The 72,089-nt window shown below is 43.0% G+C and overlaps 1 protein-coding gene and 4 non-coding genes across 5 annotated transcripts in view; 4 read left to right on the top strand and 1 right to left on the bottom strand.

Annotated features, from left to right (window-relative positions):
* LOC148826053 (uncharacterized) overlaps positions 1 to 4,344 on the top strand; it is a 5,015-nt gene extending 671 nt beyond the window's left edge. The window contains exons 2-3 of the mRNA XM_088926358.1: positions 2,542 to 4,030; positions 4,098 to 4,344. Of these exons, the coding sequence (XP_088782484.1) occupies positions 2,542 to 4,030; positions 4,098 to 4,344 (1,736 nt within the window). The remainder of the gene's footprint in view (positions 1 to 2,541; positions 4,031 to 4,097) is intronic.
* Positions 4,345 to 28,436: 24,092 nt separating this feature from the next.
* LOC148826054 (U1 spliceosomal RNA) lies at positions 28,437 to 28,605 on the top strand. The gene has a single exon (XR_016092623.1). It is a non-coding gene; the product is annotated as a U1 spliceosomal RNA (small nuclear RNA).
* Positions 28,606 to 30,479: 1,874 nt separating this feature from the next.
* Positions 30,480 to 30,643, top strand: LOC148826055 (U1 spliceosomal RNA). The gene has a single exon (XR_016093596.1). It is a non-coding gene; the product is annotated as a U1 spliceosomal RNA (small nuclear RNA).
* Positions 30,644 to 32,748: 2,105 nt separating this feature from the next.
* On the bottom strand, positions 32,749 to 32,912 carry LOC148826056 (U1 spliceosomal RNA). The gene has a single exon (XR_016092829.1). It is a non-coding gene; the product is annotated as a U1 spliceosomal RNA (small nuclear RNA).
* A 7,581-nt stretch (positions 32,913 to 40,493) lies between these two features.
* Positions 40,494 to 40,551, top strand: LOC148826057 (U7 small nuclear RNA). The gene has a single exon (XR_016093294.1). It is a non-coding gene; the product is annotated as a U7 small nuclear RNA (small nuclear RNA).
* Positions 40,552 to 72,089: the final 31,538 nt, after the last annotated feature.

The raw sequence follows: 72,089 nt of genomic DNA on the forward strand, positions 1-72,089 counted from the left end.
AATACCTCGTTCACATTCAACAATTGTTTCACTGAATCAATTTGTACTCCGACGTCATTAGGAAACAACATTTATAAATGAACAAGTAATAGGTTTATTCCATGCTGAAAAAAAGAAGAGAGAAAAAACACAACGTTTCGGCCGTGGAGCCGTGTTTTTCCTCTCCTTTTTTTCAGAATGGAATGAACCTATTACTTGTTCCTTTGCAGCCTACGCATGCTGACGCAGCTATCCACATGAACATTTATAAATATTGTATTTATGTTGTATTGGTCTAAATTTTTACTAAGTATACTAATGATTGTGTATATAAACATTATTTAATTGGTTTAAGTATTACTGTCTTCCAGGGTCTGTGTCTGTATTGAGTCCTTGAATATTAATCCAGTGTGTCTATATTAACCCCTCTCTTTCTCAATGCAGTGTTAGTGTACTGTAGTGTCCAGTCAGTCTGTGTTAACCCCTCTCTCAGTGCAGTGTTAATGTGCTGTTATGTCTAGTCAGTGTGTCTGTATTAACCCCTCTCTCTGTGCAGTGTTTATGTGCTGTTATGTCCATTCAATGTTTCTGTATTAACCCCTCTCTCAGTGCAGTACTAATATCCTGCTGTCTGCAGACAGTGTGTCTGTATTAACCCCTCTTTCTCAGTACAGTGTTAATGCACTGTAGTGCCCAGTCAGTCACCGTGTCTGTATTAACCCCTTTCTCTGATTGCAGTGTTAATGTCCTGCAGTGTCCAGTCAGTGTCTGTATTAACCTGCCTCTCTCTGTGCAGTTTTAAAGTAATGTAATGTGCAGTCAGTGTGTCTATTAACCCCTTTCTCTTAATGCAGTGTTAATGTACTGTGTTGTGCAGTCAATGTGTCTGTATTAACCCCTCTCTCAGTGCAGTGGTAATATGCTCTTAGTTCCAGTTTGTCCATGTCTGTATTAACCCCTCTCTCTCTCAGTACAGTGTTAATGTGCTGTAGTGTCTAGTCCGTATGTATCTATTAACCCCTCTCTCAGTGCACTGTTAATTTACTGTTATGTCCAGTCAGTGTGTCTGTATTAATCCCTCTCAGTGCAGTGTTAATGTACTGGAGTGTCCAGTCAGTGTGTGTGTATTAAACCCTTTCTCTGATTGCAGTGTTAATGTACTGGAATGTCCAGTCAGTCAGTGTGTCTGCATTAACCCCTCTCTTTCTCAATGCAGTGTTAATCTACTGTACGGTCCAGTCAGCATGTCTGTATAAACCTCTGTTTCGGTGCAGTGTTAATGTCTTGTAGTGTCCAGTCGGTGTGTCTGTATTAACCCCTCTCTCTCTCAGTGCAGTGTCAATGTAAATGTAATGTAATAGTGATATTATTACAGTAGTCTTACTATTTACATGGTAGTTAGGTTTCTGACGAAGCTAAATCAGAACATGCCCTTATACCCACATATTCCGCTGTTTTAACAATTCAAATTGCTTGTGAGTGTACTTGTATGCGTGTGTGTAGTTTAAAGCTTTTTAGATCACATGGCCTCAGCTATCACTACTATGCTAATGATACTCAAATATACATCCATATCAAACCTGACACTGATGTGGCTGTCTCTATTCTATTTATTTGTATCCCCGATATAAAAACTTGGATGACTCAAAATGTCCTTCATTTAACTGAGACAAGACTGAAGTCCTGCTTATTGGCACCACCCATCAACTTTGTACAACCAATGTGTAACTCCATCTGTAGATGGTCTTGTACTTGAGCTTCAGTCTAAATTGAAAAACTTGGGGATGATATTTGATGTTCGACCCACATGTGCAGCATGTTGTCAGAACATCTTTCATTCACCTCATAAATATTGCTCGACTATGCCCTGTGTTATCACTAACTATGGCTGAAAAGTGTTGTCTAATCTTGAATCAACTACTGTAATGCTCTACTCTCTGGGGTTTCTAAATCCACATTGAACAAACTCCAGTATGTCCAAAATTCAGCAGCCAGAACCCTGACCACGTCTAGTACAAGTGATCACATTACTCCTATCCTGGAGTCCTAGCACTGGCTTCCTGTCAAGTTTCATATCGACTTAAAAATCCTCCTGCTCACCTATAAGACTCTCCATGTCTTGGCTTGGCACCTCCATACTGGTCTGATATTATCACCCTACTCCCTACCTTGCAATCTTCGCTCTTCTAATTGTGTTCAACTATTTGTCCCCCAGTCTGTCTACACTCTATGGGTGACATGGCCTTCTCCTGTTTTGCCCCAAGCTCTGGAACTCTCTCCCCAAGGATATCAGAGAGTCAACGTCTCTAAACTCTAAATCCAGACTTAAAAACTTTTTCTTCAGAAGAGCCTTTATTTAACTGTTCTGTACCCCTCTGCTCCTACTGTACTTAGTACCACTGTCTACTGTCTCCTCTAACTGCGTATTCTCATTGTGTTAATTTTGTTTTTTTTTTGTTGTTGGCATTCTGTAAAATGATTTGAGAAGCCACCTCTAAAGGTATAAAACTATTACATAGTTTATCCTTATAAAGGTCGTGTCTTCTTGGCCTGTGTTTACAGGCTCAGAGGCCAGTGTTCTCTCCGACGCTGGGGAAAGGGCTCTTCTTGAACAGCAGCACAGTGAGGAGGAGTGGGGCTCCAGTCTGATGCAGGAGACAGAGCTCACTTCCGCAGAAGGGAAAGAAGCACTTAGTGAGCAGCACATAGACAGCAGACAGAGTGTCAGGGATCTGGACTCTGTGGCCATGATGAAGACAGAGCCTGAGAGTGAGACACCTGGGCTCTTAGTATGTGATGATTTTACAGAGAAGATGAATAATCTGGACACAATCAATATTACACAAGGTTGTAATGAACTTGGCTGTGTCTCTGTACAAGAGCACAGTGAAGAACTGGATGTTTTAAATCTTACAGAGCAGGATATGGATCCCAAGTTGATTGACCCTGCAGAGCAGCAGACTGATGTACCTGGTGAAGAGAACATTACTGATGTACAGCACACAGAGGAGAGTCAGTACAGGGAGGAGCAACAGCAGCTCCTACAGGGCTTGATAATAATTAGGCCTTGTTCTGTTCAAGTGGAGAGACTGTCACTGCAGAGTCTCAAACAATCATATGATCCCTTAGTATCTGATGATTTTACACACAGGTTTAATAATCTGGTTACTGAGAAAATTGTTGAACTGGAGAGTATGACTGTTCTTGGCCAAAGAGAGGAACAGCTGAATGAACTGGATGGTTTAAGACTCAGAGAGCTGGAGAACGAACCCCAGATGATTCACACTGCTGAGCAGCACACTGAAGATCACGGTGGAGAAAACACAGCTCTGTTTCAGCACACGGAGCAAGACCATTCCATGGAGCATTTGCAGAATAAGAGACCCCAGCACAATCAGAGAATGTGGAAGAATAACTCAAGGCCTTGCTCAGATGGAGTGGACAAACTACCATTATGGCACGGGGAGAAGCAGCGTTTCTGTCAGTCTAGCATTTCACAACCCTACCAGCACCTTCACACAGGAGAGAGACCTTTCAGCTGTAGTCATTGTGGGAAGAGTTTTAGTCGGTCAGGTGACTTAAAAACCCACCAGCGCATTCACACAGGAGAGAGACCATTCATCTGCAGTCAGTGTGGGAAGAGTTTTAGTCAATCAAGTAACTTTAAAACCCACCAGCGCATTCACACAGGAGAGAGACCGTTCAGCTGCAGTCAGTGTGGGAAGAGTTTTAGTCAGTCAAGTAGCTTAATAGCCCACCAGCACATTCATACAGGAGAGAGACCATTCAGCTGCAGTCAGTGTGGGAAGAGTTTTAGTCTAAAAAGCTACTTAAAATCACACCAGCGTAGTCACACAGGAGAGAGACCATTCAGCTGCAGTCAGTGTGGCAAGAGTTTTAGTTGGTCAGGTGGCTTAAAAAGGCACAAGCGCAGTCACACAGGAGAGAGAGTGTTCAGCTGCAGTCAGTGTGGCAAGAGTTTTAGTCGGTCAGGTGGCTTAAAAACCCACCAGCGCATTCACACAGGAGAGAGACCTTTCAGCTGCAGTCGGTGTGGGAAGAGTTTTAGTCTAAAAAGCTACTTAAAGTCACACAGGAGAGAGACCATTCAGCTGCAGTCAGTGTGGCAAGAGTTTTAGTTGGTCAGGTGGCTTAAAAAGGCACATGCGCAGTCACACAGGAGAGAGACCGTTCAGCTGCAGTCAGTGTGGCAAGAGTTTTAGTCGGTCAGGTGGCTTAAAAACCCACCAGCGCATTCACACAGGAGAGAGACCGTTCAGCTGCAGTCAGTGTGGCAAGAGTTTTAGTTGGTCAAGAAGCTTAATAGCCCACCAGCGCATTCACACAGGAGAGAGACCATTGTAGCAGCAAGGTTTATTAAAATACAGGAATTAAGTTTGCTGCTCCCTTGCCAGTCTCTCTCTCCCTCATCTCAAGTGGTGCTTGATACAGAGAGGTCATTCCATTTGGTTCACATTTAAGGTGTTTTTTCTAGCTGATAGAGTGTCCTGATAAGGAACAACTCCCAAAGCTGAGACACATCAACCACCCTAACAAATGGTCATCTCTGATGCCTCACTGTCTGGGAGATTCCAAGGGAGAGTCTCATCCCAAGTGGTTTACAACCCCAAGGTCAGAGTGCATGGTTACTCATCCTCACATGGGGAACCAATAAATGTAGGCATCCTCTCACGAGGCACCAATAAATGTAGGGGTTTGTGCATTTACTGGGACAATTGTTAATCGTTCCAGTTAGTCACAAAATGATTCTTGAATGCCCATGGATCTTCCAACCAATGAGCGACCGTAGTTCCTCCAGGTACAACTCCAGCTCCTCTTGGACATCCTCAGACTCAGCTCAGACAGTCACGTAACGGCCAGTGTGTCCCAGTGCCAGGACTTTTCCTTGTTCGAAGAGTTGAGAACGGAGGTTGCCAGCATGTAACCAAAGGATCCACCCGAGGTTAGCCCAGCAGCAAGCCTCGTGAACCCACCGCAAACGCTCACCTGATCGAGTGAACTATGGTCAGAGCTGTGGACAGCTGAATATCAGTACTCAGGACTCGCGCTACATCGGGAACGAACCGGTCTTCTTCCTGTCTAAAGAGTGTGACTTGCTCGGATCTGCAGTCACTTTTCTGTGTGCAAACTCTGCTAGTTTCAACCAACACTAACTAGCCGGTCTTCAGAGAGCATCAGCAGCGCACCGCAGCAGAAATCTCTCCCTCCTTCTCCTTCTCTCACGTCGAACCAACACTGCCTGGCACCGGGCCAGAGAGCGCCGATTGGACACGGCAACAGCCAGCCACTGCTTCTTTGCGTCTGCAGGACATCTGAATCCCCACAGAGCGGGCGAGTATTCAATGTTCTGCATTACAGCTCGAGAATTCAATTGTTACCTCAACCAGAGTTGATATCAATTTAATTCATATGAGTCATGTACTTGCTTTTGAGTATCTAATGTACAAGTTGTAACAAAGTTCATTTACAAAATGGTCTAAATGAATGATATACGGAATGTATGTCCCTCTTGGTTTGTAACTCTTCGTGATGGAATGTATACCTTTTGTATTCTGCTAACCCTCACTATAAGATCTGTTATGTTTAAATGCTCATTTTATGCATTAATAAATGTATTAGTATCCGAGTGTGTGTGTTGCTGAGTTATCCCGCAAGGTCGGTTTTCTAATAGCCATCAAAGCCATTTTCTGACTTAATGCTACAATTAATAATTGTCCCTGTAAATGCACAAACCCCTACATTTACTGGAGCCTCGTGAGAGGATGCCTTCAAGCTCCTCCAGTCAGGACAGGAGGATCTACTGTACACAGAGAGGGGTGGGGGTGTGAAACAAGCTGATAACCTGGCTCTCTCTCCATGCACAGCTGGATCAGCTTCTCCAGTCAGGACAGGAGGCTCTACTGTACACAGTGAGGTGTGGGGGTGTGGAACAAGCCGATACACTGGCTTCCCAGTGGGCAGTGATTCGTCAAATATACGTATATATCACAGCAATAATATAGCTACATGTATATATACATTGCCGCGACGTATAATCAATGTTGAATTGCAACCGTAAAATTGACTACATTAATAAATACATATATAACGTCGAAAACACATCTAAGACAGTGCCAAAGGCTTTTATACATTGTTTGTGCCGCATCTAGGAGTATACGGCAATCTGCATAGTGTACGAAGTAAATTATTTTCACAGTAATTAATTTATTTACACAGCTTTGCATACAAGGGTTTTGCGGAGGGGTCTCCCCCCTGCCTGAAAAACAAAAAGTAAAATGTTTGAGTGCCTATAGATTTTCTATTTTTATTTTCTTAAGAAAAGTTGATACCATATCCTGGACACCCCGTCCCCCATCAGAGCCGGTGCCCAGGGCGTAGGGGGCGTCTGAAATTCTGATATTTCGGGTGAAATGGAGCTGTACGGTGCAGCTACCCAAATGAAATCTCGCAGCTATGCCATTGATTAGTGCTTCATGATAGAAGATAAAGACTAGCGATCTGGTATTTGCGATGAAGTTCAGTTTCACATTTTTCGTCACTCTCGCGGTTTGGATTGCCTGGACCGAAAAGTACCACAAGCGTTCATTTTTGCAGCTACATCAACGGAGGTTCTGAATCGTTAAGAAAAAATAGTTGTAAAAACCAACAGAAAGCACAGACTGCTATAACTAGTCCTAGTTATATAACGATTTTAAGTATAATGATAAACTACTGCAAGGAATCGGTCCACCTGAGCAAACAGGATCGTAATGTTGACACACTAACGACACTGATGCAGTACGTGCCCTTCCTGGACAGAGAGTCCTCCTGCACATCAAACAGTCCGAATGACTGTTAGTGTCAATTAGTGTTGTCTGACCATTGACAAAGTACAACTATTTTATTAGGGCGCAAGTTAAGTAAATCCTTTTGCCCAAAACTGAAGGGGCGACACTCCTCCCTCCCCCCGTGATGCCAAGCCTGTCCCCATCCTATTCCATAATGTCATTATATATAATACCTTACAACAGTGACCTATCCTTACTAACTGCATGCGTTAAAATTGCACATCAGGGGGGCACATAACCGCGATGTATTATCAATGTTAAATTTCAACCATAATATCGATAACATTAATAAATGTGTAGTGGTTTGATGGGTTTACTGAGACAATTATCAATTGTAGCAGTAATCACAAGGTTGTTCGTTGGGGCTTTTAGAAAATCAATCGTCAGAACAACTAACAACGCACACACACGGGTTTAATACACGAGATACATTTATTAATATAAACTGTGCACCAAACATATACTAGTCTGCCTGGATACGAGCGGCAGACCTTACTGTGAGGGTTATCAATATACAAGGTATATAATCTCGAAGAGATGCAAACACAAAGAGATACACAACAGAGAATATATGTCAATATATTTCGTTCGGTTACCAAATCGCTAATCAGTGTTATTACCCACTGTTACTCTAAACTCGGAAGTAAATACATTACTCATGAATTAAATTGATAACAACTTGTGTTGAGGTACAATTAAATTCTCGAGACGCAATGTAGGACATGGGGTTTACTTATCCACTGTGTTTGGATTTGGAATTTCCCGGCACAAACACCAAACCAGCTGACAGGCTCTGTTGCAGCGGTTGTCCAATGGGCGTTGTGTTGGCGTCCTCTGGCTACCGGCCAACCAGTCGAGGTGCAGCTCGGAGTAGGACGGGCGGAAGAATCTGACTGCGGCGCGCAGGGCAGTCGTTGCTCCGAGGGGATCTACCAGCAGTCCGGCTGGCTAGTAGAAAGTCTCTATGCACAGAGTGTGACCGCGAGTCTTCACAAGTCACTCTTTTGCCTGGGAAGAAACTGGTTCGTTCCCGGTCCAGCGCTGCTTCTGAATAAGCTATTCAGGTTGTCGACGAGGGTCCAACTGTAGGCTGCCGTTGATCAAGCGGAGCATTCACGTTGGTAGAATTCTGAGTACGTACGGGATCCTCGGCCTCGCGCTTAGAACAAAGTCCAAGTCCTTTTGCAGACAACAGCAGTTGTCACGTGATTGTCTCTGAGGATGCGCGAAAATGGCCAAGGAGAGCCCAGAACTGAGCTTGCTCTCCCTTTTTGATCAAGACCCAGATGTGTGCTGATTGGTTGAGAGTTTGGCGGGCATTGGAGACCCATGTGGTATTACCAGTCCCTGATTGGTTGGTCAAGGTGAGATATAAGTCACTTACTCTTGACACTTAGGAATGCAGTCCAGATGTCCATTCGGCACTCCCTAGACAGATAGGCGCCAGTGGATGACCATTGATCATGATGGCCAGGCTTAGCTACTTGCATCCCCGTCTGGGAGCTTGCTTCTTATCAAAAGAAAAACATCTTAAATCAGCTTGCCTGAATTCTTTCTCTGTGGCTGCACCACAGAGATGGAGGGTGAGATGGGGCCTCCTTTAGGAGCATACCAACGCTTAATTCTGTCTTATTAACAAGCATTGCCGCTACAAATGCATACGTTGAGAAAATATCTAACCCAGCATATTTTCCGGTTATATACCACAATGCATTGCTAGTATTCGTTGGTCACCATTTTGGACACGTTTTTCAAATGTAGAAGATTGAAGTATTCGCAGATATCTCAGCAGTCCTCTTTTGACGAGTAAGTATGAATAATAATAATACTATCTGAATACAAACAGATCTTTCTTAATATTATTTTGATTAAAATAGTACGTGAATAAGCAAAAAATGGCACATAAAAATAGTGTGAATGGGGAAGATGACACAAAATCGTTTTGCCGTTTCTCTAATTATTCTTATTCTATGTTGTACTTTCAAACTTTGGGTACTCTTTAATTAGGACAGACTTTATTGCTCAACTGCTATGATGCAAGCTAAATTTTATACATTTATTTCAGCTTTGAGCTTAGTAAACCGTTTCATTTTTGAGATTATACTAAAGAAGATATTAATCATCATTTATTTGGGAAGTAATATTATATAAGTTTCTCCTAGCTGCGGTGCTGAAGTCCCACCCTACATCAACAGAAAAAGAAATAAAGAAGCACGCAATACGTTACTTGACGAATGCATATGCAAGGCAGGGGGCCAGTAGATCTGGACACTGAAAATAATAGGTTTCTGGTTCTGTTAGGACAATTAGACAGGGTTTGCAAATAGTGGACAAAAATCGTCTTAACTTCCATTGTAATATTTTTTTTCTTGGAAATATAGAAGTTGTACATTTTAAAATTTATATTTGAATCAAAATGAGTTAGTGTGTTAATGTAATTAGTTTGTGTTTGTCATTACTATACTGTATATTGCCATGTTACCAGAATTTGTAGCTGAAGTTTAAGACTAGTTTTGTTTTTTATGGTTATTGCCCATATGTTGATTGTTGATTGATTGTATACAATGTATAATTTGAAATACATATTTTTCAGGTGTGAATGTGTATTTTCAGAATAAATTTCTAAAACAAATCATTGGCTTGATTTACTAGTTTCTACACCTGTAAAACCTATCTTTGATGTATAATAGACCTCTACCCATATATGTATAATAGTCCTCTAAAGTTATCTGTATAATAGACCTCTAACCATATACGTGTAATAGACCTCTAAAGTTATCCATATAATAGACCTCTAAAGTTATCCGTATAATAGACCTCTAACCATATACGTATAATAGTCCTCTAAAGTTATCCGTATAATAGACCTCTAACCATATACGTATAATAGACCTCTAACCATATACGTATAATAGTCCTCTAAAGTTATCCGGAACTCCAACCATATATGTATAATAGTCTTCTAAATTTATCCGTATAATAGAACTCCAAACATTTACGTATAATGAACATCTAATCATAGACGTATAATTGACGTATAACAATAGACGTATATTAGAATTTCATTCTAGACGAATTGTGGACCACATTTAGACGTCTAAGGTATGCATTTAATAGACGTATATTATACGTCTTTTGCCCACTGGGGTGTTTTTGTATCCACGCAAAACCTCGCATGAAAGTGAAGTTGATAAATTTTACTTGCAAAATATTTAACACGTTACAGTGCCAAACTATTAAAATACATCAGAAAAGTACCCGAACTCATCCAATTTATGCATTTGAAACGAACGGATGGGGGACTTTAACATGCCTTTCAGGAATCTGGAAATTCACTTTTAGGAGTCTTCGGAACTCTGGACCCAGATGTGCTCGTACAGTGAGGAGGAGTGTTTTGACTTCCTGCTTTCAGCTTGTGCATTGTTTCTACTTGTGACCACCAATAGAGAGACGCTTTACCGGTTCACAAAAACGTCCCAGGAGTTTTCTGGGTTAAGAGGGAAGAATAAATGTAATAAATGGAGATGTTATAGCCGCTGGGGAGTATGAAGGCGGTTTAGTGAGGTGGTGGTGTGTGGAGGGAGAAGACGCGCATTCCGCACGGGCAGCGCAGAGCAATGAGTCGCACCTGCTGCACGCCGAGTCCTGTCCTATATAACCGCTGAGCTCGGACACACACAGCATCTCCAGCCAGTGCTGGGGATGGAGATAAAGGTAAAAACTGAAGAAATGCTCAAGCAAGCACTTCAATGGATTGAACTGAGAGATGCATTTCATGATGCACTTTTCACTGATGAAACAACAGTGGCTTTGGAACAGTTTTCAAGGTCCATGGCTGGGGGTGGAATATCTAGAAGAGGCCCAGGACAACTTCTTAATTTCAAAGGAATAATGGATCGGGAATTCTTCGAGGAAGTCATGATCAAACAATCTACTGCCCCATACATCAGGGAGCACTTTGGATCCAGGCATCATTTCTGTCAGGACAACGATCTGAAACGCACAGCAGCAAAGGGAAGACTTAAAGCAGAGGAAATAAACTGGGTGAAAACTCCAGCAGAATCCCCAGATTTAAATCCAATAGAAATGGTATGGCATTCCCTGAAAGACTATATTTGGGGGGAGGAAGCAAGAACTCCTCAGAGCGATAAAAAAACTGCGACAATTTTAATAACAGGCGGTTTCGTGTTCTTCCTTAGATTGTTGAGTGCAAGGGGATACATTCGAGAATGTGATTTCATGAAGGCTTTTGTTCTGTCTTGCTTTGTCAGATTGTGAATCAATAAAATCATTTAATTAAACATGCCTTTCCAATTTTAATTTAAAAAATAGTATGAAAATGTTTTCTTGACCCTGGGGGGTAATTATAAACGTAAATATTAAGCCCCAAAATAAACACACAGTAATAAATAACGTTTTCTACGTTGACCTTTTTATTAAGTGATAGACAACAAGCAGGGCGATGACTTTCTATGCAAGCTAGTAGAAGAAATAAGTAGGAGACTCGAAGCTCAGCAACAACAGTAATAGAGTGTGTATTCTCCTCACACGGTACAAAATAGAACAATGTTGAGCACATAACGTGGTTATGTATCGGAAATGTTTACAAATATTGTGGTAATTGTGCAGTATATGCTTCTGGGAACACATTTGTTTCTCTAGCAGGTAATTGCTCACATCTGCTGCCGTAGAGTGTTTTGGAATCTACATGCTCTCCCCCCATAGTTATCAACAATGAAAATGTCTCTGGAACCGGCATACTGCGTGGATGATAAAGCGAAGACTGGGGGATCCCAAATCACCTGCTACTGAAAACAAGTGTTTGACATGTGAATGTGATGCCTGTGGCGCACCAAGTGCGTATCCTACAGTGTGAGTGCATTTCCACAGCTATTAAAAATGGTTGATCAATTTAACAGTCCGGGTGTGGCAAGTTTTGACTGTTTCCTATCAGTCTTGTGTGAAAAGGAACCCCTCGTTCATTGGAAGGTTCACCTGTTCTACTCATATATGAGCCTGCACTGCAACAGCCATAGTATGGAGTCAAAGACTTTTTATGGGAAGACACATGGTGCATCAGCTGCTCGGGCTTGTAAAGTGAGAAGGGTAATCAAATCCAGAGGGCTTCATTTGAAATATCTGATTATAGTGCAAAATACAATATATTTTTGCTGTGTTAAATTATACATTCTATTATAAATATTTATTTGCACACTGGCTATGTCCCTGACCTCTACAAACGATATATTGATGACTGCATCGGTGCCGCCACATGCTCCAACGATCAGCTTGAGTTCTTCCTGCACCATTTCACCAACTTCCACCTGTCCCTCAAATATACGGTTAACATATCTTCCACTACTCTTCCGTTTCTAGACATCAACTTCTCCATCAACTACCCCCGACTGTCCACTTCAGTTTATTACAAACCCACGGATTCACACAGCTACCTCCTGTACAGCTCATTTCACCCCAAACACACTAAAAACTCTCTTCCTTTTTCACAGTTCCTTAGGCTACGACGATTATGCAGCGACGACATCGACTTCGAGAACCAAGCCCTCGAAATGTACTCCTTTTTCATCAACAGAGGATACCCCAGCAGTGTGATTGACAGGGCCCTTGCCCAAGCCAAAAACACCCCCAGGACCATCAACCCAATCAGGAACTCCCGCCGTAACAACCGCATTCCTTTGGTGCTTCCTTACCACCCTAACACACTTCCTATCCCCACAACCATTAACCACAACTTTTCCATCCTACAGGATGATCCCTCCATTGGGGCCCTCTTTTCTGATCACCCTATCATCTCATATCGCCGACCACCTAATCTGCGTAACCTCCTTGTTCACAGCTCCCTTGACCGTCCCCAACAACCATTCACACCAGGAACTTTCCCTTGCAACAGAGCTCGCTGTATCAAACCTGCAAGTACACAGCCACCACCACACGCATTCAAGGCCCCTCAGGACAATTCCAGATCACCCAGATGGCATATTGTACCTCCAACAACTTTATTTACTGTATCTCTTGCAGTAAATGCCCCGCCATCTACATTGGTGAAACAGGAAGGAGACTCGGAGACCGCTTCAGAGAACACGTCAGGGCTGTGAAGATTAAAGATCTTTCCAAGCCCATTGTTTCTCATTTCACCTCTGACGGCCACGACCACTCTAATCTCTCCGTCTGTGTTCTCAAAGACGGTTTTCTGAACTCAGAAAGACCACCGAAACCAAAATTATTCTGCAGCTAGGATCACACATTCACATTCTCCCTTCCCTTAACGACAGACTACTGTTCTTTTAAATTTTCTCCATTCATTGGAAGTTTCATTTCACACCTCTCTGCACCCATTCTGACTTCACACCTCTTGATTGGCCTCTCTTTCTGTCCCCTGCTCCCGTCTCTCACTCCTCCTCCCTCCCCACCTTTGTTCTCCCGCTACTTTACCTTTGCCTACTGCCCTGTCTCTCTCACACCTGAAGAAGGCTCCATGGCTGAAACGTTGTGTTCTTTTTCTTCTTTTTTTCAGCATGGAATAAACCTATTACTTGTTCCTTTGCAGCCTACGCATGCTGACGCAGCTACCCACCAATATTAAATGTACTTGCCGCCACACTACCATGTGCACTGGCTCAAAAGTGATCTCGGCAGATGTTGTTCCCTACATAAAGCTGAAAGTGCCAAAGAGAATTTCTCTTGAGAAAACAAAATATTTTTTCTTCCTTGATGTTAAGCTGACAGCCTGTCTTTTAGAATGTCTATCTCTAAACACCTCACGCAGCCTCTCAACAGACTAACAAAAAGAGCTTTTACTGATCGTATTGCATGTCTTAAAACACTAACATTTGGCAGTGGTGGGACTCGAACCCATGCCCCCCAGAGAGACTGGAGCCTAAATCCAGGGCCTTAGACTGCTCAGCCACACTACCTTCCACCATGCCCATCTTCCTCACGTTGCTGGCTTGGCCTGGGGGGGCTTCAGCTCTTGTCATCGGATCTAATGGTATCATGACATGTGGAAGTGACTGCACCTTCATCCTCCAAGCTGCTTTCAATAGCACAAACGGTACTTTCACCAGCACAAATGTAGCAATAACGAAAGAGGTGGGATTCATCCTTTGTGCTGTTTGTAGGGGCGCAACTCCACTGGGATCTACTGAATTGAAGAGCAAAAATCAAAATCCTCTGCTATTACTGTTGCTTTTTTCATAGTTTCTTCAAATCCTTCATTTGAACGTCAATTTTGAAGGATATTGATGATAATACCACATAAATTGTGGTTTTCCTGTGATCGCCAATTTTTTTCAAATACCAGCCTTTTTTACAGTTCCTTGCTTGTTTCACAAGGTGTTATTGCCCCCCTCGCATCCTCAGCTAACATATTTTAAAATTACAATATATTATACAGCATGCATGTTTACATTTATATTAAAATTAAAGTAAATATACCAGAATACATACAGTGCTAACCCAATAATTCTTGTGAGGTTCTCCAACAAATCTGCCTTGTTATTTTAACATGTTTCAGCTGAGGGCGCAACAGGAGTATAAATGAATTTTCCCGCCAGCCATTCAAAGACCAAATTCCATGAGTGAACATTATTTTCTCAGACATTGCCAGCATTGGACTTTGCTGGTGGTATTGAATTACTGTATGTCCACAACTGTTGTAGTAGTTTCTTCTTGAAGTTCGACTCGTGCAAAGCACTCGTAATATCATAGGTGTTAAAGTTTCGCTGAGTCTAATCGACGTAATTGAAGCTGTTTTGTTATTCTGTTGTAAAAGCCGAAACCCGAAACAATAGTAGTGTTAAGAGGAAATGCCTCCTAACAGCTGACAAGTGCTCCTAGTTAGTGTCATGGTGTGTATCCCTGCCTATCATTGGGAGACGGGTAGCTTTTTTAAACTCAGATTCCAATCTTCAATGCTTTGTGTGAGAGCTTACATAACTTTCCTTTTCTCACTTTTTCTGACGACTATTCCAAAGGGGCACCCTGTCAATTCCGAATACTTTTCAAAAATCTGCCTGCATGTTTGATCACTGTCATTTCATTTCGAAAAAGTTCAAATAATGATCACGAACAAAAAAGGGATAAAGATGCGAGTCAATCTTGAATCAGAGCTGGGTGACACGGTCTTCTGTTCTGATATGGTTGTACGAGAAACAAGAGGAATCGCCAATCTCCTATAGAACATGAGTTGAATCAGGAGTGAGACATTTCGTATACTTGTGCATATGTCAACGCCAGACCTACATCGTAAAACTAAATTAAAAACTAACATTAAGTTGTCAGAGACATTCATTTATATACAAACAAGAGACAGACCGAGTAGTAATTCTACATTAGTTCAGGTGGGTAAACCTGAACTAACTAGCTAATAAACCTATTAATAATTCTACATTAACGTGTCCTACACTGATCAGACTAATTGAAATGGTCTGATTCAGAGCCTGTGCAGTTCGTGCTTATTACAACAACGCCAGTTCTGAACCCTCATCACCGAACTGAGCACAAGTTCAGCTGTTCTCCAGCTTTGTTACGCATAGTTTTTCATTGCAATTAAGTTCAGAGCAGGAGCTGATCTCCAGACAGTACAGTGTTAAGTTGTCTGCAGCCTCATGCGAATTTCGACAACTTTTCCCAAAGTGTTTTCTATAGATTTCAGGTGCAGTTCATTTATATAAAAGAATGTAAGTGGTATAAACACAATGAGCCAGACGGCAGTCGAACCTATAATCTTCTGACGCGAGGCCTGACGCGTTATTTATTACGCCACTGACCCTGCTATTGGAGGGCCAAAAAAACACGTTTTCTATATTTTTGTCTGTTTAAAAATCACTCTAAAAAAGACAAAGGGTTTGTGTGTCACGCTAAAATTCCGCTTCATTTCGAATGCAAATAAAAAACGTTTTGTTCCAAGAAATCGTAAATTTGTCACATCCTTCATACTATACTTCTCTCTTGTATTAGTAAAGCATTTTGATTTAAACTGAACACACCTAAGTGTATAGGTGTATAGGTTTCATCTATACACTTACACATAATAAGTATACGAATAAGTACTCGGAAGAAGCTGCAGCTCAGGTATTAGAGAGATTTAAAATCGGATCGGAGGATTTAGAGTCCAGACTGCAAACCGACAGCTGACACAGGTCTTCTATAGGACCGTTTTGATTTCCTCTACTTTGTCCCCGTGACGTCATTGTCCTGCTCGCAGCCGAGCCCGACGCACGTCTGGTTTCTGTCGCTGGGTGCACACCCTACGGTCCATGCAGGTCCTAATACCCCAGTACAATGACGGGGACACTAAACTGTAAACAGGTGCCGTCCTACCGGGGTAAAGTTAGCTTGAAATTCGAAAACGATTTTGGCACGCCTGTAGCGTTTACACGAAACCTCTTAGAATCGCGAGAATACTTGCTTTGTGTATAAAATACATTGTGAATGCTTTCTCAGCCTTTACTTTTTCGTTTATATGACATTTTTTTGACCAAGCACGAATATTCTTTTGTCCATATCTTCGCAACGGAAGCACAGAACGCCTTCAAACCAAATGCATTTTAAAGACCACGACATGTGGATATTTCCACATCCTCTACATCAAAGTATCAGTGAGCTAATTATCTTTTTTTAAACCGCCGGTTTTTCATCGACGCGTAATTACGCACTAACTGGAACCCGGGGGACCGCTGTATACACAAGTTCACAATGCGAGAAATACTGTTCAATACGGCTTCATGTGAAAAACCCGTATATAACCATAGGCAACAGAATAGCGCAGTCTCCAATTACTCAGACTGTAAGCTCGGGAATTCTGCCGTGACCTGGATTCGAACTGGGGTTGTTGTGGCCACAACGCAAAGTACTGATCCCTATACGATCACGGCGAGTTACCGAGACACACATGGGTGGGCGGAAAAGGCTGTGCTCTCTTCGTGTGACATAATTCAGAAAAGTCCTGACGTTGCATTTCAACTGAGCCCCAGTATACATCGACCCTTTGACAACTCTCTTGCATGTTTTCTCATAATTATGTAGTTCGCTTGCACGATGCCCGGAACAGTGTGGTTGTTTGCTCCCCTATGTTCTCGCAGTTAGGATTCCTGGTTTTCACCCAGGCGGCCCGGGTTCGACTCCTGGTATGGGCACGTGTCAGTTTTGCCTCCTGCTTTCCAAAAGATCAGCACCGTGTACGAAGGAGCCACATTAAAACCACTCGAACGTGCAAAACGTGCGAGAAGAGGGGGAGCTTGTTTCCAACCGAAGACTTCTTGCGTGTGAGACAAACAAACAGTTATACAGTTAATTAAATCATCAAACCGGCTGAGGAGCTGAGAGCTCGGTGGGAAATAAAACCAGGAGATACTCTTCAACCTTCAGGATCAGGCGTCTGATCCTCCTGGCTTCTATTCTGTGGAGATTTGTTTAAAATGCTTAAAAGAGCTCATTACAGGGACTTGTGCCCTTTCTCTTCTGCTCTACGGAAGTATGCTATAGAATTATTTTAGTCTGTGAAGTAAACTTTTTTTTTGGTTTAATGAATTTTATTCCTTGGTTTGTCGCTCTCCATTGCCAGCTGTTACGAATCGCCTTTATTATTGGAGAGTTTATATCTGTAAGAAAAGCCCCCTGGGCTCCGGACAGGAGTCTCCTCCAGCAGAGACATGTCTGCTCCGTCAGAAAGAGCGCTGTGACGTCATGGACACCAACTAGAGCACCAGGATCAGAGAGCGAGACTGCGGGAGGGGAGCGGAGCGCACGGAGGAGAGTTATTGATCACTTATCTATCGACAATTAATTAATTCAACTGAAGAACCATAGAATAATCGATTAACTTCACGGATTGGTGAGTACTAATTCTTTTCCCGTTTTGACCCTGTTTTTAATATCTAGAAAACAGTCAATACAACCTGTGACGATCAATTACCATAGTGCCTTTAGTGTTAACAATGTTCAATCCGAAATGAAAGAACTATTATTCAAATGATTGTTTAGGAATTGTATGCTAGAGCTTAAAAATTATGTTCCAAGTTGATAAATTTGTGTAGGTAACAGTTTAAATGCATTTTTCCACTGTTTACAAATCATCAGTATGGTAACCACAGCAACAGGCGCCACGTCACTGGCCACGGCTAGGTGTCTCGCCTTCGTCACAAAGAGCGGTGTGACGTCACGGACAACAACTAATACTAATATTAGTGTCTTCATGTTAAAATTAGTGTGAGTACAATCGGTAGTTTTAATATTAATGATAGTTTTCATGTGAGTATTAATGATGATAGTGCTATTGATTGTTTTAATTCTAGTATTCCTGTTAATATTAGTGATAATTACAGAGATAAGGTTAGATTATTTACACTAGTAGTCATGTTAGTTTTAGTGATAGCATTACTGTTATTATTAGTATTATTAGTGTAGTAGTATTTTGTGTCAGTGTTAGAGAGGATGATAGTGTAAGTCTTAGTGATAGTGTTACTGTTGCAATATTAGTGGTATTTGTATTAGTGTTATTTATAGTGTACTTGTGAGTGCTTCCTGCTTTTACTTCAACGCGTGTCCTTATGTCGAGTCGTGTGCCGTGCAGAGGCTCTGAAAGCGAGAGCAATGAAAAGGTGCACAATCCTGTGAAAGAAGACACAGAGAAGTGAAAGGCAGTCCGATCCTCTAAGGAGGTAGAAGCAGAACTAGCAAATGTAAGACGGCTAAGCCCCTTCTCTTTAAGCCCAGGTTCGATCTGTCTCCCAGAATCACCAGGGCGCGCGCACACACACACCAGTACCGTTGAAGTGTTCTGCTTCATTTCTAAGGGCTACTCAACATTCACTCTTACCCCGAGAAAAGAAAAGAGAGCGTCCGCAGCAACAACAGCTCGAGTCTAAGCAGCCCCCATCTCCCCTGCTCCGCTCTGCTCTGCTCTGCTCTGCGGCTCCTGCGGAGTGGAGTCCTACCTGGAGCCGTGTGGCAGGCGGTGGCTCCCGTCGCTCTGTCTGTGCGTCGTGTCCAAGGGCTCCTGGGAGGAAGAGAGTGCCCTGCCACTCGGAGGTTTTCCATGGTCTGTGTGAGGAGGGGCAGGTGTATCCAGTAGCTTATCGAGCGGAAGCCTGGGGCGTCGGAGAGCTGTGATCGTGCAGACTTTGAAGTGTCACCTCTTTGTCTGCTTTCCCACCCCCCCTCCGCCCAAGTTCTGGTCCAATCTGGCCTGGCAACCCCTCACACCTGCACGTGTCACAACCTAAGGTGTGGTCATGAGAAACCCGTGGGGTGTTGTTCTGTTCTTGCTAATTGTTTCCTGCCTGTCGCAGGCAGGAGTCCACATGAGCAAGATGCGCTGGACAGAGCTCAGAGGGCGCAGCTGGGTGGCTTTCCTTCTGAGTGACGTTCCTGCAACACACTCCCACTCCTCTTGGTGTGCTCATGCCGCAACACAGGAAGGCTGGAGCAGGTGGCTGTGGGCTGTGTGCACCGCTGAAATAGCTCAGTTGGGAGACCAGGTGGAAAAAAACAGCCTCTTTTTGCACGCTCCCGTACTTCACAGAGGACTTGAGCCACCGGTCATTTGTTCCCAATGTATTTCCGGTGCCTTCATGCACTCTTGTACCAAACGCACGTACTTCTGTACGCGGAGCCGATCATTTGCAATTGGGCTGTGCCGACAGACCAGGAAGAGCTCTGTCGGCTCAAAAGCAGCGCAGCACCTGCGAGAACAACAGAAAGATTAGCATCCAGCGGGGGCCTCTTAGTGAGCCAAAAGTCTCATCAAGAATCGGCTCCAGCAACAGGGCTGGGCGCATTGTTCCATTCTCCGACCACTCTCGGTGTAAACAAGTCCCTCCTGGTCTCTGCTTGAAATGCACTTTCCTGCATTTGCTTTGGTGTAACTGGCTTCCCCTGCATGGGCTAATGTGAAGAAGATCCTTAGTAAGTCATTGAAGAAACCCGAGAAGAGGTCGGAGTGGCCTCTGTCATTCATCAACCATCCAGTCAGGCAGTACTCCTCCTATTCTGCCAGGACCCGGAATCAAACCGGGGTTGTTGCGGCCACAACACAAAATACTGGCCACTATATGATCACAGCGAGTTACCGAGACAGAAACAGGGGGGTGGGAAAGGATGTACTCTCTTCGTGTGACACTAGTTGGAAAAGTCCTGACGTTGCATTTCAACTGAGCCCTAGTATACATCGACCCTTCGACACTCTGAGTGCCAGCTCTCTTGTGTGTTTTCTCCACCAAGCAGGTCATGAAGGCAGCAATTACAGTTTGCTTACATGACGCACTCACAACATGGCTGTATGCTCCCATATGGTCTAGCGGTTACGATACCTGATCTTCACCCAGGTGGCCTGGTTTCAGCTCCTTGTATGAGAACGTGTCAGTTTTGCCTCCTGCTTTCCAAAAGATCAGCACCGTGTACGAAGGAGCCGTATTTAAACCACTCGATCATGTGCAAAACGTACGAGAAGAGGGGGCGCATGTTTTCAACCGAGGACCTCTCGCGTGTGAGCCGAACTGATCATCGCTGCAGCTCGGAAACCTGCAGGAGGTGGGAGGGGTGACTCTGGTAGACAGTGTTGACCTTCGGCAATAGGATTTATACTCTCTAAGATGATATTTGCACTTTCTGGAGTGGAGATTTTCTCCAGTTCAGTAGCCCGATTTTGTCGATTGTGTGGAGAGGGCTGTAGAATGTGGGGCCGCCTTTCCTGCTCCGTCCATGACAGGCATGCTGGGCTCTGGTGTGAGAGCGCGGTCAATCAGTGCACTCCAACATAAATACTGGAAGCAGCTGAATAGCTTTGGCGAAGCTCAGCGCTTGGCCACTGGGCACGAGTTCCCATCGTTCTCTTTCTCAGCCCAAAACGCAAGCAAGACACCAGCAGCAGCCCCTGCATGTTTCCGTAGTGTAGCAGTTATCACATTCGCTGTGTGACTCTGTTGGTGAAGCTCTTCTGTGCCTAGACCTGTAGGAGGAGCTTCTCCCAGACAGCCCTGTCAGTCTCACAGTGCACATCCTCTCCCTGAGACACTGACACAAGGAGGGTCGGGACCTCAGTTTTCCGCCTCCCCCGAAGGACGGCGCCTGTTTGCGCAGTAGAGTGTCACCATCAGGATGCTGGGGCATAAGAAAGCCACATGGACCGCAGGGTGAGTGCTCCGTACTGGTCCCAGTAACACCTCTTGTAGGAGCAGCAGCAACCTGAGCTTTTCCGGGGGGAATCTCCCATCCGGGTGCCGGCTAGGCTCACACCTGCACTTGAAAAGGCCGACAAATGACTCGTTCCCGCCGGAGCTGAATGTACCAACATGTGTCGTGTCGTCTACATCCCCCGCCCCGCTGTGTTTGCTGTATTGTCTTTGAAGCCGGCCCCCGAGATGAGACAGGCTGTTCCTGTGCCCCAATTAACACTTTACAGGTGCCATTCCCCGGCATTGTGGCCATTGTCGGTGGTCACATGCGATAAGATAAGGTGGAGGAGAGCGGGGCATGCCCAGCGCCAGACATTCAAGGAGGGGGCTGTGCGAGGTGAGGTGAGGTGCGACACGCCGGAGCCCCGACGCTGCTAATGCGGAGCACTTGTTGAACTGGCATTGAAAGGACGTGTGCGCACGGAGCGAGCCTTCCCTGCGGCGGAGCGTGGAAACTTTCTCCCCGCGCTGCAGGAGTTGTGTGCGCTGCAGCGGTGCCGAGAGAACAGCACAGAAGGGAGCAGGCTCTGGAGAGCGGGTAAGAGACAAACCTTGTGGGCAGGCGAGCAGGCCCGTTTTTTGGAAATTGCTGAAAAGGCTCCGGTGTTTGTTCGGTGTGTGGCAGGCGCACGACGCGAGCTTGCGTAGCGATCTGCCGGTCTGGTACAGCTCATACAGATGCAGCCATTCAAAGTGCGCGTCACAGACACGTACCGCAGGTGACGTCGCTCAGTATGACGCAAGATGACGCGTGGCACCGCAGTAAGTGATTGGTTGACCGACAGGGGCACTCGTGGTCCGTTGGTCTGTCGTAGAAACGTCTTTGCTGTGCCCGTTGTAGATATTGAATTTTACCACTGAAGGGAAATCTTAGTAGCTGAGCATAAAAAGAATAGGAGCATACTGTAACGCGTGTGAAAGCCATAAACGATATTAATTTTGGAACATAAACATACAGTATATAGCTGGTCTTGGTACTTTAAAGAAAAAAATACACACCGGTATTCCATTTCTCCCTAAACATTGTAAGCTTCGAAGTCTTTAACTAACGTGATACCGGAGTCAACAAGCATACTTTTAGAATTTGATTAAAAGGGAATATAATATGGAATCGCGTATCTCAAGAATTTAATAACGGTATGATTATATCCGTGTACTGCGGCAGGGCTATGTAGGGCTGTTTCGGCTGCCTGCTCATGCGAGCTGTCTTGTAGCCGACTGGTCTAGGTGCATGTCTGCCAACGGGCAGGGTGTGTGCTCGAATCCAGCTGGACCTTCCAGTTTTATTTATTTATTTTTTAATCGCGTAACATCATAAACATATTACCGTATGCAAACTGTACTGTATACAGTATGTATATGTATATTTAATGTCTTAACTGTGCCCGTTTAATTGAATTTAAAAAAATTATTTAACACGAACATTAAGCTGTTTACATCTTCCGCCTGAGAACATAAGAAAGCCACACAGACTGCAGGGTGAGCGCTCCCTACTGGTCCCAGTCACACGTCTTGCAGGAGCAGCAGCAACCTGAGCTTTTCCGGGGGGAAACTCCCATCCGGGTGCCGGCTAGGCTCACACCTGCTGGGCTGCCGTGGGTGAGCCCAGTCGAGAGTCGCAGGGTGAGATCTAGTCACCGGGGAGAAACGATACAAGCGAAGGATTACTCGGCTCCCAGCACTTGAAAAGGCCGACAAATGACTCGTTCCCGCCGGAGCTGAATGTACCTGCATGTGTCGTGTCGTCTACTTCCCCCGCCCCGCTGTGTTTGCTGTATTGTCTTTGAAGCCGGCCCCCGAGACGAGACGGGCTGTTCCTGTGCCCCAATTAACACTTTACAGGTGCCATTTCCCGGCATTGTGGCCATTGTCGGTGGTCACACGCGATAAGATAAGGTGGAGGAGGGCGGGGCATGCCCAGCGCCAGACATTCAAGGAGGGGGCTGTGCGAGGTGAGGTGAGGTGCGACACGCCGGAGCCCCGACGCTGCTAATGCAGGTGTTATGCAAATGAGGCCGAATTGCGTCCCGGGACATGCTGCGAATGCGCATTGGCGACTGCAGATGTGTAGGAAACGGCACGCTCGTTTTCTCGTTTTGCCCACCCTTTTGAGTGTTAGTGTGGCGTGTGAGTGTGCGAAAGAGTGGGCCCAGCAGGAGGCGGTGGTGTGCGGGGCGAGGAGCTGGCCTAGGCTGCGCGCTTTGTGCTGTGGGTGCGGGCCGCTTGCAGGGGCTTGTACAGCTCATACTTACCTGGCAGGGGAGATACCTTGATCAAGAAGGAGATACTTACCTGGCAGGGGAGATACCTTGATCAGCCTGTAGGTGGAGTTGTTGGATTGATTTCTTGTTTTGTGGAAGCAGTGTTTGTTTTGCAGTTTACGAAATGGCAACTTTTGGGTCCCGCAAGAATGCTGTGCGTTTTGAGCTTTTGGATGACCTCTTCATGGATCGTATGCAGTTCAGCAGAAAAGTGTTGCAGAAGGAACTTGGCTTTGAACCTCGGCACTTGGATTTCATCTTCGCTCTCCCAGGTCAGAAAGCATTTGAGGTTGTATTTGCTACCTATCCTCTGTTTGAACAATGTGTGGATGTGTTTGAGGCAAAAAGAGGGAAAGTTCCTGCTCTTGAGAAGATCAACTTGCAGCCTTTGACACAGAGAGAGAGGAAAACCGTGCATGTTGTTATGTTCTCGGAACTGGCAAAGACGGAGGACATTCACACCTGGCTTAACCAGTACTGCACCGTCCACCATGGAACTGAGGTTAGAGATGTTGACGGTATAAAAACAGGAGCAAGGAAATTCGAGGTTCGCTTGCTACCGGACAATGTAAATGGAGGCTTAAGGCACCTGCCCTCTACAATCCGGCTGGGTGCCTGCAATGGCTATGTTTTTTATGTGGGACAACCAAAGGTGTGTCGGCGCTGTGGTGCTGTGGGACACCTGGCATCGTCCTGCACTGTGAAATGCTGCAAGACCTGTGGCAAACAGGGACATTTAGCCTCTGACTGTTCAATGCTGCCAAAGTGCAATTTATGTGGTTCGGAAGGACACGTTTTTAAGAACTGCCCTCACGCCTACGCCAATAAACTCAAAATGAGAAAGGATGAGGCAGTGCTTGTTTCAGCCAAACCGGCCCGAAAAGCCAAAGCAAACAACAAGTCAAACAAAGAACCCTTGTTGGACAAAGACTCTCAGCCTCCAGCCAGGATCAGTCCTGCTGTGGCTCCGGGGCCGGTGGAAGAAAGATCCACTACGCCCCCACAACCGCAGACTGCACCAGACAAGCACGAGGGTTTGAAAACCCCCGAGAACAGCGAGGACCCCTCCCCCACTCCTGCTCCTCAGAACGAGGGCCAGTGTGGGGCCCCCCGGTGGAGCGGGTCCAGCGAGGATACCCAGGATTCAGCGGAGCTGCTTTTCCCAGACTCTGCAAGTGCTACAGATGCCCTCCTCTCCTCCATCCAGTCCATCACGGAGGATCTGCAGCAGCTGGTGGGTGAGGGGGAAGAGGAGACTGGTGCATCTGCTGCACCCCTTTCCCCTCAGTGCTCCCAGGAGCTGGACGTGAGGAAAAGGAAAAATGACTCTGTTTTCTCCCCGAGCGAGGAGGAAGGAGAGCATGGTGATGGGGACAGCTGGAACCCCTCCACCCCTCCCTCTACCCCCTTCCTTGAAAGGGACTCCGTGAACGCTTTTACTGCTGCCACCCTGATGAAGGCTCATTCAGAGGATGGCTGGCAGGAAATTGGTAAGAAGAAAAAGAAAAAGAAGAAGGTAACAGGTGAGACAGAAGAGAAATGTGTTTTGTAAAGACTGGTTCCACTTTCTTATGTAATATGGCTCTAAACATAATTTCTCTTAACACCAGAGGTATCAATGACAGAGTTAAATGTCAGTCTGTCTTTGATTACCTCCAGCAGAGAGAGGGAGATGTGTTGATGTTGCAGGAGTGTGCTTTAGCCTATCAAGAGAGGTATAAAAGCTTTGAAGATAGGTGGGATAAAGGGCCTTCTGTTTGGTCAGGGGACAATAACAACAGAGCCTCTGGCGTGGCCATTCTTTTCAAAGGATGGGCTTTCAAATTGAAAAGTATTCAGAGGGTCATAGATGGCAGGTTGCTGTGTGTGGATGTGGAATGGGGGACCATTAACCTGCGGCTAATCAATGTGTATTGTCCTACTGACGTGGGAGGAAGGGTGGAGCTACTCAAGGCACTCTCTCCCCTATTGTTATGTAGCACAGACGTGATAGTGGGAGGGGATTTTAATTGTATCTTAGAGCACACAGACAGGCAGTCTAGCTCTCCGATAAAATTGGATTCCAGCTCACTGGCCCTGCAAAACTTAGTTCAAGACTTTAAACTCTCAGACACATATAGATGTATATATCCCACAACAGCAGGATATACATGGTCAGGGAGGAATAGCAGCTCCAGAATTGACTATTGCTTTGTCTCAGCGAGAGTGAAAGTTGTTGGGGTCACTCTTCAGCCTGTCTTCTTCTCAGATCATCAGGCTTTAGGGTGTAGAGTGGAACTCCAGGGCGGGACTGTCTTTGGCCCAGGCCTCTGGAAACTCAACACAAAGCTGTTAGAGAACGAGGGGGTAGTATCCCGCTACAAGGAGAAACTATCACAGTGGCTGTCCTTGCAGTGTCTGTACGGGTCAGTAGGAGAGTGGTGGGAGGAGGTGAAGGTGAGGACAAAGGCCTTTTTCATGGCTGAGGGAAGGAAGGCTGCTGCCAGACGGAGAGGAGTGCTAGCCAGGAAACAGAGGCAGCTGCAACGTCTCTACACGATGCTGCACAGTGGCCTCGATGTGCTCGAGGATATCACCCTTTTAAAAAAGGACATCCGGAGCATAGCCGAAGAAAGTAGTCGAGGAGTGCTGTTAAGAAGCAGAGTGCAGTTCTTAGAAGAAAATGAGAAGTGTACTCGCTTCTTTTTCAGGAAAGTGGTAGGCTCCAAGTCTGTCATGGAAAGTGTAGTTGATGAGGAGGGACGAGAGAGAACAGAGCCGAGTGCTATCCTCTCCTGCACCGAGGCCTTCTATTCAAGACTGTACAGCTCTACAGAGGTAAAGGATGAAGAAATTCATTTTTTCACCTCAAAGCTAGAAAACGTTTTGAGTGAAGAAGACAGGGAAGTACTAGAGAGGGATTTGACAGTAGAAGAGCTGAGACAGGCTATGGAGAGCTTACAGAAGGGGAAAACTCCGGGTGCTGACGGGCTCCCTAAAGAATTTTATTGCACCTTTTGGGATCTGCTTCAGGATCCGCTACTGCTCCTATTCGAGGAAAGCTATAAGACAGAATTGCTGCCTGACTCCTTAAGAGAAGGCACTATCTCTCTCTTGTTTAAGAAAGGAGCAAAGAATGACATAAAGAACTGGAGACCCCTCAGCCTGTTAGGCGTGGACACTAAGATCCTGTCCAAAGCCCTTTTCCTGCGCCTACAAAATGTAGTGGCCTCACTGGTAGGGAAAGAACAGACTTGTGGGATAGCAGGACGCCTGATGAGCGACAACCTGGCCTTGTTGAGGGATGTCTGTCTGTACTCGGAGGATCGCTCCCTCCCTCTGTGCATTTTAGGTGTAGACCTAGAAAAGGCCTTTGACCGCCTAAACCAGCAGTACTTAACATCGATACTTGAGCACATGAAGTTTGGCCCCATCATGAGAAAGTGGATTAACCTGCTGTACACAGGTAGCAACAGCAGAGTAATGGTTAATGGCAATAGATCACGCCCCTTTGAAGTCTGTTCAGGGGTGAGGCAGGGCTGCCCATTATCCCCCTTGTTATTCGTTTTGGCTATGGAGCCCTTAGCCTGTGCCTTGTGCCAGGATCAGGCCATTAATGGGATACCAGTGCCTGGAAGTGGGGGAGGAGAGGTAAAGACATCTCTATACATGGATGACGTCACCCTGCTCCTCTCTGACAATGCCTCAATTAGCAGAGCTCTGCAGTGCTGTGATCGTTTCTCTTTGGCTTCCTCTGCAAAAATTAACAAATCTAAGAGTGAGATTTTTTATCAGAACTGGAGGGAGCCAAAAGAAGGACATGATCTCAGGCTGCAAGAGAAGAGAATTAAGGTCCTGGGGGTGTATTTTGGAGAAGAGATGGGAACAGTAAATTGGCAGAACAAATTGCCAATCTTAAACAAAAAACTGATGCAATGGAAGGACCGAGACCTCACCATGACAGGGAAGGTGCTGGTCATCAAAGCTGAGCTCTTGCCTGTCTTGAATTTTCTGGCTTCTACCTTCCCAATCCCACACCGTGTTGCGGCGGTGCTGAGGAGATTGATGTTTCAATTTCTATGGGGTGGGAAGCAGGAAAGACTCAGAAGGGAAATAATGTACAGGCCGCTACCCTCAGGGGGGAAGTCTGTCCCAGATATTGCTACGAAGCTGCTGTGCATTTTCCTGGCCTCTGTGCTGAGAGGCTTTGCAACAGCACCTGCAGCGCGTACCTGGACTTATTTTTCCAGGCTCTGGATAGGTAGGGAGGTGTTCAGAGTGTGGGGTGTCAGACCCAAGCTGGATGTCCCACTCTCTGACACATGCCCTGCAATTTATGGGACAGTTAAAAGTTTTCTAAGATCTCACCCAATTGGCCATATTCCCCTCCGAGATGTCAGCGTCCAAAAACTGGAAGATTTCGTTGCACCCCAGAACAATAGGCAGACCCCTGTGGGCATTTTAACATCAGCCCAAACAAGGAAGGTGTGGAAACACACATCCTCTAAGTTTCTGTGCAACATTCACAGAGATTAAGCCTGAAGTGTCGTCCACCAGTGCTTACCGGTACGAACTTTCTTGTACCATAGGGGCCTCACCCCCAGCCCTCGCTGCGTTAGGGTGGGCTGCGGCGAGGAGGAGACTGTGACCCATCTCCTGTGGTCCTGCTTTTTTCCTAAGGCCTTCTGGGCACAGTTTGAAGATTGGTTGCAAGCTCTCTCGCCCCAATTTACCCTGACCGCTGCTTTCGTCATATACGGCATCTCTCCTGTCAAACACGTCAGGAGGAAGTTTGACAGGATCTGGGCCGTGGTGAACAGGGGGAAAGACGCCCTGTGGAGAGTGAGGAACATGGGGCTGTTCAAAGGCATCGAGGTCCCAGTCAAGGCAGCAGGTAGCCTGGCCCTGTTCATCACCCGAGAGAACTATTACCTCAGAGATCTGTGGAGAGAAGGGAGGGAGGAAGCAGAAAATCTGTGGGAAATAGAGAGCATAGGTCAATATGTCAAGAACCTGTGAAAAACATTATCATGTTTAAGTAAAGAATGTGATTTGCACCAGAAAAAAAGAAATTGTTGCTATGTAACTGGTACCGTGTCAAAATGTAATGAGATGTGATCATTTATACTGTTTTAAATATGTATATTAATGTAAAGCTTTCAAAATTGTGATGTCCTGTACTTTTTTGTGAAAAGAAAATAAAGTTCTTAAAAATCGAATCGGTTCACCCAGAGCGAGGCTCGGCCATTGCACTCCGGCTGTGCTGACCCCTGCGAATTCCCCAAATGTGGGAATCTCGACTGCATAATTTCTGGTAGTGGGGGACTGCGTTCGCGCTCTCCCCTGATGTGCTTGGTCCAATATCAGATACGAAAGAGTTATGACACCACGAGCTGACTCGCTACTTGAAGCTGTGTGTGGCTGGGGCTCCGCGCCCCCCGAGCGGGACTGAAGGATCGTTCGTGTGCAGCTCTTTGGAAAGGAGCTTCTTTCCAAATCGCATTGTGTACCTGGATGTTGGCGAATGTGCTCCCTTGTGTTGACTTGTCCCGCACTGGAGGAGAACAAACAAACTGCTCGGAGGAGTACAAGGCAAGTCTTCACAAGACAAAAACCTCCAATGCACAGCACTCAAAACATTTCTGGGCTGTCGCGTGTTTATTTCAGCACATAAAGTGCACCAGTCCAACACGTCGGCCGGGCGCGCGGCACCTCCGCCGTCTTGTGGCCTTGCGGCGTCAGAGTAAGAGGCTCCTTCTCGCTGGCTTTCCGCTGTGTTGCAGAGCCCTGAGAGGGAACCTTGAGCGCACACTTTGTGGGGGGCGGGAGACCGCGTTTGCGCTCTGCCCCCGATCTCTTGCGCGAGTGCTAAATCTCACGGCGCCAGCCAGCGGCCAGGAGACAAGTGCAATATCGCGGGACAGGGGGGCCTCGTCATTGATTGTTACATATGAGACGGGGATTAGGAGGAGACCCCGACTGATTGGTAAAGGGGAACACTAACACCAGAGTGACACCCGCGGCGTCTCACTTTGAGAGACGCCCTGGGATTTCTTAATGGCCAAGGAGGGTCGGGACCTCGGTTTTACGCCTCCCCCGAAGGACGGCGCCTGTTTGTGCAGCAGAGTGTCGCCATCAGGATGCTGGGGCATAAGAAAGCCACACAGACCGCAGGGTGAGCGCTCCCTACTGGTCCCAGTCACACGTCTTGCAGGAGCAGCAGCAACCTGAGCTTTTCCGGGGGGAATCTCCCATCCGGGTGCCGGCTAGGCTCACACCTGCTGGGCTGCCGTGGGTGAGCCCAGTCGAGAGTCGCAGGGTGAGATCTAGTCACCGGGGAGAAACGATACAAGCGAAGGATTACTCGGCTCCCAGCACTTGAAAAGGCCGACAAATGACTCGTTCCCGCCGGAGCTGAATGTACCTGCATGTGTCGTGTCGTCTACTTCCCCCGCCCCGCTGTGTTTGCTGTATTGTCTTTGAAGCCGGCCCCCGAGACGAGACGGGCTGTTCCTGTGTCCCAGTTAACACTTTACAGGTGCCATTCCCCGGCATTGTGGCCATTGTCGGTGGTCACACGCGATAAGATAAGGTGGAGGAGGGCGGGGCATGCCCAGCGCCAGACATTCAAGGAGGGGACTGTGCGAGGTGAGGTGAGGTGCGACACGCCGGAGCCCCGACGCTGCTAATGCGGAGCACTTGTTGAACTGGCATTGAAAGGACGTGTGCGCACGGAGCGAGCCTTCCCTGCGGCGGAGCGTGGAAACTTTCTCCCCGCGCTGCAGGAGTTGTGTGCGCTGCAGCGGTGCCGAGAGAACAGCACAGAAGGCAGCAGGCTCTGGAGAGCGGGTAAGAGACAAACCTTCTGGGCAGGCGAGCAGGCCCGTTTTTTGGAAATTGCTGAAAAGGCTCCGGTGTTTGTTCGGTGTGTGGCAGGCGCACGACGCGAGCTTGCGTAGCGATCTGCCGGTCTGGTGTTATGCAAATGAGGCCGAATTGCATCCCGGGACATGCTGCGAATGCGCATTGGCGACTGCAGATGTGTAGGAAACGGCACGCTCGTTTTCTCGTTTTGCCCACCCTTTTGAGTGTTAGTGTGGCGTGTGAGTGTGCGAAAGAGTGGGCCCAGCAGGAGGCGGTGGTGTGCGGGGCGAGGAGCTGGCCTAGGCTGCGCGCTTTGTGCTGTGGGTGCGGGCCGCTTGCAGGGGCTTGTACAGCTCATACTTACCTGGCACGGGAGATACCTTGATCAAGAAGGAGTTTCACCCAGAGCGAGGCTCGGCCATTGCACTCCGGCTGTGCTGACCCCTGCGAATTCCCCAAATGTGGGAATCTCGACTGCATAATTTCTGGTAGTGGGGGACTGCGTTCGCGCTCTCCCCTGATGTGCTTGGTCCAATATCAGATACGAAAGAGTTATGACACCACGAGCTGACTCGCTACTTGAAGCTGTGTGTGGCTGGGGCTCCGCGCCCCCCGAGCGGGACTGAAGGATCGTTCGTGTGCAGCTCTTTGGAAAGGAGCTTCTTTCCAAATCGCATTGTGTACCTGGATGTTGGCAAATGTGCTCCCTTGTGTTGACTTGTCCCGCACTGGAGGAGAACAAACAAACTGCTCGGAGGAGTACAAGGCAAGTCTTCACAAGACAAAAACCTCCAATGCACAGCACTCAAAACATTTCTGGGCTGTCGCGTGTTTATTTCAGCACATAAAGTGCACCAGTCCAACACGTCGGCCGGGCGCGCGGCACCTCCGCCGTCTTGTGGCCTTGCGGCGTCAGAGTAAGAGGCTCCTTCTCGCTGCCTTTCCGCTGTGTTGCAGAGCCCTGAGAGGGAACCTTGAGCGCACACTTTGTGGGGGGCAGGAGACCGCGTTTGCGCTCTGCCCCCGATCTCTTGCGCGAGTGCTAAATCTCACGGCGCCAGCCAGCGGCCAGGAGACAAGTGCAATATCGCGGGACAGGGGGGCCTCGTCATTGATTGTTACATATGAGACGGGGATTAGGAGGAGACCCCGACTGATTGGTAAAGGGGAACACTAACACCAGAGTGACACCCGCGGCGTCTCACTTTGAGAGACGCCCTGGGATTTCTTAATGGCCAAGGAGGGTCGGGACCTCGGTTTTACGCCTCCCCCGAAGGACGGCGCCTGTTTGTGCAGCAGAGTGTCGCCATCAGGATGCTGGGGCATAAGAAAGCCACACAGACCGCAGGGTGAGCGCTCCCTACTGGTCCCAGTCACACGTCTTGCAGGAGCAGCAGCAACCTGAGCTTTTCCGGGGGGAATCTCCCATCCGGGTGCCGGCTAGGCTCACACCTGCTGGGCTGCCGTGGGTGAGCCCAGTCGAGAGTCGCAGGGTGAGATCTAGTCACCGGGGAGAAACGATACAAGCGAAGGATTACTCGGCTCCCAGCACTTGAAAAGGCCGACAAATGACTCGTTCCCGCCGGAGCTGAATGTACCTGCATGTGTCGTGTCGTCTACTTCCCCCGCCCCGCTGTGTTTGCTGTATTGTCTTTGAAGCCGGCCCCCGAGACGAGACGGGCTGTTCCTGTGCCCCAGTTAACACTTTACAGGTGCCATTCCCCGGCATTGTGGCCATTGTCGGTGGTCACACGTGATAAGATAAAGTGGAGGAGGGCGGGGCATGCCCAGCGCCAGACATTCAAGGAGGGGGCTGTGCGAGGTGAGGTGAGGTGCGACACGCCGGAGCCCCGACGCTGCTAATGCGGAGCACTTGTTGAACTGGCATTGAGAGGACGTGTGCGCACGGAGCGAGCCTTCCCTGCGGCGGAGCGTGGAAACTTTCTCCCCGCGCTGCAGGAGTTGTGTGCGCTGCAGCGGTGCCGAGAGAACAGCACAGAAGGCAGCAGGCTCTGGAGAGCGGGTAAGAGACAAACCTTGTGGGTAGGCGAGCAGGCCCGTTTTTTGGAAATTGCTGAAAAGGCTCCGGTGTTTGTTCGGTGTGTGGCAGGCGCACGACGCGAGCTTGCGTAGTGATCTGCCGGTCTGGTGTTATGCAAATGAGGCCGAATTGCGTCCCGGGACATACTGCGAATGCGCATTGGCGACTGCAGATGTGTAGGAAACGGCACGCTTGTTTTCTCGTTTTGCCCACCCAAATTGAGCACGGATACAATAGAGGTACAGCCATTCACTGTTTGACATGTCTGCACTGGTACAGAACCTAGCAATCAGAAAACGGGTGAAACTGTCTTGAGAATTAGCATACAGTACCGAGGCCCCCATGACCAAATAAAGGCTAACCTCGATAATCAGCCTAAATAATGCAGACTACAGCAAGACGACTGACTTTGAAAAGGGAATTAATGTCTGGAAGGAGTAGTGGAACCAGCTTGAAATGCTTCCCTGGACCTCTAACTAAAAGAAACCGGGAACCAGCAGTGGCATCGACTCCTTTCGAACTGGGATCCTATCGCAGCTCGTGGTGTCGTAACTTTCCCTTATCCGATATTGGACCAAGCACATCAGGGGAGAGCGTGAACGCAGTCCCCCACTACCAGAAATTATGCAGTTGAGATTCCCACATTTGGGGAATTCGCAGGGGTCAGCACAGCCGGAGTGCAATGGCCGAGCCTCCCCCTGGGTGAACCGATTTTTTAAGAACTTTATTTTCTTTTCATAAAAAAATTCAGGACATCACAAATTAGAAAGGTTTACATTAATATACATACTTAAAACAGTATATATGATCACATCTCATTACATTTTGACATGGTACCAGTTACATAGCAACAATTTTCTTTTTTTCTGGTGCAAATCACATACTTTACTTAAACTTGATAATGTTTTTCACAGTTTCTTGAGATATTGACCTATGCTCTCTATTTCCCACAGATTTTCTGCTTCCTCCCTCCCTTCTCTCCACAGATCTCTGAAGTAATAGTTCTCTCGGGTGATGAACAGGGCCAGGCTACCTGCTGCCTTGACTGGGACCTCGATGCCTTTAAAGAGCCCCATGTTCCTCATTCTCCACAGGGCGTCTTTCCCACTGTTCACCACGGCCCAGATCCTGTCAAACACGTCAGGAGGAAGTTTGACAGGAGGGATGCCGTATATGACGAAAGCAGCGGTCAGGGTAAATTGGAGCGAGAGAGCTTGCAACCAATCTTCAAACTGTGCCCAGAAGGCCTTAGCAAAAAAGCAGGACCACAGGAGATGGGTCACAGTCTCCTCCTCGCCGCAGCCCACCCTAACCCTGCGAGGGCTGGGGGTGAGGCCCCTACGGTACAAGAAAGTTCGGACTGGTAAGCACTGGTGGGCGACACTCCAGGCTAAATCTCTGTGAATATTGCACAGAAACTTAGAGGATGTGTGTTTCCACACCTTCCTTGTTTGGGCTGATGTTAAAATGCCCACAGGGGTCTGCCTATTCTTCTGCGGTGCAACGAAATCTTCCAGTTTCTGGACGTTAGAGGATGTGTGTTTCCACACCTTCCTTGTTTGGGCTGATGTTAAAATGCCCACAGGGGTCTGCCTATTCTTCTGCGGTGCAACGAAATCTTCCAGTTTTTGGATGCTGACATCTCGGAGGGGAATATGGCCAATTGGGTGAGATCTTAGAAAACTTTTAACTGTCCCATAAATTGCAGGGCATGTGTCAGAGAGTGGGACATCCAGCTTGGGTCTGACACCCCACACTCTAAACACCTCGCTACCTACCCAGGGCCTGGCAAAAAAAGTCCAGGTACGCGCTTCAGGTGCTGGTGCAAAGCCTCTCAGCACAAAGGCCAGGAAAATGCACAGCAGCTTCATGGCAATATCTGGGACAGACTTCCCCCCTGAGAGTAGCGGCCTGTACATTATTTCCCTTCTGAGTCTTTCCTGCTTCCCACCCCATAGAAAATGAAACATCCATCTCCTCAGCACCGCTGCAACACGGTGTGGGATTGGGAAGATAGAAGCCAGAAAATTCAAGACAGGCAAGAGCTGGGCTTTTATGACCAGCACCTTCCCTGTCATGGTGAGGTTTCGGTCCTTCCATTGCATCAGTTTTTTGTTTAAGATTGGCAATTTGATCTGCCAATTTACTGTTCCCATCTCTTCTCCAAAATACACCCCCAGGACCTTAATTCTCTTCTCTTGCAGCCTGAGATCATGTCCTTCTTTTGGCTCCCTCCAGTTCTGATAAAAAATCTCACTCTTAGATTTGTTAATTTTTGCAGAGGAAGCCAAAGAGAAACGATCACAGCACTGCAGAGCTCAGCTAATTGAGACATTGTCAGAGAGGAGCAGGGTGACGTCATCCATTTATAGAGATGTCTTTACCTCTCCCCCCCCACTTCCAGGCACTGGTATCCCATTAATGGCCTGATCCTGGCGCAAGGCACAGGCTAAGGGCTCCATAGCCAAAACGAATAACAAGGGGGATAATGGGCAGCCCTGCCTCACCCCTGAACAGACTTCAAAGGGGCATGATCTATTGCCATTAACCATTACTCTGCTGTTGCTACCTGTGTACAGCAGGTTAATCCACTTTCTCATGATGGGGCCAAACTTCCTGTGCTCAAGTACTGATGTTAAGTACTGCCGGTTTAGTCGGTCAAAGGCCTTTTCTAGGTCTACACCTAAAATGCACAGAGGGAGGGAGCGGTCCTCTGAGTACAGACAGACATCCCTCAACAAGGCCAGGTTGTCGCTCATCAGGCGTCCTGCTATCCCACAAGTCTGTTCTTTCCCTACCAGTGAGGTCACTACATTTTGTAGGTACAGGAAAAGGGCTTTGGACAGGATCTTAGTGTCCACGCCTAACAGGCTGAGGGGTCTCCAGTTCGTTATGTCATTCTTTGCTCCTTTCTTAAACAAGAGAGAGATAGTGCCTTCTCTTAAGGAGTCAGGCAGCAATTCTGTCTTATAGCTTTCCTTGTAAAGGAGCTTTAGCGGATCCTGAAGCAGATCCCAAAAGGTGCAATAAAATTCCTTAGGGAGCCCGTCAGCACCCGGAGTTTTCCCCTTCTGTAAGCTCTCCATAGCCTGTCTCAGCTCTTCTACTGTCAAATCCCTCTCAAGTACTTCCCTGTCTTCTTCACTCAAAACGTTTTCTAGCTTTGAGGTAAAAAAATGAATTTCTTCATCCTTTACCTCTGTACAGTCTTAAGTAGAAGGCCTCGATGCAGGAGAGGATAGCACTCGGCTCTGTTCTCTCTCTTCCCTCCTCATCAACTACACTTTCCATGACAGACTTGGAGCCTACCACTTTCCTGAAAAAGAAGCGAGTACACTTCTCATTTTCTTCCAAGAACTGCACTCAGCTTCTTAACAGCACTCCTCGACTGCTTTCTTCCGCTATGCTCCGGATGTCCTTTTTTAAAAGGGTGATATCCTCGAGCACATTGAAGCCACTGTGCAGCATCATGTAGAGACGCTGCAGCTGCCTCTGTTTCCTGGCTAACACTCCTCTCCGTCTGGCAGCCTTCCTTCCCTCAGCCATGAAAGAAGCCCTTGTCCTCACCTTCACCTCCTCCCACCACTCTCCTACTGACCCATACAGACACTGCAAGGACAGCCACTGTGATAGTTTCTCCTTGTAGCGGGATACTACCCCGTCGTTCTCTAGCAGCTTTGTGTTGAGTTTCCAGAGGCCTGGGCCAAAGACAGTCCCGCCCTGGAGTTCCTCTCTACACCCTAAAGCTTGGTGATATGAGAAGAAGACAGGCTGAAGAGTGACCCCAACAACTTTCACTCTCGCTGAGACAAAGCAATAGTCAATTCTGGAGCTGCTATTCCTCCCTGACCATGTATATCCTGCTGTTGTGGGATATATACATCTATATGTGTCTGAGAGTTTAAAGTCTTGAACTAAGTTTTGCAGGGCCAGTGAGCTGGAATCCAATTTTATCGGCCTTTTGGCTAAGATCAAGTTCAAGTGGCATGCCCGCAGTTCCTGTCTTTCCAAAGTTCTAGAAGGCGATCGAAGATCCTGAAGAATGCTTGAGCTGGTATCGCCCTAGGTTGAGCCTAGGGGGTTAAGGCCAAGGAGCAGCTGAGCTGGGTGGGATCCGGCAGCAACGTTCTCTCTCTCTCCTCTATCCTCTCCCCTCCCCCTTTCTCTTGCTCCACCTCCTTGGCCTCTTGGCTGGGAGTAGGTACTCGTGGCCTGCCCGCAGTGCTTGCTTTCTTCCTTGACACTCGGAAGCGCTATCCGCTCCCTCTCTCTCTCTCTCTCTGCCTTCTTGGCCTCTAGGCGGGGAGTAGGTACTCGTGACCTGCCCGCAGTTCTTACTTTCTTCCTTGCGACTCGGAAGGACTATCCGCTCCCTCTCTCTCTCTCCTCCTGCGCCTGCACCTAGCTGGGCTTTGCACACAAGGACAAAGGCCAGGGCTCCCTTGCTGCTCCTTTAGCAGCTAAACCCTCCTCTCCACAGGACCTTGCTCTCTCTCTTTCTTTCCTTTTTTCTTTTTTCTCCTTTCCAGATGGCAGACAAGAAGACACTGATCCGGTTCCACTGGACCAAGAAAACAGAGACGATGACAACTGCGAAATCTTTTTTCATTACCTTCCTGAAAGGGATCCTGCAGTTGGTGGCCGGAGATCTCTACTGCCTGCAAGACAACAAGGCAGAGAGATACATGGAGGCCTACATGGCCACGGACGCCTCATATGAAAAGGCAACGAAAATGATCAGAGAAAAAGGTAAGCACCCCCTTCACCAATGCAAGGTAAGCAAACCTTCGTTTGCGCAGGTGGTGGAAGCCGGCCGGCAGAAACCGGTCTCAAGACAAAGGGAGAGAGGTGAGAACAAAGAACCCGCACCTCCCCCGCAGAGAACCGAAACTGCCGAGGCCACACCCCCAGCCGCACCAGTGCCACAAGATGGCTGCCAGGACGACAGACAAAATGGCTGACCAGAGAAAGGGCCCTAATAACTCCCAGCAAGAAGGGAAAGAGAAAGCGGGAGAAGAGATGCAGGGCGGATCCACCTTCGGAAGGACAAAAGAAAAGAGTGGTAAGGGAGAACCGTTTCCTCATCCTAGAGGAAACGGAACTTTCTTCCCCCGAGGCCCAGGAACAACCGGAGGAGGCAGCCCAGGAAATGGAAACCCTCCCCCCTGAGGCCCAAAGACGACAGGAAGTGACAGCCCAGGAAACAGAACCCCCCTCCCCCGAGTCCCACGGACAACAGGAGGAGGCAGCCCAGGAAGAGGTAACCCCCTCCCCCGAGGCCCAGGGACAACAGGAAGAGGCAGCCCAGGAAGTCGGAACCCCCTCCCCCGAGGCCCATGAACAACACGAAGAGGCAGCCCAGGAAGTGGAGCCCCCCTCCCCCAAGGCCCAGGAGCAACTAGAGGTCCCCGAAACTCCTGGAGAAAAGGAAGAAAAAAGCCTTCCTGAAACGGTGGTGGAGAGTACCCTCAAGGAAGACGAGGATTACTTTGAAGCCGCCCTGGAGCCGGGACTGATGGTAGGACTGGACCTGTCCAGCATGTTTACCTTTCAGTCCCCAGCGAGACCTGGAGGGAGCCCAGCATATTCCCCCCAGGACCCGAACAAGAGGAGTTACATCTAGGCTAAACAGTGCCCAGATGTAGACTCCCAAGTTTTCCACTGTAAGCACAAAGAGAGGAGGTTCAACTTTCACTTGTTTAATCATGATTGTGAAACTTACCTTTCTAACAACTAACGTGAGAGGGCTGATAGACCCGTTGAAAAGACGAGGAGTCTTTCATGATCTGGCCTCAAAGTCTTTCTCAGTTTGTTTCTTACAGGAGGTCCACCTGAAGGATGAAAGCGACAAGCTGACATTCACCAGGGAATGGACGAAGGGAGAATCATGCTGGAGCGTAGGAGGGGTCCACTCTTCCGGAGTGGGAATCCTCCTCGGAAACCCAGAGATGACGCTGGTTTCCTCCTTCTCGGTGGTGCAGGGCCGGATCCTGGTCGCAGACATCGACTGGAGGGGGCAGAAGTTGAGAGCAATTAACGTCTATGCTCCAACAGAACCCTCTATCCTGAAGGAAGTGTTTGCTGACCTGGCCAGCTGCTGCACCACCAACAGACAGGTGGTGCTTGGCGGGGACTTCAACGTTGACCGGGAGAAGGGGAGCGACGCTAGCTCGGCAGAGCTGGAGTCGCTACTCAAGAAGTTCTCCCTGGTAGACAGTTTCAGACGGTGCCACCCTAACGACACCGGAACGACATGGAAAAACTCCCGGGGAGTGTGCAGCCGCCTAGACTACATCTTTCTGCACACAACCTGCTCCCTGGAGTTGGCGACGGTGTCCCCGGAGTGGTATTCCAACCACGAGCGCTTGACGGTGGTGGCTAACACCAACCTGCCAGCATTCAGTCGTGGGTACTGGAAGCTGAACCAGGAGATACTGGAGAAAGACGACTTCAAGGCACTGTTTCGTAAAGACTACGCGAGCTGGGTTGATCTGAGAGACGGCTACAGCTCCATGGTGGAATGGTGGGAGTCGGTGAAAGACAGGACCCGAACCCTGGCACAGACGTACTGCAGATGGAAGGCGGCCAGGGAGAGGAAGGAAGCTGCACGACTCCAGAGACAACTAGAGGAGGAGTACAGCTCGGCTAACGGGGGAGGAGCCTTCAATTCAGCCCGGGCACGGGACCTGAAGGAGAGGCTCCGCAAACTCAATCAGGTCCGAGGAGCCCAGAAAAAGAGGGTGATCCACGGCCTGAGACGGGGAGATGGAGAGGAAGTGCTGGACGAGAGCAACAAGGTAGAAGCGGCCACCGCTTTCTACACGGAGCTCTTTTCAGAAAAGCAGACGGAGGTGGAGGCAGGCGAAGGCACGAGTACCGGAGGAGGTGAGGGAGGACTTGGAGGGTCCGATCGCGGCCGAGGAGCTAAAGGCGGCACTCTTGTCCATGGAGAAAGGCAAGGTGCCAGAGCCCTTAGCAGAGACGGTGAGACGGGACCCTGGAGATACCGGGAGGCGCGGGGGAAACCCTGAAGATCTCCCAGTACGCCGACGACACGACGCTGTTCCTGAGGTCAGACAGGGGGTTGAGGAGGGCCCTGCAGGTCATGGAGCAAAACTCCAGAGCCTCGGGGTCGAAACTCAACCGCCGAAAGAGCAAACTGAAGTTCTTCGGGCCCTGGAAGCACAGGACGACGGCGCCGGAGGGTCTCGAGCTCTGCACAGAGCCCCTCAAAATACTGGGGGTTTCCTTCCAGAGCCAGGACAACGAGACCAACAACTAGACCAAGAGGATCGCCAAGGTGAACGCGAAGCTGGGTCTGTGGAAAACGCGGTCGCTGTCCTACACAGGGAAAGTGATGGTGTTGAAAGCAGACATCCTGCCGGCTTTGGTTTACCTGGCGGTGGTGTACCCGCTGCCGGCCAGACTCAGACGAGCGCTGCAAGGGATGATCTTCGGCTTCGTCTGGGGCGGCAAGTACAAGTACATCACGGATGTGTCAGCCGGTCGAGGAAGGGGGTCGAGATGTCCCACATTTCCCCATGAAACTCGACTGCATCTTCTACTGCAACCTCTGTCGGGCGCTGCGGGAGCCCATCGGACCTCAGGAGGAGGACGAAGCGCCTAGTCGCCAAATGGGGTTTCCCCACGGCGAGGGAGCGCTGGAAAGGACTTTGGGCCCTATACAGGGATTAAAGGAAAATAGCAAGTGCTAGGTTTGGAGGAACTCTGTTAAATGCTCAAATTCGCCCCCACTTGCAAAGATTGATAACGGACAATCAATCTCCGTTACGTCGTTGTTTTTTATTACATAGAGTGTTAATATGTGTGAGATGTTCCTTTTGAGATGTTTTTTTTTTTGCGGAATAAAGTATATTTTGTAGAACAAAAAAATCTTATGACAAGGTTTTCAAGTTATCTGTTGAACTACATTCTAATAGGTGAGGTCACATTCCAGGTCATTTCTTTACGTTTTTTGTTTCTGGAGCAACTGTTAGATGAAATGTGCTAATACGTAACCTAACTCCAGTGTGAATAACTAGAAGAGGGGAGCAGCTCCATTCCAGACCAAGGGAGCTTTGAGATTGGCTGGGCCAGATCTCTCATTTGCATATCTGATTTGGAAATATAACACTAAACCCCTTCTTGCATGGATTTAACTTGCACCCAAGAGTCACCTACTGTGTATTGCTACTTATTTTTTTATGATAAGTGGTGATTACCAGTTGACAGGTTTTATTTGTTGAATTATAAATGGTTTTGTATTATCACCCTGAATGGCCTGTACTCGAGGTTTGGTAGGGTATGTGTTTTCATTTCATTTACCAAATGGAATTGTTGCTCTTTTAGTATTTGTCTAGAAGGCTTTCTGAAGTCAGGAAGCCCATTTATTTGGTGAAAAAAGATTCTGTATTAATATTAATATTTCTCATACAACATAAATAGGGTCTTCTATTAATAAAAAGATCTTGCACTTGGAAATCTTAATAAAGCTGTGTGCTTCCATACACTCGAGCAGTTTTGATTCCTAATATTCAACCTTAGGTGAGGGAACGTGTCTTTTTCGCCTTTTGGTTTCCAATTGATCAGCACAGTATAGAAAATAGATTCATAAAGCAACGTCAGCAGTGACAAATGTGCGAAAAGTGATCACTTGTTTTCGCCCGCTTTCAAACTGAAACCCTTTGGTGTGTTAAGAGAATGTGATAACCACTACCCTGCGCAAGGTGGGAATGGGTAACTTGCAGAGAGTGTTGAACTTCGAGAAAGGACTTCTCTCAGGAATATATTTCCACATTCTGAAGAGGAGATTTTCTCCATTTCTGTAGTCTGACTTCCTCTATTGCTAGAGAGCTGTAGAATGTGGAGTCACCTATCCAGCTCTGGGAACAGTGTGTAGATAACAGGTTTGTTACTGCCTGATGACCACAGTAAATTAATACAGCAGAATAAACACACTATGAGTATTTGAAGGGAATTAACAATCTTTTACGTCTCACCACGTTCAGTGCTGCTGTCATTTCTGCAATATTGTGATTATCACGTTCATCACACATGCACAAGATCCCCTGTTTGAAATCGGGCAGAAACAGGTGTCTTTTTATCCTCTCACATTTTGCACTTCTGCCAGTGTTTTATGGATCTTGTTTTGTCTTATTGCAAGAATTCGCATTTCCTGTGTCATTCATGATCAAGTCAAACACCCAGCAGATCATGTCACCTTTCAGATAGTCATTCTTCTGCTTCCTAAATTTCCTAGAGACAGGTCATTTCAGCAGAACTGACAAACTTGGCAAAGCAACCTGATAAGACCAGGTCCTAGAAGTCACTACTCAGTCAGTTACTGCTGCCGAAATGCAAGCCCTTCCTCGAGCCTGAAGAAGTTGATCCTACATTACTCATGAAGAAGATGTATCTACCAAACATCAGAGAGCTGAGCTGGATCACTTTCCTTCTGAATGACATTGCAGTAACACTCTACCACTCCTCTTCGTGCACTCATGCTGGAACTTTGGGAGGCTACTGCAGACAGCAGAGGTTGGATCATACACAGAGGTTGAAATAGCTCAGCTGAGAAAGCCTTAGACTGATGCTCTAAAGGTTTCTGGTTCAATCTGGGGTTTTGGTGTTTTGTTTCGTTGCGCCATTTGTTCCTCTCTGCAATGCCCTGTGTCCAAAGTCACACTTCCCTTCATCAGCCTGATTCCCAAACTAGAATCTTTGTGTCCTTGAGTCCCTCTTTTACCAACACTGATGAAGTACAGAAATAACTTAACATGTTTTGCACTCCTTATGGTGTTTTATGGTGGGACCTGTATTTCTCTATGAATTTCCTTAGTGACAGCCCATTTGTTTTCAATATATTTCTGGTGAAGTTATTACATCGGTCTCCCCTGGTGGCTTGTTTTCATATCCCACTTCTGACAACGACTTTTCTTATGTCACTTTGATGCGAGTACAATTGGAAAAAAAAAACTAAAATGTGTGTAGTTGTTTCCATATCAAACCCATCTTCCATTTTATACAGTATTCCACAGGAGTGAATCAATTCCTTGTTTAATTTTGCAAATGACCGTGCTGTCAAAAAAACTAAATTCCTATGTAACCAAGGAGTTGCTGAAAAGCAACTTCACTTTGATGTTTTGTGTTGTTATAACTAATTCATCTCCTTTTTAAAAAAATAGATTTCTGTAGAAGAAAGGTGTCTCACACTAAAGTTTAAATTGTAAACAGGTCATAGAAAAAGCTCCTTAGCTCCCTGTCAGGAATCAAACCCTACTCTCCTGTATGACAGGCAGGGATTCTCACCATGGTTAAATTGCAACCGTAATAATATTGACAACATTAATAAATGCATATATAATTGAAATTGAAAACATATCTAACACAGCATCTTTTCCGGTTATATACCACAATGCATTGCTGATATTTGTTGTTTGCCATTTAGGTTAAATACTGTCATGTTTTTCTCAGCAATCGTCTTTTGATGCGTAAGTATAAATAATGATAATACTATTTGAATACATACAGGTCTTAATATTAATTTGATTAAAAATAGTACGTTAATAAGAAATAAATGGCATATAAAATAGTGTGAAGGTGAAGATCACACAAAATCAACTACAAATGTGGGAATTTTACATTTTTAAGATTATAAATTGCATGTAGCACATTAGCAACACTACAGTAATGCTAATATAACAATAGTGTTAAAAACTCCTGACCTAATTCCTTACAAATGCTGATACAAAATGTGAATGATTTCAGAGTTTCGGGTATTGGGTCTCCTGATAGAGATCAGAGATGAACTGAGGCATGCGGGAAAGTGTACAGAACTGGTGAACTCACAATTCTACTTCAAGAGGCTGAGCACAATGGAAGAGTCCTGTACACACAAGTGAGTCCTTGACAACATGGACAATCAAAACCTACTGGTATGATATTATATTATCTCTGTGGTGTAGAAAATATTCACTACTAGTATTCTAGGTTACAGATAGGTCATTATTATATTATATCAGCTTACATCTGATTAATAGGATCCATCTCTGGCATACATTCTTATTTTTAGTTTATAATGTATAATCTTGCTAATCTTTTAATGCCAAAATAAAGTGTTTTATAAAAAGCTTCATGTTCTAAAAAATTACTACAACTTTTGAACTTTGAAATATGGCCACTTTGTATTCTAGGACTAAGCAAATACTGCAGAAAAGTGGAGTTAAAATGTGAAAATGTGTAATGGGTATGTCTGATTAGTTGATTAGTGAAGATCCAGTAGTAAAAATAACTTCTAATATTATTTCTAATATAATATTATTTCCAGATAAACCAACTTTGGAGAGTAGGCAACAGTGATGTCAGAGAGAGTGTGTTCACAGTGTTGTCAAGGTATTGCTTATAGATTTTTTAAATGTTTTTACATTACATTTTTACTTTGATCAAGTTAAAATATAAACAAAATTTAGCTTAAAGATACCTTGTTAACCACTGAATTTGCAAGGTGTAAAACTGCTAAATTGTCTCTTAAAATATAAGGATTACAGTAGTACATTTGATACTAAATATTTGAGTAAATAAACAATGAGTGAAAACTCGCTTGAGAAATGTCTAAGCTCAGTCATAATTTGGTTTTCAGACTTAATACAAATGAACTGATGGTGGAATTCAACTTTGCTGGCACAAACCAGAAAGATCAAAGACAAAAGAGGTGCCTGGGAGACACAAATCTTTTTAGAGCAATTAAAGGTACTCTTATTCTATGTTGTACTTTCAAACTTTGGGTACTCTTTAATTAGGACAGACTTTATTGCTCAATTACTATGATGCAAGCTAAACTTAATACATTGATTAAGCTTTGAGCTTAGTAAACCTTAATGGTTCTTTTTTTAGATTATGTTCAAGAAGAGATTAATCATCATTTATCTGAGTACTAATATTATAACATTTTTCCTAGCTGTGGTGCTGAAACCCCACCCAACAGCAACAGAAAAATAAATAAAGGAGCACACAATGCGTTATTTGAAGAATGCGTATGCAAGGCAGTGGGCCTGGAAGTCTGGACACTGAAAATGATAAGTTGCTGGTCCTAACTGTTAGGACAATTGGACAGGGCTTTGCAAATGGTGAACAGTAAAAATCGTCTTAACTTCACATTGTAATAAGATTTTCTTGGAGATATACAAGTTGTAAATTTTGAAACTTATATTTGAATCAAAATGTGGTTTTGAGTTAAATATTAGCATGTTCACGTAGTTAGTTTGTGTTTGTAAATATATTGCCATGTTACAAGAATTTGTAGCTGAAGTTTACTAGTTGTGTTTTTTTTTATTTTTGATGATTAGCCATATGTTGATTACAATATTGTATATAATGTATAATTTGAACTCAATATTTTTCAGGAGTGAATGATTGTATATTTTCAGAATAAATTTGGAAACCAAATTATTGGCTTGATTTACTAATTTCGATGCCTATAAAACCTATCTTTGATGTATAATAGACCTTTAACCATATATGTATTATAGTCCTCTAAAGTTATCCGTATAATAGAACTCCAACAATTTATGTATAATGGACATATAATCATAGATGTATAATTGGTGTATAACAATATACGTATATTAGAATTTCATTCTAGACTAATTATGGACCACATTTATACGTCTAAGGTATGTGTTTAATAGACGTTTATTCTACATCTTTTGCCCACTGGGATTGACCTTCTTGAGACTTGGTGGGAATACAAATACTTTGCATGTATCGAATTATAGCACGTAACAACCGAGTACCTGAGTTGATATCACCGGGCAATTTCCAATAATGACCAACATCATTAACTTCAAGGAAAATAAGAATCACACATGGAGTTTTATCTTGGAATGGAGGGCGGGAGAATTCGTTTATACTCCCGTTGCATCTTGAGCTAAACTATTTTTAAAATTTTGCAGATTTGCTCAAGACACTTGTAAGAGAGTTTTCATGAAGACGTACGTCGGCTAGCTCTCCACTGTTAATTGACAGGACTTTTGAAGAAACTGTTCTTATACAACCAACATACAAATTACACATCTTAATGAACATGAAGGGAAATCTGTGTTGTGAATAATATAAAACTGTCACTACACATGATTGAGTCCTTGAGTCTGCCACCTAAGACCACTCGGCCATCCTGACAAGCAGTGGAGGCTGGGGTGTTGAATGTGCCCATTGTTTTGTCGAAGGATTATTAACTACTACTGACAGTTCTTTTCTTGTTATTACAGAGATTTCTACATTGCAAGACAATTGACGATTTAGATAAAGGAAAGTCTTGGTAAACAAAACAGGAACGGAGGGGATTCAAACGCGTGATCTTTTGTTTACAAGACCAACACCTTACCACATGGCCACCGCACCTCCCATGTCACTTGTTTTTCCCATCAAGGCTAACACGTTTTTAAAATAAATAAATTAAATCTTTGTGCACAAATTGCAATATAGGAGGAGTAAAACAAATATGATTATTATATGATTGTTCAAATTAATTCTACTGAAACTGATTAAATCACATGGAAGCAACAACAACAAAACCGTTATTCTTAACAAGGAGATACTGGGCAGCAGTGGGATTCCAACTCACGCCCCCGAAGAGACTGGAGCTTTAATCCAGCTCCTTATAGCGCTCGGCCGGGTTACCCTTGAGAGTAGTTTTTCAGCAGTTTTAGTCTGACTATGTGGTGTTATGATGTGTAGAAGTGACTGCACCTCCTTTTTCTAAGATGCTTCCTCTCACTTGGTGAAATATTCAATTCTTTTGCCCTCTGAATATAGTTCTTCTGTGGAGCAGGCTTCAGACTTTGCGTATAGCGTAGATACATGCAGATATTTTATTTTTACAGGAAGACGCATTCCGAAACATATCTCTCCAGTTTTAGAAACATTTTGAATAGCGTATTTTTTAAAAGGCACAAACCGTATTTTAATTGCAGACTGTAGATCTGTGCAAATCGTACTCGATTTGATTGTGATTCTGAAATACTTCTAGCAAAGATATTCAGGTTCCCATGAACCTTTGTTAAAAAAAAAAACTGCTTTGCGTCCAATCTCTGATGTCAATATAAACTCGGACGTGATGTTCTGTAGATGTGTAGTGTGCCTTTCCTCTTGTCGTATTCAAGAGTATTCACTGCGTGAGCTCCTCACTGCGTGTCTTGTACTCTACTGTGATTTCATTTAGATTATCTCCGTGGAGTGCAGTGACAAGATCGTCTTGAACATTTTCGGTTTGTGAAAGGAAACACTAAAGAAAATGCAAGTGATGAACATTTAAAATAACCACAGTACAGCTAGAAGAGTGAAAGATACAAGACGATTTATAATGACATTCACAATAGATTTAAGGAAAGCACAACCGCCCGAACAGGGACTTGAACGCTGGACCCTCAGATTAAAAGTCTGATGTTCTACCAAGCAGTTTCATCTGTGTTTTCAGCTACAGAAGCTCCCTGTTGAATTTATGTTGGTTCTTGTGTTACGAACCCAAGCGTGCAGCATTTGTGTCAGCAGTACTATACAGGTAAGTCGAATACACTTTCAGGGGCTGCATCTGTAGCACTTCATCTAAGAGGATTGTTAGAGCACAGTTACATTCACCCACCCAACTTATTCTTTGATCATCTAAGAGGATTTTTTTACTTTCGCACACGGTTACATTCGCCCACACAACATATAATCTCTGAATGTCCAATGGCTCAATACCCACTTTTTCCCCTGGGAACCACCAGTGTACAGTCCCATCCCATTCAAAAATATAACAGATATACTCAATTGATATATTCAATTAACAAGTATAAAAAGATATTATGAACAAGAGAACTCTTGATTATACAGATCCAGGTTTACACAATTAATTTCATGCCTACTCGAAGTGCCTGAAGCCTTGCTCTGCTGTTTTAAATATACCTCCAAAGCATTTAGTTGTGTTAACTACCAAATTATTTGAACTAATTTAACGTTATATTCAGGAAATTCAGAGAAAGTCTTCAGACTTGTCGTGGCTGTTGAAGAAGCCACCTGTTGAATCTCACCAGGGATTTCTTGAGAGATCATTCAGCGAGCAAGTCCTCATTCTGCACTCCACACTGAGCTGAAAGCTGCACGAACTCCTCACTGCGTGTCCTGTACTGTTGCAAGTGCTCTCGTCTAGATGTGGAGCACAGCGACAAGAACACCTTGAATTTTTTCCATAAGTGAAGGAAAATTCAAAAGAGCATGAAAAGTATGGATTGTATAAAATATCCATTGGACAACTCGAGAAAAAACTGAAGGACTAAACAACGACTTTTGATGATTACAAGAGATTCAAGAAACACAACCGTCCGCACACGGGCTTGGATCCTGAACGCTTAAGTTAAAAGACAAAGACTTTCTTAATAATTTCTTATTATTACATACCCACACATACACTTACAAATATACAACTACACACTGACAGACACCACACACTCACAGACACACACCATACAAACACTTTCACAGACATGCATTCACAGAAACAAAGAAACGCTACAAATACTCACAGACACACTTATAGACACCACACACTCAGAGACCCCACATGCTTACACACTAACAAACACCACACACTTACAGACACACATGCACAGACACCACATACACAGGTATCTACAGATACACGATAACTAACATTAACACAAATAACTCCTCATATTACAACAGTAACACTATCACTAAGACATACATATAACAATATCAATAACATTGACACAAACTACTTATAATAACAGTTAAGCTATCATTAAAACAAACACTACTACTACTGTTAATACTCTAGCAGTAACACTATAATTATAATTAATATTAACATGAATATGAACATTAAAACTAAAACTATCAGTATCGCTATCATCATTAATACTCACATGAACACTAACATGAAAACTACCAGTTGTACTCTCTAATATTAACATGAATACACTAGTATTAGAATTAGTTGCTACCCATGACGTCACATCGCTCTTTGTGACGAAGGCGAGACACCTAGACGCGTACAGTGACGTGGCGCCTATCGCCGTGGTTACCATACTTATGATTTATAAACACTGGAAAAAATGCATTTAAACTGTTACTTACATACATTTATCAACTTGGAATATAATTTTCTAAGCTCTAGGATACAGTTACCTAAATAATAATATGAATAATCATTGTTTAATTTCAGATTGAACATTATTAACATTAAACGCACTATGGTAATTGATCGATACAGTCTTTATTGACTGTTTTCTAGATATTTAAAACAGGGTCAAGAACCGGAAAAGAATCAGTACTCACCAATCGGTGAAGTTAATCATTTATTCTACGGTTCTTCAGTTGAATTAATTGGTTGTCGATAGATAAGTGATCAATAACACCCCTCTGTGCGCTCAGCGCACCTCCTGCGGTCTCGCTCTCTGAGACCCGGCTGGTGTCTGTGACGTCACAGCGCTCTTTCTGACAGAGCAGAGCGCGTCTCCGCTGGAGGAGACTCCTGTCTGGGGCCTGGGGTGGCTTTTCTTACAGATATAACATCTCTAAATGAAAACACACCGGGCTGTGAAGAGAAGCGAATCATAACAGTTGGAGAAGGAGGAGAGCGACAAAACAAGGAATGAAATTCATTAAAAAGGAAAAAAAATAGTTTACCTCGCAGATTAATGCGTTACAAAGCGTTCCCGTGTGGAGCAGCAGAGAACAAGCACGAGTCCCTGAAATGAGCGCTTTTAAGGGTTTTACACGAATCTTCAGAGTATAAGAGCCAGGAAGATCAGACTCCTGATTCTGGAGGTTAAAATGTGTATACTGGTTTTATTTCCACCCAGCTCTCACTTCTATAGGTGGTCTGATGATTTAAATTAACTGTATAACTGTTACAAGCCTTAATCTAATTGTAAATTTATAAGACTGTCTGTGAGACACTTCTGAGAGCAGCTGAATCCCAGGGCTGGTGTGGAATCACACACAGACAGGTCTTCTGTGTGATCTGAGTCCCACTGCTCAGAGCTATAGACTGGTCAACTGGTCACTATTGTAGACATGACCTTTAGACCATTGGCTACTGATAATCAATATACTGATCACAGTGTCACTGCTGGTGTTTATTACATAAATACTAAGATAATTCCACACTCACTTGTGTTATAAAATATTTATAAAACATGTTTGGAGGCTGACATACAGTAAAGACAGTAATACTGAAGGGATGGAGGTCCTGGAAAGGGTTAATAGAAACTTCTTGCTTCTGACCTGGAACAGAGCCCACAGCTGCCAGATGAGTGAGCCCTGAGCCCAGTTCACAGAGGAGAACCAGGAGAATATTGATTTTTTATTCTACCTCTGAGAATTTTTCTTCTTTGCCAAGTGGTGTTACATTCCCTTCAGATACTCTACACAGACTGCCAGAGAGAAGAGGAGAGAGGTGAACAGATAAGAGCAGACAGAGCGAGAGAGACATACAGTACATCTTGATTTACTTTGAAGCAAGTGTTCATTTCCTTTCTGGAACAAGCTATTTCTGAACTTCAAGAAATTCATACAACTTCCGAAAGATAAAATACAAATCTTGCTTATCCACTTTCTCCACTTAAAAGTGAAGAAAAACAATGGCAGTGCATCTCCGTCGGCTTGATTTAGCTTAATACAAGTATTCACTTCCTTTTCTGGAAATTACAGCCTGCGAAAGATGAAATAAAGTTCTTTATTAATCTTCGTCAGTGCAGAAGAAATACTGCCGGCTGGCAGGAAAATGCCAGTATTTTATTTTCTTTAACTACAAACATATGAATGGTGAAAATGTGTCCCTGTGCAGCTATTAAACAGAGAGCTGGTGGTTCAACCCTACTCAGGGTTGGAGATTTAAAACGGTATTTCGGTTTAGCGAAGGTGAAAGTTTACCCACCCAGACGTTTGTACTTTCCAGTTCTTCCAACCAAAATTGACAAAAAACTGTTTTTCACACTGTGTCGTACGTGTGCTGAAACAAAACAGACCACCCCCTGCGAGCACAGTGATGAAGATCGCGTCTTGACTGGTGTCTGGTGCACCCCGGAATTACAGATGGCCTTAGATCTGGGGTATAGAGCGTGTAAAATTTACTAAATTTGACATTTCGAAAAGGCCTCCCACGATCTTTTTTCCAACTACAACAAACTGCATCTGAAAGGGAAACAGGAAGCTTCGGGGTTTTCAGAGTGGTGTACAGATGTCGGGAAACAACAAAGATATATCAGCGAATATTATGAAAAAGAGGGTGTCTGGCTGGACCCCGGCAACATTAAAAAGAATCCGGCCAAAAGACAGCTTTCAAAAATTGCCTTGAACAGTTTGTGGGGCAAGTATGGGCAAAGAGACAATTTACCACAGACCACCATTGTGAGAAAGCCCAATGAATTATTCAGGTACTTATTTACGCCATATCATGAGGTGTCAGCCTGTGAGTTTATCGATGAAAACACAGCCTGTGTTACGTGGAAACACACTAAACACCACTATACAGGCCATTCAAACACTAACATTTTCATCGCTAGCTTTAAAACCGCCTATGCCCGCTTGGAGTTATACAATCTGCTAAATGCTTTGCAAGGCCGCTGTCTGTACCACGACACAGATTCCGTTATCTTTGTGAGCCGGGAGGGTGAGTGGAATCCGGGGCTGGGTGACTACTTGGGTGAGCTGACCAGCGAAATCGCTGCTGGACAACACATCACCGAGTTTGTATCAACAGGACCCAAGTCGTACGGGTACAAACTGTCTGGAGGGAAAGCCTGTTTAAAGGTAAAAGGCATTACGCTCAATGTGAACATCTGTGAAAAAGTTAACATTGAGAGTCTGCGGGACTTGGTTTTTGACTATGGCGTTAACCCTTATGCAGAGTGCCGGGAATTTAAACACATTTCTATTCAACAGCCGATGATCGTGCGTGTTAAAAAGGATTGGCGCATTGAGACCTGGACCTTAAAGAAAACCCAGAAGGTGGTGTACGACAAGCGGGTGCTGCAAGAAAATTTGACATTGTTGCCCTACGGATATTAACACGATGGATGTCAGGTTAAAACACCCTTTTTCATGCATTTTGTCCGGACCCTCGAATTGCGGTAAAAGTTATTTTATAAAACAGCTCTTGGAGAACGGTGATACCGTTATGACTCGTAAACCCGAAAACATAGTCTGGTGTTACAGCTGCTGGCAACCTCTATACGCTGAGTTGCTTGTGAAATTTCCATACATTCAGTTTATAGAAGGACTACCAACGTCGTTTTCCGGCGACCAGCTACTGCCGCAGGGTAGAGTAAATTTGATAATAGTTGATGATTTGATAAAGTCTGCGTGTGAAAATAATGAGATAGAAAAAGCTTTTACCAAATACCTACACCACCGAAACCTCAGCATCATGTATATCGTCCAAAATGTGTTTTGTCAAGGATGGAAAAGTAGAACCATTGCGTTAGATACAAAGTACATGGTGCTGTTTAAAAACCCTAGAGATAAACTACAGATTACAACCCTGTCCCGGCAGATGTACCCCGGTAAAGCCACATTTTTTTTGAAGCGTTCGATGACGCTACTAAAAAAACCTTTCGGTTAATTGTTGGTGGATTTAAATGCCGACACCCCAGATGACTATTGCTTGCGAACAGGTCTTTTCCCTCCAGGTGTACCCACGGCTTATGTATTTAAAAAATCTAAAAGTCGGTGATCTCGCAACCACAGACTCAGTCGAAAAAACACGTTCAGGGCATTGTCATGTCGTTCGGAGAAACCTGACTCTTACATTTTCTGGTGAAAGCCAGCCCCAGTCAGCGGAAAGCTATTCTCTGCGGGGCTACAAATGATCTTGTACAGGCCATAGCTGAAATCGCCTTGAATACCTTGAAAGGGAACATACCGTTATCTGCTAAGCAGTTTGGGACCCTGAAGAGAAAGCGTAAGCTTATAAAGACTTTGAGTCAAAAGGGTCTTTCTCTTAAAAGAAAGAGACTCTTGGTGAACCAGTCTGGTGGTTTTATCGGGACCCTGTTGAGTATTGCAGTACCATTGATTACGGGGCTTGTACAACGTCAATAATGGAGCACGCTGAAAAATGTACCTGGTACCTCAGAAACAGCTCGATCGACTCCGAGAGCAGTCTGGGCTTGAGGGCGATGTAAGAAAAAGAACAACCCGTCAGTTGGATGATGAAATGAGAGACATTCTTCAGAACTCACATCTGGCCGAATATGAAAAAGTGAAATTGTACAGTGAGGTGTTACAACCGTATTTGACATTAGTACGCCAGGGGACTTCCAAAAAGGGGACTTTAACTGTTGTACTACCGGAAAATGCACCCGCCGAGCTATCACGCAAGTTAGCACAACCGCCGTCATCAAGCGACGCTGACTTTGGGTATATTTTGGACAGCGTGTCTCAGCGGTTCCGGAGAAATGCCGAGATATTGTTAAAGACTATGGCCCGCAATGAACCATTAATAGCCTGGAATGAAAAGGGGGAATTTGTGTACAAGGGGGCACCCGTTGAGGGCTCTCACATGATTGGTCTTGTCAGGGCTGTCACGCAGCAGCAAGCAGTTGTGGTCGGTAAGAAGCCAAAAGGTTGGGATGTGTTCATGGAGGCTATGGCAGAAATCAACATGCCGGGCACCTTGCTAGCCAACGCTGGTAACCGAGAGCTACTTGAAAAACTCAAGGCTACCCAGTTGGGTTGTGCAGCATCGGTCAAAACTTTAAAACAACTGGTAGAGATGTCGACGGCCGACCCGGTCTCTAAGATAACCGCAGAAAGGAGATGATCATTAATACCTAGACCTACATGGTTGACTTTGTAACATTTTTTCTGTGGGTATGTGTGTTTGTGATAAATGACTTGAAATGTATATTAAAAAGCGTGAGCAATGTAGTTAAAAATGTTTGTAATAAAATGGCTTGAATGTAACATGTATTATAAAAAGCTTGAGCAATATAACCGCGAATGTATAATAAAAATATTGAATTGATTTTAATTCATATTTTGCGTTCTTTTTTAAATAATAACCACACAGACAATGAAATGTTTCGATTTCATTTTTATTTTAGACGGTCGATTAACATTTATGACATGTTTTAAATTGGCGTAAACAGCCGCATAATTGAACATTCCCAGTGGGCAGTGATTCGTCGAATATACAGATGCAGCCATTCAAAGTGCGCGTTACAGACATGTACCGGAGGTAATTGGCTACGGCGTCGCGCATTGTGACGCAAGATGACGCGCGGTACCACGGTACGTGATTGGTTGACCGACAGGGGCACTCGTGGTCCATTGGTCTGTCGTAGAAAGACTTACAGTAAACGTCTTTGCTGTGCCCGTTGTAGATATTGAATTTTACCACTGAAGGGAAATCTTAGTAGCTGAGCATAAAAAGAATAGGAGCATACTGTAACGCGTGTGAAGGCCATAAACGATATTAATTTTGGAACATAAACATACAGTATATGGCTGGTCTTGGTACTTTAAAGAAAAATACACACCAGTATTCCATTTCTCCCTAAACATTTTAAGCATCGAAGTCTTTAACTAAAGAGATACCGGAGTCAACAAGCATACTTTTAGAATTTGATTAATAGGGAATATAATATGGAATCGCGTATCTAAAGAATTTAATAATGATATGATTATATTCGTGTACTGCGACAGGGCTGTTTCGCCTCCCTCTTCATGTGACTTCCCCTGTAGCCTACTGGTCTATGTGCCCACTTACCAACTCACGGGTTGTGTGTTCAAATCCAGCTGGTGCTGGACTTTTCTTTTAACAAACATTTCTTCGAAAAAATAGAATAGCGAAATTATGGACAATCAATTGACTTTTATATTTCAAAATATCACAACATGATCGATTCTAAGTCATTTTTGATAACAATGGTCACCCTCTTCCCTTCTGACAACGGTCCCTGCTTCTGCTTCCTGCTTCTATTGTGTGTGTGTGTGTAATAGAGTAAAATGTTATAGAGAAATGGAGGCTGGACAGTATGCGATACAATATAAACATTTATATTGATTTAAATCGTGTTTTGATTTAAATCGCAAACGCGTGTTTAATTATATGTGTTTTTTTAATCATAATCAGGCTAATGCAACATAAATTGATACAGTATTTCTGTCTTATTTTTAGTAAATAAAGTGCATTATTGCACACTATATGTGCAAACGTTTTATGATATGTCGCTGTTTTGAATGTCTGTGGACATGTGCTGGCTGGACAGGAGGCTCTACTGTACACAGAGAGCTTAGAAGACAAAGATATCAATTTATTTTAGTCAAAAATTTATATATCACCTTTAAAAGTGGAATCTCAAAGCAAAGTAAATACCCAACACTGATTGAACACATCTACCATGCTAATAAAACACCTTGAATTGAATTGAATTGAATTGAGGGAAAGAGGGGGGGAGGGAGCGTGGCAAATAAGATACACTCCACAGGCATCCACAACAGCAACATATGAAACGTTTGCACATATAGTTAAGTTATTACTTGGTTTTCAAAGTCGGGAGACATTAGAGACTTGCCACACCCAGACTGTTAAATCAATGCATTAGCACGTCAAAGCCCATTGAGGACCCGGGCGCAATAATTGTTTTGTCCCTTGATTTACTGATCTGCATTAATTATGGAAATCGAGTTCCTGCTCTGTGCAGACGACCTGGTCCCACTGTCGCCCACAGAACAGAGGCTGCGCCAGAACCTGGCACTGCTGGAGCTGGACAAGACCAGAGTTATGGTTTTCCAGAAAAAAAGCCAGACCTCAGGGAAACAGGTACAAATTCACACTTAACAACACATTAACACCTAACAACGGGAGCAGGGACGAATTAAGCCAGTACCCACTATTGTTAAACATACAGAAAAGGATATTAAAGTATTGAATATTAGTATTGGATTTAGTATTAGCCATACAGAACATTAAAGTGCCCCTTTTCCATTCAGCGGGTGCCTGAGCCGCTGTGTCCTATCTTCTGACAGTCGCCGTTGTGAACAAACATTTCTTTGAAAAAATTAGACGTTTCCCTTGGTCAGAGATATAAATATATAATATATAAATAAATTAAATTTAACTAACGTGAAATAGCATGTGAAAAAGTGGTAGTTTAAGCTTTTCTGCTAATATAATATGGAATCACGTATCTAAAGAATTTAATAACGATATGATTATATTCGTGTACTGCGACAGGGCTGTGTAGGGCTGTTTCGCCTCTCTCTTCATGCGACTGTACCAGGAAGAGGATTTCTTTCTATCCGAAACGTGTATTTTAAAAGTTTAAGACGTAAAAACCTTACAGCGTACACAGATTTCTAAACTGATCAGGATCGTTATCTTTGTCTTATGCATAATAATGTTCACCGCTCTGTCCAGCAAATTAATAATAAACTTTATTTTATATAGCGTTTTAAACGAATAAGTAATTAGATTGCTCATAAACCTAATCACTTGCTTTTTCTTTTTATTTAGGCTCAGATTTCAACTATAGATCGTATTATTAATAACCATAATAACAGCCAACCAACAAAAACAACCATATAAACATAATACCAACCAAAAACATAGATAAAAAACCACAATACAAAATCAAATATATCAAACCATTACACTCTCGCAAATTCCTCCAATTATCATAATCCCGCCCCTTATGCAAAACCAAACCCTCCTCCCATCCCAGTTTATCCTCTTTATGATAAACAAAATCCACCTCAATTTTCAACATAAAGCATTACACAAAATTAATACCTCAACACTCCATACTCAACAACGATAATTCACAAACAGCCAGAACATGTAACTCCACATTCCCAAACAGACCTCATTTCCATAGCCCCGCCCCTTATGCAAAACCAACATCCCTCCCCTGTTCTCTCTCTCCCCTGGCGTTTGTAATCGTTTTTATTTTCAAATAAATTTTAGCAAAGTCATGTATTTTAAAAATCTTAAGATTTTTATATTTATGTCTTTATTTAGTGGTTTCATTAGTGACAAAGGCTAAACTTTCTTGGAAAAAATGTATTTTATGTAAACCATGTTTGCTATTAATTCATTCATGGCTAAAATATGTTCATTGTCTTCAAATGAAAGAAGGGTTCCTTTCGCCGTGGTCAGGTTGAAATTAGAAGCTTGCCATGCCCGGACTGTTACACCAACGTATTAGCATGTTAAAGCGATTTCATTAAGGAGCCTAGCCTTTCTTAACTAGTACTGTACTTACTGGGTTTTTGAGGGGGGGGAGGTGTCTTTCGCTGTGAAACCAGTTTAATTCATCACAGCCAGCACTCCTGCAGAGAGGGGGGTTGTACTTGCAGTGTATACAGTAGATGGGAAAGCCAGAGCCGACCTCTACGCCGCCCACGTGTTAAGCTCTTCCTTAATGTCTAATCCGGAACACATCATTATATCTCATTTTGTATTTCTAAAAAAAAAAAATCGTTTGCCCAGCCTAACAGTATTGTTGTTATTGTTTTTAACCTGTAAAGTGCTTTGAGGAGCCACCTTTAAAGGCGCCATATACGATAAAGTTTATTATTATTACTATGGTTAATTTGCTGGGCAGAGAGGTGAACATTATTATACAGAAGACAAAGAAAGCGATTTACGTTGCATTGTGCATTGTGCTGCTGTAATACAGTTTTAAATAATTAAAAGTCTAAACAGTATCAGCTTTGTTTATGGGTTTTAAATAAAGGCGATTTAAACGCGATTTAAATCAATATAAATGTTTATACTGTTACTCCTAGGTGACTATTCATTGTTATTAAAATGACTTAAATTAGAACATGTTGTGATATTTAGAAATATAAATTTGTTTGGTGCGAGTGAGGTTTTTTTCCCCCAACAACTTTCCAGAGGAGCTATAAATATTTTAAATAAATACACACAGTATTGCTCATAAGGTCTGCTATTTGAGGTCCAGTTATTTAGATGCATACATCTTATTTTATCTCAGCTTTTCAGTTGAGATACACAGATCATACATAAACAATGCAGTAAAAAAATGTCTCATCAAGTATTTAATCATTAGGTATAACAGTTTCCCTTTAGGCCTCTGAAAACACCACCTTCTACCTTGTGAATACCAGTACCTCCTAATTGTCTAAAGGGTTTATTTAAAATTTTTTTTAAAAAAACTGATGTGCTGAAACAGTACAATTAAACACGCTCTGCAGAAAAGGGGATGGTTGTTAGGTCAGCTTCAGTTTTACACGTACAGTACACATTTGATTTCATTAAAATTATGAGGTACCCTGTATCTGCAGGACTCAAAAGGCTCTCAGTCATGTCACTTTGCAGTTGATGTCTCCTAGAGGTTCCTAGATTCTTATTGTAAATAAAAGGAACAGCATACAGTGGGACTTTTTCAAAAACGGGGAACAAATTTCAACATCCGACTGCACCGAGCACACAAATATTGGTTCTAGGCTCCTGAATCACCTTTGGTCCCTGGATCATTGCTTTTAACCATTTACACAAGGTTTTTACTGTAAAGCACTTTCACAGCTCAACATAAATGGACCTTCTGGAGCACAGGCTTTAAAGGAGCTTTTTAAAAAAAACAGACTTTGCCTTTCCTGTTATAAGCTATTCTTTTAGCATATGACAAGCATGCCCTTATTATGGCGATATCCTCCTAAACATTGGAGAAATAACTCTAGAAGTTCAATTAAAACAGAAATGCTTCAAATCACTTGGGAAACAACAAAAAAGGGGTGTATTATAAAGTGTGTTAAAAATGTAGCTAGTTTGTTTTCATACCTTAGATTATAATATAACCTCACCATTTAATACCAACAGGTGTTTTCTTGAAGTCTGCTAGCTTCAAAGTTTATGGTTTAGCTTTTGTGTATAATGATAGTGAACTGCATTGGAAATGTAGGAAAGTAAGCATTAATAAGCAGGAAAATTAAACCAAGAAACACCTAAAGTACTGGACTATATTGCAGATAAACTACCGATCTACCTTTTAAGCCTGTACAACCTGCAGAACTCCAGCTTTAATTGATTGGACTCAACAGCCTAAGTTTTAAGGTTATCCTTACAAGTGTGGAAAAGCATGGGCGTAATGTTGCAGCTTTCACTGTTGTTTAAGAAGTTGTTTTTTCCAGCTGTACATGAACATTTCTGTCTTGAGTCTTTCTTAACAATATGGTGTAAACAGTGTCTGGTTTCTACTGTGATCATTATTTCATTACTGAAGTAGCCTTTTGATATTTGCACAGTATTTTTGTTGCTATGGCTGTTTTCATATTCCTAGTTTTCTTCTGTTAAAACTTAAAATCTCTCACATTAAATTGGCTACAAATGCAAGAATTCAACCAAATATTCTTACTTGTAAAATGTCTACTGTTGCATTGCAGTTAGTTAATGTAGTTAGTCCATAGTCGGCAATCTAAACTTGTTAAGCTTTAATGATTGATGTTGTACCAGTAACCTTTAGTAATACTATAGTACTTCACAAATGCTTTGTGTGTTTGGAAATCTTTTGAGTAAAAGCCTTATAAAAATAGGTTTAGTTTTTACAGGACATCACAAAGAAATAGGATGGTATAATTCTTATAATTGCTTATTGATTGTATTTGGAAGATTATGGACTAAACAGACTTCAGGGATGCCAGTGAATCATTGTGCTATTTGGAATTATTCCAAAAATCAAGTGACTTCTTTGCTGTAGTATCTTTAGTATTATTTATTTAGTATTAATAAAGAATAGATTTATTAAAGTCGTGCGATGTGTAAGCGGGATATGTAAAATAATGTAAAATAAAGTTTTTTATTATTGTTATAGAGAAACATGATCAGATTTTCCCTGGTTCAGAAAAAAGACGATTAAAATCTGTAATCTTTCCACTTGTATGTCATCGGACATTAACAAGTACAACCCCCCTCTCTGCCGGAGTGCTGGCTGTGACGAATTAAACCGGTTTCACAGGTATTTTCAAAGTAGGAAGTACAGTGTTAACTAGTAGCTAGGCTCCTCAATGAAATCGCTTTAACATGCTAATGCGTTGGTGTAACAGTCCGGGCGTGGCAAGCTTCCAATATCAACTCGACTCAATTGGAAGACAATGAACGTATTTTAGCCCTAAATGAATTAATAGCAAACATGGTTTACATAAAAGACATTTTTCCAAGAAAGTTTATAATAATACGATCTATAGTTGAAATCTGAGCCTAAATATAAAGGAAAAGCATTTTCAGAGAGCAATCATGCTGTGTTTATGTAGAAAAAGCGATTAGGTTTATGAGCAATCTAATTACCTATTCGCTTAAAATGCTATATAAAATAAAGTTTATTTAAAGATGAATGATAAGTGTCGCAGTTTAAATAATTTTCGTTGTAGGGCTTGGACAGATTCCAAGTGCATTTTTGCAATTTACGTTGCATTGTCCAGTGTGCTGTTGTAATACAGTTTAGAATACAGTAAGTCTAAACTGTATCAGCTTTATTTATGGGTTGCAATTTAGAAAAAGTAAAAAACTGCACTCAAAATGCAATTTAGAGCTTTCTGGCAAGAGGAGACACCCAAATTATAATGTAACATGCCACTGTTTCAAATTTTTTGAATCCCCGGCGGAACACATTCCATAAGAATCAGCGCTTTTATACAGTATATCGCCTTTAAACACATATTTAAACACGCATTTACGATTTAAATCAAAACGTGATTCAAATCAATATAAATGTTTATTTTGTAACGCATAGGTGACTATTCATTGTTATTAAAAAGACTTACATTCGATCATGTTGTGATATTTAGAAATATAAATTTGTTTGGTGCGAGTGAGGTTTTATTTAATCTCTGACCAAGGGAAACGTTTCATTTTTTCAAAGAAATGTTTGTTAAAAAATAGTCATAGTTCCATGGGATTCAATCACAGACCATGTGACATGGGAGTCAGGAAACTAACCCACAGCGCCACCAGCACAGTCACATGCTGTGGGCTGAAAAAGCACTACAGAAACATCATCGACAGACAATGTACAGATTTGATAAAGCTATAAAATAATGTAATTAGGCACAGAACAAGTTTACAGCACAGTACAATAATAAATTCTGACCATGACTTTAGAAGCATAAATTACCTTACACTCAATTTAAACACAAGCTGTCTTTAGCCCTCAAAGCTGGTTCATACAGAAATGTAGAGAACCAGGCTCAGAACACACAGCTTCATTAGCGAATACATATGCAGGACAACTAGAGAAGACGTTTCACAGAGGATGGATTTTTAGAAACATCCCATCAGTGACATCACTGAAGTCAACTCCTAGGTACTGAAACTGTTGTGTGGATAGTTTCACAAGAATCAGACAAAGGTTTAAGCATCGCTTGTTCTAGATAAAACTGCAAAAAAAAACAACAACCCATAATGTACTTCTTTGCGGCTCTGTTTGCCCAAATCATATATTCACAACGTGAAATTAGAAAATAATATTACATAACCAAAATCCGCAATATGGAAACAGAACCTGTGTAATTGTTGACAGATGATGTACTCGTAACATTTTTACAAGACGAACTACAACATTTAAAAAATGACTTGTACGTACTTGATATCTCTAATCAATCCACGGCGATATAGTTAAAGCAGTCCCGGCACAAAACTAAACTAAAACGCCCTGGGCATACCGTTTCGTGGTTCTTATCAGTTGCTCAAAAGTAATTTGACCGTATGAAATGCATAATATAAACCAAGAAACATATACAGTACGTGAGCAGTATTTACGTAGTATCAGTGTCAAGACATACCTCTCAAATACTGTAAATCAAGTTAAAAATATCTCAAGACCGATTCTGGTCATAATGAAACCATGTTTCGTGTATGTTTTCTTTAAAGTACCGAGACCAGCCATATACTGTATGTTTATGTTCCAAAATTAATATCGTTTATGGCCTTCACACACGTTGCAGTATGCTCCTATTCTTTTTATGCTCAGGCACTATGATTTCCCTTCAGTGGTAAAATTCCATATAAATATTCAATACTTAAACGGGCACAGTTAAGACATTAAATATACATATACATACTGTATACAGTACAGTTTGCATACGGTAATATGTTTATGTTCCTAAATCAATCTCTTTTATGAGCATGTGAAAAAACAGCACGATCAACGGGTCATTGAAAATAAGTATGTAACATGTACCATTAACAACGTCAATGCTAAACAACCCTTAATGTTATAGTACCCCATGGATTTGTAAAGTATGTGATGATAATTTTCTCTGATTCTCCTAAAAATATATGGATATTCTTAGAAATTAGAATTGCCTCAGCAAGATAACGATAAGTTTTTATGGGAAAAAAATAATCGCGGTGTTATACTCCTTTCTGTGTGATTTCTGAAATAATGTTATTGTTCTAAATTTAACTAGGCAATGATACACGGGAAATACCTGCGTAGTGTGACCTTTCTTACTCACCCTTTTAAAGTTAACAACATTTTAATCGCAGTCATTTTGTTCTTTTAATCAAATTAGATTATATAAATGTAAACAGTAGAAAATCTCTGTTAAAATCCCAAAAATAAAACTGATGACAGGAATTGCCGGAAATTACCGAGCATACGGTACGGTCTAAAATGTGCAACAGTGCTGTATGTAATTATTTACACAGCTTTGCATACTGGGTTTCATGAGGGGGTCTTGCCACCTGCCTGAAAAAATGTAATTAAATGTTGATTTCTTTGAATGACAATATTTCTATTTTTATTTTCTTAAGAAAAGATGATACCATTTCCTTTTATATTCCATCGTCCTTATAGTAGCTTACATACAACAGTCACTGTTTATTTACTGTTTACTGTTTATTTACATGTGTTACAATTATCTGTAGGTGCACATCAGCAGGCAGGGGGCACACCAAATCAGACTTTATGTCAAAGGACTATTTATCCCGATGGAGGAAGCGACGTGCAGAGCTAAATGCTCTTGTAGAATCCAGCAGTGATGATCAAGATGACAGTTTTCACATAGATGACACCAAGGACGAGAAAGTGGAACAATCGTCTGGTGATATGGGTGCTTGTGTCAGTGATGACATTACACATCAGGATTCAAATGACTATGGGTACACTGAAGAAGTTATTACTTCTGAAGAAGAAATCTTGAATGAGGTTGAAATTTCTGACTCTGATGAATATGATGTAACTGACCCCAGTACTGAATCTACTGACCTTGTAGATGAGGTACAGACTGACCCAGCAAGGCCAAATCTATCTACAGATGCAGCCATTCAAAATGCGTGCGTTATTTTGCGGCATACCCCGGTGGGCGTGTCGCGGCATCACGCAGTGTCACGCAGTGTGACGTGGTTAATCGCGCGTCATTTGACGCTCTGCCGGAAACTATCCGGCGTCACCTTGTAAAACCGCCAGGGGGAGCTTAACCTCTCATGTACAGCATTTGAGCCTTTAATTTTGAACAGTGTATTACAGCATGTTAATCTTCAGTCATTAAAATGTTGGTATATTTTATGAAAGCAAGATTGCTCAGTTGGACAAAAGTACACAACCTACCTTTATCAGAAATATTTATGCATCAAAGCCTTTACCGAAGATATTACTAATAGTATTAATAATGGATGACTTTGGACAAGCTGTATACTCAAAGTATAATTTCTTTAGCACATTTGTACAAGCACTTGGAATCTGTCCAAGCCATACTTTGTCAGGCATTTTGTTTTACTTCAACGGGCATAAAAACTTCCTTGCTTTTAACAGGGCGTTTCATAATTTCTAACTACGAAAATGATTTAAAATGCGACACCTATCATTCAACTAGAGCTTAAAATATCACAAGGAAAAATACACACCGGTATTCCATTTCTCCCTAAACATTGTAAGCTTCGAAGTCTTTAACTAACGTGATACCGGAGTCAACAAGCATACTTTTAGAATTTGATTAAAAGGGAATATAATATGGAATCGCGTGTCTCAAGAATTTAATAACGGTATGATTATATCCGTGTACTGCGGCAGGGCTGTGTAGGGCTGTTTCGCCTGCCTGCTCATGCGAGCTGTATTGTAGCCGACTGGTCTAGGTGCGTGCCTGCCAACGGGCAGGCTGTGTGCTCGAATCCAGCTGGTGCTGAACCTTCCAGTTTTATTTATTTATTTTTTAATCGCGTAACATATTACCGTATGCAAACTGTACTGTATACAGTATGTATATGTATATTTAATGTCTTAACTGTGCCCGTTTAATTGAATTTTAAAAAATTATTTAACACGAACATTAAGCTGTTTACATCTTCCGCCTGAGAACAGTCACCCGTTGCTACCCAACGCAGAATGGTGATTGGCTGACACCATCTGACACCCCTCTGATTGGAGAAAAAAGACATGCTAGTTTGCTATACATACTGTAACAGGAAGAGGATTTCTTTCTATTCAAAACGTGTATTTTAAAAGTTTAAGAAGTAAAAACCTTACAGCGTACACAGATTTCTAAACTGATCAGGATCGTTATCTTTGTCTTATGCATAATAATATTCACCGCTCTGTGCAGCAAATTAATAATAAACTTTATTTTATATAGCGTTTTAAACGAATAAGTAATTAGATTGCTCATAAACCTAATCACTTGCTTTTTCTTTTTATTTAGGCTCAGATTTCAACTATAGATCGTATTATTAATAACCATAATAACAACCAACCAACAAAAACAACCATATAAACATAATACCAACCAAAAACATAGATAACAACCACAATACAAAATCAAATATATCAAACCATTTTACTCTCGCAAAGTCCTCTAATTATCATAATCCCGCCCCTTATGCAAAACCAAACCTTCCTCCCATCCCAGTTTATCCTGTTTATCATAAACAAAATCCACCTCAATTTTCAACATAAAGCATTACACAAAATCAATACCTCAACACTCCATACTCAACAACGATAATTCACAAACAGCCAGAACATGTAACTACACATTCCCATACAGACCTAATTTCCATAGCCCCGCCCCTTATGCAAAACCAACATCCCTCCCCTGTTCTCTCTCTCCCCTGGCGGTTGTAATTGTTTTTATTTTCAAATAAATTTTAGCAAAGTCATGCATTTTAAAAATCTTAAGATTTTTATATTTATGTCTTTATTTAGTGGTTTCATTAGTGACAAAGGCTAAACTTTCTTGGAAAAATGTCTTTTATGTAAACCATGTTTGCTATTTATTCATTCAGGGCTAAAATATGTTCATTGTATTCTAATGAAAGAAGGGTTCCTTTCGCCGTAGTCGGGAGCCTAGCCTTTAACTAGTAAGTACTGTACTTACTGGGTTTTTGAGGGGGGGGGGGGAGAAAAATCGTTTTCCCAGCCTAACAGTATTGTTTTTAACCTGTAAATTTGCTGGACAGAGAGGTGAACATTATTACACAGAAGACAAAGATAGCGATTTACGTTGCATTGTGTATCGTGCTGCTTTAATACAGTTTTAAATAATTGGAAGTCTAAACAGTATCAGCTTTATTTATGGGTTTTAAATAAAGGTGATTTAAACGCGATTTAAATCAATATAAATGTTTATATTGTAACGCATAGGTGACTATTCATTGTTATTAAAATGACTTAAATTCGATCATGTTGTGATATTTAGAAATATACATTTGTTTGGTGCGAGTGAAGTTTTATTTAATCTCTGAGCCATACTGATTCTTCTGGAAGCCAGTTTCCGCCAGGGAGTAAAAAAAAACACACTATGGTATTCTCTCCAATGCAGTGCAGTTAAAAACATACCTCTGATGCTGCTCCTAAATGAATATCGTTTATGACCATCAGAAGCTTTATGCTCCTTTTCTTTTTTCCAGTGGATTGAACAGGGAGAGGCATTTCATGATGTACTTTTCACTGATGAAACAACAGTGGCTCTGGAACAGTTTTCAACCATGTCGTTTTATAAAAAGGGGAGATATGTACACGTTACTGAAGCTAAACGTTTAGCCTTTGTCACTAATGTAAACACTAAATAAAGACGTATAGAAATCCCTACGTTACAGACTGTATATGGCTGGTATTGGTAGTTTAAAGAAAAAATACACACCAGTATTCCACTTTCTCCCTAAACATTTTAAGCATCAGAGTCTTACATGTGGTTATTTATTGCATAATTTAATTTTGAAAGCCACTGAGACATCAGGTACTACTGTTGTATGGTACAAGTGTGGTACTTTTAGGGGTACCACGGTACAGAACACTAGTTATTTAAATATGATTGATAGATAAATAGGCCCACTTTATTCATCCTGAAGAAGATAGAAGACATCCTGATGTCTTAACACAGATACTACAGTGCTTAAGTACTACTCACATATATGTTTCTACGTTTATATTATGCATTTCATACGGTCAAATTACTTTTGAGCAACTAATAAGAAGCGCGAAACGGTATGCGTTTTAGTTTCGTTTCGTGCTGGGACCCGTGGATTGATTAGAGATATCAAGTACATACAAGTCATTTTTTAAATGTTGTAGTTCGTCTTGAAAAAATGTTACGAGTACATCATCTATCAACAATTACACAGGTTCTGTTTCCATATTGCGGATTTTGGTTACGTAATATTATGTTCTAGATTTCACGTTGTGAATATATGATTTGGGCAAACAGAGCCGCAAAGAAGTACATTATGGGTGGTTGTTTTTTTTTTGCAGTTTTATCTAGAACAAGCGATGCTTAAACCTTTGTCTGATTCTTGTGAAACTATCCACACGACAGTTACAGTACCTAGGAGTTGACTTCAGTGATGTCACTGATGGGATGTTTCTAAAAATCCATCCTCTGTAAAACGTCTTCTCTAGTTGTCCTGCATATGTATTCGCTAATGAAGCTGTGTGTTCTGAGCCTGGATCTCTACATTTGTGTATGAACCAGCTTAGAGGGCTAAAGACAGCTTGTGTTTAAATTGAGTGTAAGGCAATTTATGCTTCTAAAGTCATGGTCAGCATTTTTGTACTGTGCTGTAAACTTGTTCTGTGCCAAGTCACATTATTTTATAGCGTTTTTATAGCGTTATCAAATCCGGTGGCGCGGTGTTAGTTTCCTGACTCCCATGTCACATGGTCTGTGATTGAAACCTGTAATACCGGTTTAATTCGTCACAGCCAGCACTCCGGTTGTAAAGTAGAAGCAGGCGAGATTTCCAGCGAAAAACACCTCCCCCTTCTTCAGGTGTGAGGGTCTTCTGCTCAGAATGAAACGCTAAAATGTAATGTAGGCTCTGAATGGGTTCAATTGTGATTTGGGCTTGATTAAGGTCGCTGCCTTTCATCTAAAACCCTACTTGAATCCTTCTAAACTAAAAATCAGTGTTAGTGAGTTCTAAATAAAGAGGTATCCAGGTAACAGTGAAACGGGCGGACAGTCTGGGGAGATCGCCCGTTTTCCATGTAAATAGTTCCCTGGTTCCGCACCCCTTGGTGTTTCTCTCGCTCTCTCTCGGGTCACCTGATCATTAGCTCGAAAGATTTGAGTGCTTTGTGTATATTCTAATGGTAGTGGGGGCAGGGTGTGTGGGAACAGGTTTGGTTGAAATTGCATTGGAGATCTATGTTCTTCACACCTGAAACATTTTCTTTGAAAGCATTTTCTTCGCTGTTTAACCGATCTTGTTACAGCATGTTACAGTTTACTATTATTAACCATATTAATTTTAAGTGCTTAATGTAAAATCTTGTAAAAATATATTTTCATTGTTCAAATATACATTAAGTCTGACTATCATATAATAAGTTAAATACAAAACTAAAGAAAAAATAGGGTTAAATATAATTCAAAATATTTTGCTAACAATGTTAACTGTTTATGAATAATAAAATGTATTAGCTAAGGAGTAGGATGGCACAGTTGTTAGTATGTTTTTTGTTTTGTTTCTTTTTCATAAATACAACAGTAGTACCTGATGTCTCAGTGGCTTTCAAAATTAAATTATGCATGCAAACCTGTGAACTAGAAAGATAACTAAGATATCCATCCATTTATAATGGTGGCAAAGTGGTTAGCATTGCTATCTTGCAGCACTGGGGTCCTAGGTTCAATTCCTGCCATCCTGTGTGTGTGGGGTTTACATGTTCTCTCTGGGTTACATGGTTTTTCTCCATATGTGTGATATGACTCCCTCTCGCACTCCAAAACATACTGGTAAGTTAATTAGTTTATGGGAAACCTGGCCCTGGTCTGTGTGTGTTTGTGTCTGTCTGTCCTGTGATGGACTGGCGCTATGTCCAGGGTGTATTCTGCCTTGTGTCCGTTGCTTACTGGGATAGGCTCCAAATCCTCTGTACTGGATAAAGAGATTAGAAATGGAAGTAAAGGCACTGTGTGGATGGAACTATACACAGTGTTAGAAACCCACTATGAAATGGCAGCATCTCACTGAGAATAAAATATTTTATACTGCTGGCTTAAGGAAACAGCCTTTCCACCTCTCTTGCACATCAGTATCCATACCTAGTTATTTAAACAAATTGCCTCTAATTATAAACATCTTAATATGCTGGCTCTGTGGATCCGCATCAGCTATGTTTGCCCATTCCTTCAATTCATGTGCATCCAACACACAGTTCAATGCCAGCAACTACACATAATCTAAAATACAATCCTTATTTCAGTATCTATGTAAACATATAGTCTGTTAACTTCATCATCTTCATCAAAAGTATGCCTAACCCCATTAGGAAGTGTTCTTGTTATAAGTGTATTCCTCAGCTTTCCCCAAACTATCTTCTTCTTGCCAACATCTCTAGTCTTTTATCTTGCAATAACTCAGCCAACACTTAAATCTCCAAAAGCTGCTTGTGTTAATTTCTTTAAATCACAAATATCATGTGTAAATACTGGCCATGTAATACTCTGCATTGTGGAATAATAGTTTATTTTAAAGGGAACTAGAGAAACTAAGAACTAGAGAAATCAAGAAAGGCTTTTTTTCTAGAATTAATAAATGCACATCCTGTTCACTGGGGAAATTAAATCCACACTGAGCAATCTTCAATATGTTCACAATATGACAGCAAGAATCCTATCAGGGATGCATTACACCTGTTTTCAAGTCCTTGCACTGGTTACCTATCAGATTTCGAGTCAACTTCAAAATCCTTATCCTCCTTATGTACTGTCCTACAACTGGTATTATTGATCTCCAAATTATTGTACTTGACATGACTTCATTCAGCCTTTCCTGAACGTCTATGACAGGCAGAGAGAGTGCTGTTTCTGGTGCGATCTTTTACAGCTGACATTTCACTGTTTTAAACAAACAAGAAATTAGATTGCTCATAAATCACTTATTCTATATAAACACAGCGTAATTGCCCTCCGAAAATCTTCTTTTTCTTGTTCGTTTTAGAGACCTTGATCGAAACTGATTTTAGATGTCAGAAAGGATTTATTTTCTCTGTATTTCCTACATTGCTTTGTCGAGATTTTAACTTTATATCTAGGCTCAGATTTCAACTATAAATCGTACAGTAATTAATAGCAGTAAATACTGATGTTTATACATAAAAAAGTCATGCCTTGGAGTATAGACCCCCAAAGGAATGCCATAGACTCAAACTGCAAAATAAACACATACAGAAAGAAAGTATTTGTATTGTAATTGCAAATCCTGGTACTGTATGAGTGATTGGTATGACTTTCCTCATTACAAATCTCTTATTAGAATTTAAATTTCTCTGTAACTCCAGGTCAGAACAGAGAAAATGTAACTGCCTTAAGGAGTTTACGATTATGAAAAATAGAAGGATAAGCATGATACGTATGTCTTCTGTCATTTTCTAAGTCATGTTACTGAGCACCAAATCTTATTGAGAATATGAATCCATTTAAGGTTTATACCATTAAAGTAACGGTTTATTCCATGCTGAAAATGTTTGTACCAGACTTTTTTGAGGCCTGTTTAATTGTGTCTGAAGTCTGATGTTGTAAATTTTATTGTTAAAAAGATCCATGAAAATGTCACTACTAAAGTTAGCTGGTACTGTTGGTACTGTAAGTGGCAAGTAGAGCTCATATTTTAGATTTTGTGTAGTTGCTAGCGTTGAACTGTGTGTTGGATGCACATGAATGAAGCGACGGACACAAGGCAGAATACACCCTGGACATAGCGCCAGTCCATCACAGGACAGACACAAACACACACACACCAGGGCCACTTTAAATCTAACCTCAGAACCTTTCTTTTCAGAAGACTTAGTGTCTGTATCTGCTTCATTTTCTAATTTTGGTAGCACCTCTACCTGCTTGTCTTTCTTATATGCATTTACTTTGTAATCTGTGGTCCTTTTATCTGTTTTTACATCTACTGTATTGCTTTGAGATGCCACCTTTAATGGTGATATATCAAATAAAGTTTTTTATTATTGTTATAGGGAAACATGATCAGATTGTCCCTGGTTCAGAAAAAAAAGATCTAAAGTATACTAGTTTGTCACTCTTCTAATTCCCTTTGCTAAATGACTTTTCATACTAATCTGATCAATCTAACTGCCAGTTTTCTGTGCTTTCTCTATCCTGCTAGATTTGCAATTATTCTGAAAATTTTCATCTTGAAATAACTCATTTCTAAATACCTTTTTCACTGTTAACATCTTGCAGCAACTCTGCGACAAAATATACACTCTGACAGTTCATCCTGCTACCAACATTAAATAAAACAAATCTTAAGATTTCTATATTTATGTCTTTATTTAGTGGTTTCATTAGTGACAAAGGCTAAACTTTCTTGGAAAAATGTCTTTTATGTGTTGCGGAAAAAACTGACTTGCTTTAACAAAATATGTTTACAAATCCTTTCACCTGGCATTTTCGTAGTTAGAAATTATGGAACGCTCTATTAAAAGCAAGGGAGTTTTTATGTCCGTTGCAGTTCTTTTGCAACATGAATATAATTATATCGTTATTAATTTCTTGAGATACGCGATTCCATATTATATTCCCTTTTAATCAAATTCTAAAAGTATGCTTGTTGACTCCGGTATCGCGGTAGTTAAAGACTTCGATGCTTAAAATGTTTAGGGAGAAATGGAATACTGGTGTGTATGTTTTCTTTAAAGTACCGATACCAGCCATATACTGTATGTTTAAGTTCCAAAATTAATATCGTTTATGGACTTCACACGCGTTGCAGTATGCTCCTATTCTTTTTATGCTCAGGCACAAAGTAAAAGGGGATGCTTCATATTGCTTGACTAATTTTAAAAACTAAGTTAGAAATGCAGACGCTCCCTCGGTGCGCTGCTCTGGTGCGCCGGCTCTTACACAGTGCCTGTCTGCCGTAAGCGTTACAATATACATACCCAACACTGCTTGTACCCATCTGTCATGCAAATAAAACACCTTGAATTGAATTGAATTGAGGGGAGAGGGGGGGAATACTAAAGCCAATACTGGCTCAATACCCTCGATGGGCTTTGACGTGCTAATGCGTTGGTTTAAGAGTCCGGGTGTGGCAGGCTTCCAATGTCAACTCGACTCGATTGGAAGACAATGAACGTATTTTGTGATATTTAGAAATATAAATTTGTTTGGTGCGAGTGAGGTTTTATTTAATCTCTGACCAAGGGAAACGTTTCATTTTTTTCAAAGAAATGTTTGTTAAAAAATAAAGTCATAGTTCTATGGGATTCAATCACAGACCATGTGACATGGGAGTCACGAAACTACTGTAACACACAGCGCCACCAGATTTAATAACGCAATAAAAACGCTATAAAATAATGTGACTAGGCACAGAAAAAGTTTACAGCACAGTACGATAATAAATGCTGACCATGACTTTAGAAGCATAAATTACCTTACACTCAATTTAAACACAAGCTGTCTTTCTGTATGAACCTCTAAGCTGGTTCATACAGAAAATGTAGAAATGCATTAGCCTGATTTTGATTAAAAAACACATAATTAAACACGCGTTTGCGATTTAAATCAGAACACGATTTAAATCAATATAAATGTTTATATTGTAACGCATACTGTCCAGCCTCCATTTCTCTATAAAAATTTACTCTGTTGCACACACACACACAATAGAAGGAGGAACCGCTGTCAGAAGGGAAGATATGTTCAAAATATCGCAAATATCGATCATGTTGCGATATTTTGAAATATAAAAGTCAATTGATTGTCCATAATATCGCTATTCTATTTTTTCGAAGAAATGTTTGTTAAAAGAAAAGTCCGGTACCAGCTGGATTTGAACACACAACCTAGTAGTTGCTAGGCACGCACCTAGACCAGTCGGCTACAACACAGCTCGCATGAACAGGTAGGTGAAACAGCCCTACACAGCCCTGTCGCAGCACACGAATACCATTATTAAATTCCTTAGATACGCGATTCCATATTATATTCCCTTTTAATCAAATTCTAAAAGTATGCTTGTTGACTCCGGTATCGCGGTAGTTAAAGACTTCGATGCTTAAAATGTTTAGGGAGAAATGGAATACTGGTGTGTATTTTTTTCTTTAAAGTACCAAGACCAGCTATATACTGTATGTTTATGTTCCAAAATTAATATCGTTTATGGACTTCACACGCGTTGCAGTATGCTCCTATTCTTTTTATGCTCAGGCACAAAGTAAAAGGGGATGCTTCATATTGCTTGACTAATTTTAAAAACTAAGTTAGAAATGCAGACGCTCCCTCGGTGCGCTGCTCTGGTGCGCCGGCTCTTACACAGTGCCTGTCTGCCGTAAGCGTTACAATATACATACCCAACACTGCTTGTACCCATCTGTCATGCAAATAAAACACCTTGAATTGAATTGAGGGGAGAGGGGGGGAATACTAAAGCCAATACTGGCTCAATACCCTCGATGGGCTTTGACGTGCTAATGCGTTGGTTTAAGAGTCCGGGTGTGGCAGGCTT

This window comes from Atractosteus spatula, chromosome 10 (genome assembly GCF_055471065.1).
Source record: "Atractosteus spatula isolate fAtrSpa1 chromosome 10, fAtrSpa1.hap1, whole genome shotgun sequence".
In the NCBI taxonomy this organism is placed as follows: domain Eukaryota; kingdom Metazoa; phylum Chordata; class Actinopteri; order Semionotiformes; family Lepisosteidae; genus Atractosteus; species Atractosteus spatula.